Source organism: Benincasa hispida, chromosome 3 (genome assembly GCF_027475165.1).
Source record: "Benincasa hispida cultivar pf3 chromosome 3, pf3_genome.v1.1, whole genome shotgun sequence".
NCBI classification, from domain to species: Eukaryota; Viridiplantae; Streptophyta; class Magnoliopsida; order Cucurbitales; family Cucurbitaceae; genus Benincasa; species Benincasa hispida.
Window position 1 is genome coordinate 211,167 of NC_143480.1, and position 63,880 is coordinate 275,046.

At 37.3% G+C, this 63,880-nt stretch overlaps 1 protein-coding gene and 1 non-coding gene across 7 annotated transcripts; both read left to right on the forward strand.

The window, feature by feature from the left end:
• Positions 1 to 16,551: 16,551 nt before the first annotated feature.
• DIS2 (Arp2/3 complex, 34 kD subunit p34-Arc) lies at positions 16,552 to 45,265 on the forward strand. Of its 6 annotated transcripts, XR_005479672.2 has the most exons (10): positions 16,596 to 16,894; positions 19,639 to 19,705; positions 19,792 to 19,999; positions 40,909 to 41,078; positions 41,524 to 41,601; positions 41,836 to 41,968; positions 42,046 to 42,137; positions 43,561 to 43,679; positions 43,764 to 43,820; positions 44,961 to 45,265. XR_005479672.2 is itself a non-coding variant. In XM_039021558.2 (9 exons), exons 1-9 carry the CDS (start codon positions 16,833 to 16,835, stop codon positions 45,054 to 45,056), a joined length of 963 nt encoding a protein of 320 aa, XP_038877486.1. In that variant the 5' UTR covers positions 16,552 to 16,832; the 3' UTR covers positions 45,057 to 45,265. The 6 variants fall into 6 exon arrangements, 4 of the variants coding, with proteins under 4 accessions (XP_038877486.1, XP_038877487.1, XP_038877488.1 ...); XM_039021558.2 differs by lacking the exon at positions 43,561 to 43,679 and having other exon boundaries at positions 16,552 to 16,894; XR_016528624.1 differs by lacking the exon at positions 41,524 to 41,601.
• Positions 45,266 to 59,051: 13,786 nt separating this feature from the next.
• LOC120069792 (small nucleolar RNA R71) lies at positions 59,052 to 59,158 on the forward strand. The gene has a single exon (XR_005479696.1). It is a non-coding gene; the product is annotated as a small nucleolar RNA R71 (small nucleolar RNA).
• Positions 59,159 to 63,880: the final 4,722 nt, after the last annotated feature.

Below are 63,880 nucleotides of genomic sequence, written 5' to 3' on the forward strand. Positions count from 1 at the left end.
TCAGTATGCCCTTCCAATCATTGCGAAAGAGAAAAAGAGATGTAGGAGATTTAAGAATGGCCTAAGGAAGTAGATACATACTCCCGTTACCTTTACAGGTAATTAGGTGGATTTCACTCAGTTAGTTGAGACAGCTACCAGAGTTGAGCGAAGTGTAGTGAAGTTAAACCAACTCTAGATATGCTCTCAAATTAGGCGATCGTTACATTTTCACACTGATTGCGAATTTTTCAAACCTTTTTTTGCAAAATGAAACAAATTTTCATTTTATTCTTAGGTTACAATAACCGACTTCGGATTCTCTCACTAACACACGACCGAGGAGGGGTTTTCGGCCAATTATCATGTAATTAACCAATATAATAATTGATGAATATAATTATATTATATTTTTACCCTATAATTTGATATCACATATCTACTATAGTGATTTCTCCTCCACTTGATATAAATCATATTTATATCTAATTTCCTCCAAAATAATGTATCTCATACAGTTAGCCAATTGTATCATATATAATTAACCAGTCCAATTATATCATATATAATCAAACTCCCTCTTGTCAATATGAACATTTCAAACTGACCCAAACACTGATTCTCGACTTTATCCAAGCTACCCAGGGGACCTAATGGACCTGTGGCTCAAAGTTCCAACGGTACGTGAATAGCTGACTAAACTCTTTAACCACGAGATCCACCATCCGTTAACCGTCAGGCATTCCACTAAAGACCAACAGCTGAACTCTTCTTACCACAGATATATTTTTGTGTCCATCGTATATAACCAATCATGAGTACAATGACCCTTCACAGATGCTCGTAAGTACAGCTGGGCCAATTTACCATTTTTCCTCTATAGTTACATCTCACTCCTTAAGTGCCACTGATTCCTCTAATGAACAATACAACATAGTCCAACTATGTGTGAACACCTCCCGGGCAAAGAGAATGTGTGTAGCGCCACATCGTTCAAGCCCTGGAATCAGCCTTTAAGGGAGCTATCTATCTACTTACCTCTACCTGGGGAAAGGAATGAATTCCATCTTGTGTTGCTGAGTTTCCAGCTCCTAAACTAGAAGAATCCTCAAAATGGTAGGTTTGAATCAGCGACCTGGCCATTTGCATCCATACAGATCAAAGAACCGCCCTCAATGGCAGAAGTTCCCAACTCACTCAGGATTGAGGTCATGTTACCTATGGTCATCCTAGTGAACTTAAGTCTCTGTCATGAACAGTGTTATATAACGAGACGTTAACACTTCATGGTCAGGTCTTATACAAACTCTTTGTATAAGACGCCCCCTCTCGTATGTCCCTTACACGAATGATCAGGATCAGACCATCTATGATAAGTCATAACATTTGTGACCATTCCATAAAGTGGACCGCATCCGTAGCGTTACCAGGATATGGTTTCCCTCCTATATCCATAGACTACAGACCATTTTGGTTATCACTCAAGACATGAACCACTTGTATGTCACCACATACATGCTTAAGTTACATATAGATAACCAGGGATTTTATGTTTATTGGTTTGTAGTAAAGCAAATAAAACATACAACTGAGCAAGATCAAGATGTGAAGTAAATATCATATATTATACAACACAAGCGTTTGTACAAACTATTTACAAAATACAGGGCACGAGACTTTAGGGCATAACTTTTATATATGTGTGAAATAACCAAGCAAACATGCTATCATTCACCCTTATACTATAACAATTATAATATAAAGATGATGCATGTCAATGCTATTTATGCATGCATAAATATAACTCTTATATTATATGATGCATGAACATGCTCTTACATAATTAAATCATGCTTCTCTAAATTATAACATTTACAATAAAGAGATAATGCATGACCAATGCATAACATAAGGTTGGATTTATTATATGTGTATACCATATGACATATAAAAAACATACATCGCATGTAAAAAATTAAGGATTAATGGACCGGGATGAGCCTTTACAAAAAACCGGAATGAAATAACCCTATCTATTACATTTTTCATCGAGTGAACCGGGTCTTGAACCGCCAGGAGGACTCCATCGTATAGTAAACATTGAAAATAGATGATCGCCCAGCGCACACTAGACGATAGGCGCAAAATCTAAACGATCGCTTAGACGACAACGAGGCTGCAAAGCCTGATCGTCTAGGCGATTGCTTAACACGACGAAAGGTAAATGATTTACTATGCGTTACTAAGCGATGAAGTTTGCTGAGCTAAACGATCATCTAGTGCGCGCGCGCATTAAACGATACGTGAGCATCCCATCGTCTACATGACCTGATACTCAGCGATCGCTTACCCCTTTGTGTACACGACCCGATCAACCCTTGATCGCCTCCTTCCTCGAAGAACTGCAACCCTTGCTTCGATCTTCATCACAAACAACTCAATACTCAAACAGACTTTGAATTATAGACTCAATAACGATTATTAATGCCCAAAACGCAGGGACCTTTACAAACAATCGAAAATGTAAAAGAATTAAATCAAACCGAGGCTAACATCCACGAAAACATCCATTAATCCGCACATCCACAGCAATTTAACGATTAAATAAAGCAGACATGCACCCACCAAGAATGTATATGTAATTCATTGCAATAATGAAATTGGAATATCGGAATCTGACTCTGATACCAATTGAAGGAACTCTTAACAAAGAGCATCCATGAACGCGTTCGGATCTTTCTGATTTCATCGTGACCGAAAAACAACACATATATTCCAACAGACAGTTATGCAAATTGACACTAACTAACAACATCTTTCGACAATAAAAACACAAGGGAAAGAGTTCTCATACCAGTTAAAGACCCTATTCAAACGTTGATCTCAGACGCAGTGGAAGAACCTCTATGCGAACCCTATCGCCCAGCAAACCAGTTCGTCTACACGAACGGCAGCAACTCGAACAAGCACAAACAAGTGAATAGTGGGACGACATCACCAGTTGGAGCCCTTGGTATTCTCAGAGTGAGAATCCAAAATGTGGTCTTTGGTGAATTTGGTAAAGGTTGGAGAAAAGACAAATCGTGTAGATGATAAATAAGTGGAAGAGAAAAAGAGCTATCGCATAGCAGAGATGCTTATCGTTTAAAAGAAGCTACATGATCGTGTAGGTTTTACTAAGCGATTGTTTAATAAAAGGTAGACGATCGTTTAGAAAACATGGCACATTATACGATCGATTAGGAAAGCTTAGTGATCGTTTAGGGACGGGTGTGCAATCGTTTAGGCGCAGGTGTACGATCGTTTAGACGATGAGCGACTATCGTATAGGCTCTCAAACTAGGCGATCGTTACGTTTTCACACCGATTGTGAATTTTTTGAACCTTTTTTTTGCAAAATGAAACAAATTTTCATTTTATTCTTTGGTTACAATAACCGACTTCGGATTCTCCCACTAACGCACGACCGAGGAGAGGTTTTTGGCCAATTATCATATAATTAACCAATTTAATAATTGATGAATGTAATCATATTATATTCTTACCCTATAGTTTGATATCACATATCTACTATAGTAATTTCTCCTTCATTTGATATAAATCATATTTATATCTAATTTCCTCTAAAATAATGTATCTCATACACTTAGCCAATTATATCATATATAATTAACCAGTCTAATTATATCATATATAATCTAACTCCTTCTTGTCAATTTGAACATTTCAAACTGACCCAAACGCTGATTCTCGACTTTATCCAAGCAACCCAGGGGACCTAATGGACCTGTGGCTTGAAGCTCCAACAGTACGTGAATAGCTGACTAAACTCTTTAGCCATGAAATCCACCATCCGTTAACCGTCAGACATTCCACTAAAGAGCAACAGCTGAACTCTTTTTACAACAAATATATTTCTGTGTCCATCGGATATAACCAATCATGAGTACGATGATCCTTCACAGATGCTCGTAAGTACAGTTGGGCCAATTTACCGTTTTGCCCCTGTAGTTACATCTCACTCTTTAAGTACCACTGATTCCTCTAATGAACAATACAACATAGTCCAATTATGTGTGAACACCTCCCGGGCTAAGAGAATGTGTGTGGCGCCAAATTGTTTAAGCCCTGGAATCAGTCTTTAAGGGAGCTATCTATCTACTTACCCCTGCCTCGGGGAATGAGTGAATTCCATCTTGTGTAGCTCAGTTCCTAGCTCCCAAATCAGACGAATCCCCAAAATGGTAGTCTTGAATCGACAATCTGGCCACTCGCTCCCAGACAAATCAAAGGACCGCTTTCAATGGCAGAAGTTCCCAACTGATGGAACGAGACATACACAGCAGAATAAGGATCTAATTACACTCTAATTGCTTTTAATTTAAAGGAAAAAAAAACATGCAATTGAAGAAAAAATAGTAAATTAAAAATTACCTTTGAAGCTCCCGAAAACCGCTTTTCCTCGCTAAATCTCGATCCGAACTCTTTCGAACCACCACTAGAGTTGACCTACTATCCTCTGGACTCAGAACCGGATTGTGGGACCTGGTGGATGAAGAACCCGAGAGAGAGAAAGAGATGGAAAAAGAAATGGATTTTTCTTTTGGTTTTGGGTTTTCTTTTTTTTAGCCCAAATTTAGAAAATATTTTGGCAAAAATGGCAAAAGTTTTTTCATCCAAATTGAAAGCCCAGTTTATAGAAAAAAGCCATGCAACAATTGCATGAAACAAATCCATAAAAACCCAACACCTAGAATCCACTATCTAAGTGGGTTTAATGTCTCCACTATAAGCCAACACCTAGCCCACTATTTTGTTAGTGGAATTATCCAACAAAAGTTTGGATTTTCCCACTAACTTTAGTCAAAGGGCAAAATAGTCATTTTGTCAAAGTCAAACTTTGACAAAAAGTCAACATTTTGACTTTTTATGATTTTTTTTGTGTTGACTAATTTTTGACCTCCCGAGCATGAATCCGCATTCATTTTCTCGAAATTCAAATCACATTTGAATATAAGGTCGGTCAAAATTTGACTTTTCAAAGTCAAAAGTCAACTCTTTGACTTTTTACATCTTTGACCTTTTCCATTAATTTCGAGCTTCCGAATATGAACGTATTCATATTCTTGATATTTAAATCATATTTAAACATTAAAGCTGTATCTCTAAACTGAAAACCTGACCATTATATCACATATACTTGTCAGTTTCTCTCTCTTCACCTAATTCGAACAATTAAAATTATTCTATCATATTGTTATAAGTTTATTCCATCATACTGTTATAAGTTTATTCCATATGAGCTAGTAGGAGAACCTAATGGACCTATAGATTATGAACTCCAATGATCCGTGATTAGCTGGATAAACTCTTTAGACAGAGCTAATCGACATTTGTTAACTCACGGGTCATTCGACTATAGTCCCGTAGGTGCACTCCCCTCACTATAAATATATTTGTGTCCATATGATATAACCATAATTAGTAAGCTAATCCTTTACAGGTTGTTCATAATCTCAGCTGGGTCATAAAAACTGTTTTATCCCCAAGACTACATCTTGTTCCTTAAGTTCCACTGATCCTCTAATGAACAATTGGTTTAAGGTCCAACCTATAAACCGAACCCCTCTCGGGCCAAGGAGAGGGTGGGGCCCCTTGTTCAAGACCTGAATTTAGTACTAAAGGGAACAACCTATCTACTATCCCTATAACGGGTAGGAGTGAATTCCGTCTTGCACCCTATGTTCCCAACTATTCACCTGATCTTACCCTTGAAATGGGAGGCTTATTGGGCCAGCGATAATGAGCTGCCCTCACCTATGCATATCTAAGGATAATTTCGAGTGAACATGAGTTCATAGTTAGCTCAGGATTAAGATTAAGTTATCTAGGTCATCAATTAACGAAATAGTCAGTTTTATACATAAAACGGCATTTAGAACGTAAAAAGTGACTATTTCATGGTTCAGTTTTATGAAAACTCATTGCATAGGATGCCCCCACTTTCATGTCTCCACATGAACGTTTAGGATCACATCGTGTGTACTAACTACAAAATGGGCCACATCTATAGTGTCCCCAAAATAAAGCGCCCAATCTTATTCATATACTATAGACCATTTTGGCTATATATTTAAACTTGATCCACATTTATGTCACTACATAAAGTTCAAACTACATTAAATAGTCTCAGGACCTTAGTTTATTGGATTCAAGATTACAATTTCAATAACAATTTTATCGAAAAACAAAACAGATTATGTTTATTAATTTACAATTTACGAGTTTTAGAACATAAAATCCAATATCAACTCACTCAGGATTGGTGTCATGTTACCTATGGTCATCCTAGTGAAGTGAAGTCTCTGTCGTGAAAGGTGTTAAATAACGAGACGTTAATACTTCGTGGCCAGGTCGTATACAAACTCTTTTGTATAGGATACCCCTGCTCACATGTCCCCTGCACGAATGATCAGGATCAGACCATCTGTGACAAGTCATAACACTTGTGACCATTCCACAAAGCGGGTTGCATCCGTAGCGTTACCAGGATAAGGTTTCCCTCCTATATCTATATACTACAGATCATTTTGTTTATCATTCAAGACATGATCCACTTTTATGTCACCACATACATGCTTAAGTTACATACAGATAACCAGGGATTTTATGTTTATTGGTTTGTGGTAAAGCAAATAAAACATACAACTGAGAAAATCAAGATGTGAAGTAAATATCATATAATATACAACACAAGCATTCGTACAAACTGTTTACAAACTACAGAATATGAGACTTTGGGACATCAACCCCAACATTACTATGAACTATTTTCCCTATTCACCTTGCTAATGATCCATGCAAACATTTCACGAATGGAGGTCACTTCCAGGGTGACATGAAACAAAGCATGAATCTCATGGTGTGAACTCTTAAGGACGTGAGAGCTATGAACAACATACCGTATATGTTATTAATATCCCAATGAAGTGTTCTGTTGTTGTTGGGAAAATCTTTACTTAGGTATATTCTGGCTAATAAAACAATCTAAGTCTAGGTGTTTTTCCAAGTATAACAATTAAATTTGGAACTAACCTACGATGTCTAGGTGATAAACCAATTTTTAAAACTTCACACAGCTCACACATGCTCATGAAACCAAGTTAACAACACTCAATTATTCGGTCATAATCCCCAGGTAGGAGGTGTTCCATTGACCGTCAACCTAAATAACTCAAGCCTTAGACAGGATTATATACCAGTTGAGTTTGTAACTACAATTTTACAAGATAACAACCTATTTTAACTATTAAAACAAGTTGTAAACCTACATGAGCATGCATTTTATCTTTGTTATGAATTTTAAATGTCTAACCCAATTTTATAACAACTTATAAAACTTTAGACATGTTTTGCATCCATAACAATGATCAAACATTTCGGGATTTAAAATAACACCTTATATTAAACACTTGAAACCCTAAACATACATATTATATATTATAACTCCTTATAACATGCTTGCAATAGGCTTCCTATTGTGGGATTTTAAATCTACATGGCATACTATATGCACATATAAGATTTATTTAATTATAACATACATCACGTGCATAAATAATTAAACACACACTAATATGGACCAATTTTGGCATTTAAAGCAAGCAAACGACCCAATTATTATTATAATAATAAAAATGGCTCCAAAGAGCTTTTAGATCATTTGAAATACCCCGAATCGAACCCGAACGACCCGAATCGGACCTCCAAAGCATCAAATGGGTTGAAACGGTCTAGAAAAGGGTTGAACCGGACCTCCCAGACTCGAACCGGCTGAACTGGTTTGCTTGAACCACCGGTTGGGTCACACGTGCATCTTCTAGACTGAGATGAACAACGTTGCGATGCTGCATCCATGCGTTCAAACGCCATGGGTTGGTTCCTTCAAATCTAGGTTGAAAGATGAGTAGCGTTGCAACGCTTTAGGGGTAGTGTTGCGACGCTGCCTGGCAGTAGCTTCAAAGCTGAGTTTCTGCTGCTGACCTTCCTTGCTTCTTTCTTCAATTACAACCTAATTTCAATTCTATTGACTCTAACAAATTTATAAACTCTTAATCACACATTAAGGCCCATAAACAAAGAGATAGTTACAATAATTAACGCTTAATTGTAGAGAATTTGATACCAAAACTGGAAAAAACTATATCAGTCCACCATTTTCATACATCTTATAAAAAACACCCACCAAGCTAAAATTAACACGAATTGAGTGCTTAAATCTTACTTTGATACCAATTGATGGAAGTAGCAAGCATACAATGGAGGAATCCAGGAATATTAAGTACTCTAATTCATCAATTTTAGCACAAAATCAGCATATTCATAGAATATCAAGAGGGTTTCAGAAATACCTTTAAAGAACTCCTTTTGATCCACAAAATCAGCAACAATCTCCTTAGCAACAAGGTGTAGACCATCAATAGATCTTTCCTACTATTCTCTTGGACCTTTGATTGAGTTATGAGACTCAAAATAAGTTGATTTTTAGGGAATCTTTAGGAGAGAAGATGACATTTGCTAAGGAAAATCACCTTGCATGCCCTAGTACCTTAGTTAAATGAACTGAGTTTTATCCTATTATTTCATGCATACCAAAAACACATCAAGATGACAGCTTCTTCTTGGAGATTTTTAATGGATTTGAGTGGAATGGTGAGTAAAGTGGGAAAAACCCACTAAAATTGGAATTCTCCATTTCCGATTTTAAATTCAATTTTTCTTTAATCAGGTTTTCAGAAAGTTCAATTAAGATTAAAATAGAATTTAATATTTGAATTTTCCAAAAAAAAAAATCAATTTTCTAATTTTGAATAAAATTAATTCAAATAATTATTTTAAAATAAAATTAATTCTTTAATAATTAATTACAAAATTAATTATTTTAATTTAATATCAAATATTAAATTCATTAAAGACTAATTCCATAATCATGAATACCTATTCATGTAATTAATATTTAAATCAAATTTAAATATTATTTGATTCTCCAATTTCGTTTAATTCAATAATTAAACATGTAATTATATCATAAATAATTACTAATTCCTTTAATTTGAATTTGAATGTTTCAAATTTACTCATCACGCTATTCTAAGATTTATTCCGTTTATGAGCTAGTAGAGGGACCTAATGGACCTATATATCATGGGCTCCAAGGATCTGAGATTAACCTGCTAAACTTTTTAACCTAATTAACCAACATTCGTTAACTACCGGGTCACTCCATTAATACCCAGTAGTTGCACTTCCCTCAATATAGATATATTGTGTCCACTCGATATAAGCATAATTAGTAAGTTAACCCTTCACAGGTTGTTTGTAATAACGCCTGGGTCAATAGCTGTTTTACCCTTGAGATTAAGTTCCACTGATCCTCTAATGAACAATTGGTATGAGATCCAATCATGAAATCGAGTCCCTCTCGAGCCAATGAGAGGGTGGGGCCCCTTGTTCAAGACCTCGAGTCAGCACTTAAGGGAACAACCTCTCTACTATTCCTAAAAGCGGGTAGGAGTGATTTCCATCTTATACCCTATGTCCCCAGCTATTTAGCCAGTCTTACACTTGAAATGAAAGGCTTATTAAGTTGGCGTTGTTGAACCAACCCACCCATGCAAATCTAAGGATAATGTCGAATAAACAGGAGTTCATAGTTAGCTCAGGATTAAGGTTACGTTACCTAGGTCATCACTTTGAAATATTCAGTCTTAAACAGTAAACAACGCCATAGAGTAAGAGTGAATTATTTCTTGGTTCGATCTTATGCAAAATCTTTACATAGGATGCCCCCACTCCTCCTGTCTCCACATGAATGAATCAGGATCACTTCGTTTGTAGCACTTTACAACATTTGTAACATCTACAAAGTGGGCCACATCTGATAGTGTCCCCATAATAAGGTACTCAGTCTTATTCGTGTACTATAGATCAATTTGGCTATCTACTCGAGCTTGATCCACTCTTATGTCTACGCATAAAGTTCAAGTATTCATGTAATTGCCATGAATCTTAGTTTATTCGATTTAGTCTATACAAGTGCAATTTACATATTCAACAACAATTTGATTGAATAACTGGCAATAACATCTTTATTGAAAATAGAATATATTTAAAAAAAAATACAAACTGCGAGTTTAGACATACAAACCAACAATGTGGTGCTGTGTTGCAAACTTGGTGTTGAACTAAAGCGTTTTTGGCTTTAGCTTGTTTCACCTTTCTTTTTCATTCATCTTGTGTCTAAATGTGTCATATTTCATACTTTTTCAAGGATTGTTAGTTTTATAATCTCATGATCGCAAAGTATAATTATTCGTGTTGATTCTTTGTCAAACTGATACATTTTCCTTTTATTTTTCTCAACTGTTCTCAATAGAAAAGCAAAATAACTTGTATTTCTATAAGTTATCATATATGTATATATATATCTTAAGGACATACCTGGCGATGACAAAGAATCTGTTATTGGCCAATGGGACACTTTGGACTTATATAAAAAGTCAATCTACAGAACCTAAAACTTAGGCTCTGATACCAGCTGTAGCGTCCCGATTTTCTAGGATGGGAATTAGATCATTACTACATGCAAACATAAATCTCAAAACGACTCTTTCACAAAATTTAACTAAATCCAAAAGAATTTCATAAAATAACTACTATTATAAAATCTATAAAAGAACATAAAATCACTATTCGGGGTACCCCTAACTCAAGTTTGAAATATATTATTTAAACAAATAAATAAAGGAATAAATAACCAAAGAGTAATAAATGTTTGACCCCTAAACCAAAACATGTCAATTTAAGATAATAAATGAAAGCAATGTCAATTCCCAAGGCCTGGTCATGGATTCCTCTTGTCATTCGTCGTTTTGTCTTTTCCTTTACCTAAAAAAAATTATAGATAAGAGAGTGAATATAATGTTGGAGTGAATGTCCTAAATCGAGTGGATCTTATAGTTTGTAAAGATAAATTGTATATCTAGTAAAATAAGAGGTATTTTATTAATGTTTATACTACATTAATTCAATCCAATAAACTAAGATTAAAGGTTATTTTTTTAAACTTTGTAGAGACATACATGTGGATCATGTTTAAGTAATAACCTAAATGGTTTGTAGTAGATGGATAAGGCTAGGTACCTTATCTTGGTGACACTACGAATGCGACCTGCTTTGTAGATGTTACAATAGTTGTAAAGTGCTATAAATGATTTGATCCTAATTGTTCATGTGGAAACATGTGAGCAAATGTATTCTATACAAATAGTTTGTATAAGACCAGACCGCGAAATGAATAGTCTCTATATGACACTGTTGCTAGAAGAGGCTTACGTTTCACTAGAATGACCATAAATGGCTTGACCTTAATCCTAAATAAGTTGTGAACTATTGTCTATGAAGACAATCCTTTGATTTGTATAGGTGAGAGTGGTTTTGTTAGCTGACTCAACAAGCCTACCATTTTGGGGATTTGTCCGAGTAGGGAGCTGGGAACATAACTACACAAAATGAAATTCACTCATTTCTCGACCTTAAGGAAAGAAGATAAATTACTCCTTTAATAGCTGATTTCGGGTCTTGAACATTGAGGCCTCAACCTCTCATTGGCACGAAAGGTGTTAGTTTATAGCTGAACTATAAAATATTTGTTCATTAGAGGGATCAGTGGTATTTAAGGAGTTAGATGTAACTATAGGGGAAAATTGTATTTGACCTAGCTATAGTTATGAGTAATTTGTGAAGGGTCAACTCACTGTTGATTGGTTATATCCGTGGACATAAAAATAAATCTACAGTGCGAAGCGTGCAACTATCGGTCTTTAGTGGAATGACCGATAGTGATTGAAAATTGATTAATTTAATTAAAGCGTTTAATTAATTAATCTTATATCATTGAAGCTTCTAATCTATAGGTTCATAAGGTCTCCTTGTTAGCTCACTAAAAGATATATAAGAGGAATGATTTGAATTGTTCAAATCAATTGCATGTTAATGTGATTAATATAATATGGTTAATTATAGATGTGATATATAATAAAGAGAGAATAGTATTTGAATAAGATTCAAATATTAAAAAGATGTATACATATAAATATGTGATAATTATATGTTGATTTTATATTAAATATGATTTAATATAGTCATTTAATTGATTAATTAATGGTTAATTAATTAATTAATTAATTAAATTTTTAGAAGTATAGATAAATAAATATGTGATTTTTATTTATTAAATAATTATATATATTAAATTGGATTTATTATATATGGTTATTTAATTATTGGACTAATTAATTAAATAAAAATTATTTAAGTAAATTAGAAGTAGATTAGGAATAGGAAAGACTAGGAGAAAAGGGTCACTTCCCCTCTCTATAAATAGGTCTTCATGGGCCATGTTTATGACAGTTGAATTGGGAATTCTGAATCCTAGTCTCCTACTACTTCTCTCAAAATCTCTCTTATTTTCTCTACCACTTCTTCTCCCTCTTCCAACTCTCGGAAACTACACATCCATTTTTTGGGATCTTAGAGAATAGCAAGGTTTCACTTACAGTGATGTCCCTTGATCATTGAATAGACGTTCTATAAAAGACGCGAAGGGAATTGTGAAGAATTTGGGAATCTACAAAGGTAAGCTTTAGCTCTTCCCTCTTTTCTTCTCCTAAATGCATGCTAATTTTGATTGTTTATCCATTATGTTATTATTTTTATACCATATTTTGTTTATGTAAAATTGAAAACAAAATTCCAAGGCGATCACATGCTTCCGCTTGAGATTCGATCCCTTCATATAAGAATATCCAATCAGTGACCCACTACTGGGCCCACTAAGTGTACAAGTTAGTATCCCTATCACGACAATGGTGTGCATCCGGACGTAGGCATAAGGGGCGAAACCAAGGCACATTTTCATAGGTAGTGATCCCATAAGGACACCGAAACATACTCAAGGGATGAACACAGTCCGATAGGGGCGCTAACAGCCACCATCAGTCTACATGCAACATACATCGTCCAAGTTCATGTCAAGCCACAATATAATATAATAATCATAGTAACATATCTCATGAGTTTCCAAAACAGTCTCAATAGTTCATCCATCGATCAAACATAACAAAACCTTCACATAATATCATATTTTGCATAACATAAACACAGGTTTCTAGAACACCCTCAATAGTCCAACTAAAGCAAGTTATAGCAATTCAATGCTTCAAAATAGAATCATGCTTTCAGTATTTTCACAATCCTAACGTCAACTTGGGTTCGAGGCGAACCAGTAGTAAATTACTTACCTGATATTAAGCTCTAGTAACAAGCAATTTAACTTTCTTGAAATCCTTGAATTTGGAATCAAGCCTATAACATAAACCAAGTTTAGAACTATTAATCTAGGCCTAGTTCCAAACACCTAATTTCCCAAATAATTTCCAACTAACTTTGAATAATCGTACCCAAAGTGTGGTTCGGTTTAAATTCACTTCAACACTTCCAAATCAGCACAACCAAAAGCAAAACTGCCAAAGTTGATCTTTAACTCAAATAGACAACAACTAAATCTCCACCTCCTAAATCACCATGAATTCCACCATTAAGACCAAATTCTAGTGGGTAATCAATATTAAAAGAAACCCACACCAACAATCAACAATGTCCTACCCAAAGTATACCGAAAACTCCTAAAACCCCCTCAAAGCTGTTGGATAGTGATGAGAACGCCTTCAAAACTCCAAATTAACCCGCCTTTAAAACTCCAAATTAACCTTTATAGGTAAATTAAATCTTGGTCAAAACCTAAACCAATATTAATGAGCATTTCAAAAACAACCAAAAACTTACCCAAATCTCAGGATTCTAGCGATCGAATAAAGGAAAGGACGCAGCTGGATGATGTGGTCGAACAATGACTGAGCGGCTCATACGAGTGACGGCTTAGCGGCATACACGAATGGCGGAACGACTGAGTGATGTGCACAACGAGATCTGAAACACGAACTCCGATGACGACAACATGACTTGAGAAGCTGGGCATGAAGGACTTCAACGCAACAGAGGCGTGTGAGCAGCTGGACGAAAATAAAAAAAGGGGGCGAGGCATGAACACGATGAGGATGAGAAATTTTTTTCCCCTTTTGCATGCACACGAGATAATTACACACACATATATATATACTTTCTTCTCCTTTTACCAACCCTAAACCTAATCCTCCACTTAAATAATAAATATATATACATATATATCATATACTTTTTCCTATTTCTTTCTTAAAACTCCATAATTTCCTCATCAAAACAACGACCCACATTGAATAAAATTCACAACTAACTAAAGTCCAAGTCTTCAAAAAAATTTAGCATATATATTTAAATTGGATTTCTCTCTCTCTCTTAACCCCATAACTAAATTCCATTTTTAGTTCTGACAAATAAAATTCCCAATTATAGATATATATCATACACTTTTTCCTATTTCCTTCTTAAAACTCCATAATTTTCTTATCAAAATTACAACCCACATTAAACAAAATTCACGACTAACTTAAGTCCAAATCTCCAAATTTTTTTTACCACATATATATAAATTGGATTTTTTTCTCTCTTAAACCCATAATTAAATTCCATTTTTAGTTCCGACAAATAAAATTCCCAATTAGCTCTAGATAATGCAAATTGAATTTACCCTAAAATGCCACGACGTCACACATTGTAGGTGCATTTCAATTAGTCATTGCACGTAGCTATTTTACATCATATTTGTCATATTTTGAGCATATTTCAAGTCAAGCACACAGGTATTTTGTCACAACAATATATTTTCACTAGGAGACTAGCCACCCATCATTTTCTTTGTTATGTATCGTCTACTGATGTTGTACTCCTATTTTTTGTATCTAGACCCAATATTTCCACCACTGATTATTACTTTTTCAATTATATAACCAAACATTGTCGATTTTTCTACATTTCGTTTTGAAAATCCAAATAATTTACCCAATTTTGTTCATTCATAGCACGTATTGTTATAGAAGTGCAACAACATATTTGTGATGCATTATTGGGAAATTGGCTATACTGAACCAAATTGACATATCGTACAATTTGGGAAGTGTCATTTTGTTAAAAAAAAAAGAAGAAACAAATTAGGGAACTTATCGTTGTCCACACTTCATATCAAATCAACACAAGGATCTAATGCATTCTCTAGATGAGTCAGAACAGAAGCAGCCTATGTGCCATTCGTACCAATCCTATACTCCTTAAAGCTCTCAAATAATTTTCATGTTTTGGTTGAACATAAGAGATCATTTTAATATTAATAGACAATACATAAAATAAACTACGTCATACTCGATCAAGGTTAAGGTATCCAACATGTATTAGTATTGGACTATCACATGTATAGGTTTCTTTTTCTTTTTTTTTTTCTTTTTTTTTTTTTAAAGTTTAGGGTTCTTTTTAAGGGTTTGGGCTTTTTAGGGTTATTTAAGGTTTGTAACTAGTTTTGAGTTTCTAGTGGTTTGGGTCTTTTAGGGATATTTTTGGGATAATGCTTAGTGTTTTTTAGGTTTAGGATTTTTTAGGGGCTAGGGTCTTTTAGCGTGATGATTGAATAGTGTGTGAGTTACTTTGGTGTAAAAGATTTGTTGAGAAAAAATCGGTCAAGTATAAATGCACATCATCAACTAGTAAAATGAACACATTTCAAATATCGATTCCTTAGAGACCTTTTATCAAATTTACTTTTAAGGGAGAAAGTGTTTTTAAATTGAATCGTGAGTAACCAAGTAATATAGTTGAGAGAATGATTGATAAATAGAATCAAATAAACTTTAACAAAAGAGAAGGGATTTAATTAAGTTCAACACCTAAGTTGAGTTCTAAAAAAAATGTGTCTACATTTTTACCACATTCTACCTTATGTTATGAAGGAGCCTCTATGATAAAAGGAAATGACCGAGAATCTTTACAATAGTTTAGAACACATTTTTTAATTAATGTCACGTCTCTTTGAGAGACGCAACCTAACATTTGACCATTAATTGAATTGCATTTAAAGTCGTTTTCGTTACAACAACTCTCTTTTTGTTGCATTTTTTTAAGAGGCAACTCAATAAAAAAAAAATTGTCATTGTAACAATGGTTTTAAGAATGCCCACAATTTTCATGAATTTTTGAAAAGATTCGAATTGAACACTTAATTCAAATAACTCCAGTTATAGACTGTTAAATAATTAATTAGATTGTATCTTAAAAAAAAAAAAAACAATGCTTTAAAATAAAATACATATTTTTATAGAAATTTTCACACAAAAAAAATGTCAAACTATTTAAAAAATAACAAAAAAAATATTAATAGATGCTGACAGCAATGTATCATATAATATCAATGATAAACTTCTATCCGTTTCTATTACTAAAAGTGACAGACTTCTATCAATCTCCATCCATTTTTATCAACTAATATTAAAAATTTGGTATAAATAGTTTCCTATTTTAAATCCTCCTATTTTTATTCTTATAAAATACTTTTCTGAAAATTCAGCGATACATTTTCTCCTCATACTCTATGCGGAGTTCACAGTATATAACATATATGATGCATATTATAATAATGAAATAAATTACCAGGCGAAGCGTGAGTTCTGCAAAAGAGAAGGGCGTCGCATTTGGGCAGCCTCGAAATCTTCAGTCACACGACGTTTTGAGATTCCATTCCGGTCTTCAGTTTGGCAATTCTACATCTGTAAGACTCAGTTGCAGGGAGAGTCACCAAAAAACTGCAATCGATGATACTATTGCAGTCCCACTCCAGATTTCTGCTCCAGACTTTGTTAAATCGGGTGCACAAGTAGGTTTTTCTTATTAGTACTTATCTATTTCTAACTGATGGCATATTATATGTATTCTACCGCAATTGGTTGCTTCCTCTTAGTTCTCTCTACAATCTCCTATTTTACTGTTCAAATAATTTTAATCCTACCAAAAATAGGTGTCCCATAATACTCTTTGTTTCATCCATGAGTGCTCTGTGTCGCTTGAATTCGTATTCCAAGCCTCTTCTCCAATTTCTTAGAATTAGGTGTGGTGAATGTTCCGGGTCATTTTGGAGATGTTTGGGTTTAGCCTCCCTCTAATACTCGCTGATTGGGCTGAAGTTTTGTATAATCAGACTGCCTTCTTTGAAAATTTCTGAATGTGGTTACCTAGATTCAGGCTAATTGCGCAAATTGATTTTGAGAAAATTAATTATTGTTGTTAGTTTATATCTTTTGGCTCTAGTTAAAAAATAAGAGAGATTCATCTTCTTCAAGGTGGACTATGTGACAAGGTAATCCGCGCGAAGTTAGAGATGGAAACAAAAAACAAAAAACAAAAAACAAAAAACAAAAAACAAAAAACAAACAAATCTTAAACTGCACATTGGAGTAAGGGCCAAATCAAAGCTTCAAAATGCCAGGAGACTTGATTGGTTTTCATAACCTCAAAATGCTTGATTGAAAAATCAATTTAAAAATTTAACTTCTTTTTAGGAATCAATCATGCACTAGTACTGTATTGATGAATTTACAAAATAATTGTATTCATCATGTACAAAAACTACAATTACAATGAAGGAAAGAAGACTAACGGGGAAAATAATTTACAAGAAAAAAGTGATAAGTTGCAAAGGAGAAATAAAAAGAGAAAAATACAAGGTATTTTTGAAACTCTTGTTTGCCTTATCCAAAGAAGGATAAATCCAATAGGGTCAAGGATTATAGGCCTATTAGTCTTATCACTAGTGTTTATAAAACTTTAGCTAAGGTTCAAGCTGATTATTTGAAAAAAGACCTCCCGTCGACAATTTCTAAGATGCAAGGTGCTTTTAATGCTGGGAGACAGATTTTGGATCAGTCTTTGATAGCCAACGAAGCCACTCGAGGAGTACCGTGCTCTAAAGAAAGAGGGGCTGGTTTCATAATAGACTTTGAGAAGGCCTATGTTCATGTGGATTGGAATTTTCTGGATAATATTTTGGAAAAGAAAGGGTTTGGTTATGGAGAATGTGGATGACGGATGTGGGGCTGTACGAGGAATGTGAGTTACTCTTTCTTTATTAATGGTTGGCCAAGGGGGAAAGTTTGGGCCTCAAGATAGGGGGGATCTGTTATCCCCTTTCCTTTTCCTATTGCTGTTGGATTTTTTTTTCTTTTTTTGAAACGGAAACAAGACTATTTCATTTTATTGAATTAATGAATGAGTCTAATTCTCAAAGTACAATGAAACAATTAAAGATAAATAGAGAATACAATGGAAGTTTTGGAACAACACGAACAAAAAGCGAGATAAAAGAACGGAAACTTAACTAAAAACAAAAACCCAAAGAATAAAAGATTTCCAAACGAGTAGTGTTCTGGCAAAGTAAAAACTTGAGAATTGATAATCAGTAGGTGTGTTGGGGCTAATATTTTGGAACCCTTCAAGGTGGGAGAGTAAAAGGTGGCCTTATCTCCTCTTAAAGTTTGCTGATGATACTATATTTGTTTGCTTTGGAAACAAGGCTGTCTAAATCATATCTTGGGGTTCTTTGAAGCTATGTCTGGGCTTAAAGTCAATAGAAGTAAGTGTCAACCCTGCGGTATCAACTATGACAAGGATAAGATTAAGAGTTGAGTTGAGAGGATTGGTTGTTCCATTAGTGAATTCTCCTCTTCTTATCTTGGTCTACCTTTAGGTAGCAATCCCCAACCCTCATCTTTTTAGAATCCTGTGGTTGACAAAGTGAGAAAAGAACCGGCTTCATGAAAAAAATGTTACTTTTTCTCTCTGGTTAGATCCCTTGTTATGGTCTGCAAGGAGACATACTTTGATTCAATCGGTTATTAGTGACATCCCCATCTACTTCTCTCTATTTAGTACCCCTATTAAGGTTTGCAAGGAAATCGAAAAACTTATGTGTAACTTTCTTTGGGAAGGAGTGGATGAAGGAAAGGGGTCGCATTTGGTTAGGTGGGATGTTGTTGGGAGGTTGGTGAACCGGGGGGTTAGACATTGCTAGCCAAATGGCTCTGGGGTTTCCCTTTGAGCCTAATGCCCTTTGGCATAAGGTTGTCACTCACATGTATGGGTCTCACCCTTTCGAGTGGTTGTTAGGTGGGGTTAAAGGCACCTATTGGAATATGTGGAAGGATATTTCTTAATATTGTTTGTTGTTAACTATCATGAGTTGGTCTAGTCGTAAATAAGGGAATATCCCCTTGATAGAGGGCGAAGAGGTCATGAGTTCAATCCATGGTGGCCACCTACCTAGGATTTAATATCCTACGAGTTTCTTTAACATCCAAATGTTGTAGGGTCAGACGGGTTGTCCTGTGAGATCAGTCAAAGTGCATGTGAGCTGGCCTGGACACTCACAGATATTAAAAAGAATATATTGTTTGTTGTTTGTATGTGAGTTTGGTAGAACTAAGTTCTTCATTAGATGGAATGTCACCACCAACTATGTCAATTCCCCATGTCTAGCCTTGGACTTTGACCAAGATTGAGAACTCCAAAACTAAATGATGTAATTTAATTGACCAGAATGACTAATATTTTTCTTGTTGATTATAGCCTTGAAAAAGTGGTGGAAGTGGATTATAACTGGGTGGAATTTGATGATGTGCGTTACCATGTACAGGTAATTTTTCTTATTTTATTTTCATTATTTTGAAGCTTATTGAAATTTTTTTATAATGTCTATGATTGAGTTGAATTGTTTTTCAGGTCTCAATGAAGAACCCCCATCTCTTCCTTCTATCCGTATCATTGCCCATCCCTTCTGCAGATAATGTTTTTTGTGGCGGGCTTCCATCTGGAGCTATTGAAGCTATTAAAGCTGCATATGGCATACTTGTACAGATTCTTGATCCTCCAAGAGATGGTTTTAATCTCACATTAAAATTGAATCTTTCGAAACTTCCTCTTGATGAAGGTTCATTGAGTTTTCCTTTTAAGGTCATTATAAATTGTTATGGATATAAATATATAATTTTTTTTTTGAAAGGAAACAAAAATTTACATTGAAATAATGAAAAGAGGCTAATGCTCAAAATACAAGGAAACAAAAAATTCGAAAATAGATGAAGAACAACAAAAATGAGAGCAAATACATCCAGATGTCTATAATTAAGCGAAAGAGAAAGGCCCCCCAAAACTACAACTTGAATAGAGAAAATACAAAAATCTTAGAGGTAGAACATCAAGCTTCCCAGCTACCAACACTTTAAAACAAGAAGAACCACCAGCTTTGAAATTGTTACGGATATTGTACCTTGTATTTTGAGCATTAGTCTCTCTTCATCTATTCAATAAAAAGTTTCGTTTTTCTTTTCTAAAAGAAGTTGTTATGGATATTGCAGAAAAAAAGGCGTATTGTTTTATTTTTTCAAGATCTTTTATTGTTTTCTGTATCATCATTTACGCTTCCTAGCACCTGGGTGGGTTTCACTACTGCCTTTGCATAGAATATACTAGTTTGGGAAGTTAATGTTTAGAAATTTTCCTTGAGCTCAATTGAGAAAAATCATAGGTAGGTATATGTTAGAGTATTAGCAGAGACATATTAGTAGTGGAATCATGCTAATTACTTAGGGCGTTCTAGATATAAATATAGGGAGTTAGGGACATGATTAAACAAGACTGGAAAGTAATTTTGGAGAGTTGAAGCCTCTCAAGTGATTGGGTAGGATAGTCTAGACCTCATGAAGTGGTTAGAGTTGACTAATGCAAGCCCAAAACATCTTAAAATGGGATAGGGAAAAGAATCAAAGCCGCAAAAGAGCTAGGAAATACCCTCTTTGGAAAACCACATAGCATATTAAAGAATCAAAAGGCAAGACCCCAAATCGATTGGGACTTTAAGATTTCCTGACAGCCAAAACAAGGCAATCGCCATTAGACTGTTAAACTCAGAGATCGAGAAGGAATTTCCTGCATCTAGAGACCACAAATCTCACGATAGAAGTTGGCTGGAATTAGAGGAAAAGACATTGGTGTTACTACTGCATTAGACTATGTTTCAGATGACTCGGTTGGCTCCACTTTGAAATAAATTATTATAAGCTTTTGCAAATAAATTCTCTAATAATAGCTCTTATTGCTTTGGTACCTCTGTGATAAGTTTGTCTTCCTCAGTGAACACGAGCTGATGAAACCCAAAATTGGTCTGAAATTTTATTCAAAAAGTTATCTTCCAACAACTTTCAATAAGCTATTTATAACTTGTATCTGAATGGAAAGGTTATAATAGAAAACCTTCCTAAAATAAAAGACCTCAAGACACTAAACAAATATTAGTTTGTAACTATAACGATCTAAAAAGAAAGTAAAGAATTTCCCAAGACTTTAACACTATCCCAAGAATACAATTATCTATTCCAAGAATGTCAAGAATCACTCAAGACTAAAAAGATTATACAAGACTTGCATCAATTCCACCCGTACAAAAATTAACTCGTCTTCAAGGTTAAGTTGCTAAGGAAAAGGAACGAGGGGCATGAAACTCAGTAAGATCTGCAACGTTGAAAGTGGGATGGATGTTCAATCTTCAGGGATGCTCTACCCAATAAGCATTGAAGCCGATTTCTTGTAAGACGCGAATAGGATCAATCTTCTTTTGGTGTAAGTTTGTTGTGATGTCCAGTGGGTTAGCAAGACTTTCTTAAATACACCATTACTAAGTCACCAATAGAAAAGATTTACTCTAGATGGTGTTTATCAGTAGCTACTTTGTACATAGAATTGGCTTTTTCCAATTGAGCTCGAACATCATTATGTAGTTCAACGATTCTTTCTGCCATCTCCTTAGCTTGTTCACTAAAATCAATAGAACAAGGAAGATTATCAAGATCAACAATTGATGTAGGGAGATGAGTATAGACTATCTCGAATGGTGACCATGACTTCCTTGTTGATTTGTTCTTCATATGATTAAATGTGAACTCGGCCTGAGCTAGAGAAAGGTCCCATTGTTTGGGGCGATTTTCTCCCAAGTGTCGAATGAGGTTGCCCAATGTTCGATTTGTGACTTCAATTCGGCCATCTGTTAGTGGGTGCCTAGTAGTATTAAACTTGAGATTGGTCTCAAACTTCTTCCAAAATGTTTGCCAAAAGTAACTCAAAGATTTCACATCTCGATTTGAAACGTTGGATTTAGGAGTGCGATGTACTCGAACTATTTCTTTGAAAAATAAGTTGGCAATGTAGAGATGTTTTCTTACATGGAAGGAAGTGGGACATCTTACCAAAACAGTCCACAACTACAAGCATTGAATCTTATCCTCATCCTCTTTGAGTTTTAGGAAGGCCAAAGAAAAAGTCCATAGAGAGATCTTCCCAAATTGTGTGAGGAATAGGTAATGTTGTATACAAGCCTTTTGACGTAGACTACGAATCTTGGAGAATTCTTGAAGGAAAAGTATTATTCATTCATTGTCCAAACATGAGGGGGAAGACCTTCAACATTTATTCTTTGATTGCTGTTGTGCTAGTAACTGTTGGAGATCCCTTTTCGAGTGCTTCAACATTAGCTGAGTTTTTGGTAATGACTTTAGAGAGAACGTGTGGCAGATTCTAGTTGGGCCAAAATTCAAGCAAACTCTAAATCTTTTGTGGGATAATGCACTGAAAGTGGTACTTGCTTCCATGACAAGGAAACTCTTTGGTTTGTTTGTTTTGAGGCGGCTCAATGCCTCATTGTGGTGCTCTCTATCTAAGTCCTTTGCGGCATACTCCATACAAGATATTAGCCTGAATTGGAGTGCTTTCATCCTCTCGGGCAGCTAGGAGATTGAAGCCACTAGCATCTATTTCTTGGATCTTTTGCTTTACTTTATTAATATTAGATTTGTAGTGTTGGGAAGTTTTCTGTATTGATCTCTTTCTAAGGCTCTTGTAAGTTCTATTTTCCGATGTCAAGGTTGGTTGGGATGCTCCTTGAGCTTAGTGGATTTAGACTAGGTTTCTTTTTGGATATGATGAAGGCACTAAGGGGGTGTCAACCTAGTTGAGATGCCTGGATGTGCCTGCTGATGCTCAGCTATTCTTTCGTATCACATTGTACATTGAGCATTAGTTTCATTTCATTTTCTTAATGAAAGGGTTTGTTTCATGTTCCCAAAAAAAAAGAAAAAAGAGTGGGAAGACTCTCAGTTATAGAGTTTTAATACAAGTGGGGGTAAAAAGGGAATTAACCTAGACTATTATCCAATTACCCAATTAACTTCATTCTTGTTGCATCATTCTACCCCTTCAAAAAGAAAACTTGTCATCGAGTTTTAAAAAGAAAAAAATGAAACAATCAAGAAATAAAATAAACTTGTCCAACGGAGTATGGCCAAACCAACCTCCTACATCTTGAACAAAAATATTATGAAAAAAGCCCAAGACATATAATTTTCATCAAGTTCATCATGACTCCAAGCGTTGTAGTTGTAGGTGTTCGAGTACCCGTTGACCAAACTAGTATTTTTAAGCAAAGGAAAATCCTCCTTCCTTAGTGAATCGATAGCCTTCACCTATTGTACAGAAAGGATGTTCGTCCAATAGGAGTCATATCAACCTAAGTTTCTCTCAACTTCTTTCCATCCCCCATAGGCCTGGATAATAGCAAGGTGGTCAATTTTCATTCTATAATCCAGATCTTGGTGCCAAGGTTGATGATTCATGTTTTGATGTTGCCAATCTTGAAATTCTAGGATTGGTCATAATGTTAAAAATGTGGGTGATGATGGTGACCATGATTGTAAGTTGGATATGTTTCTTGAAATGAGAGGTATCTGTTTTAATGTTCTTGAAATTGATTTCCCATTTCTTCATTGTTTCTGACTACATTAAAATGTTGAGGTTCAGGATGCCTTTGTTGCCGAGGTTGTTTTCACCCATTTTGATGTTTTTGCAGCTTGGTCACTCGATCATGGACTCGATGTTGGTTGCCTTGATGTTCTTGAAGAACAATAGTTTGTTCTTGGTTGGGCTGAATGCCCGCTTGATCTTGAAATGGTTCTTGAACCCATTCTTTGACATTCTTGAATCGGTGTTGTTGTTCATGATTTTCATATGGAAACCGAGAAAACATTGCCAACCAACTTCTTCTTCCTCTAACGTTTCAGAATCAAAACCAACCACATTTTGTGGTATTTGTTTGTTGCTCGGGAAGGAATAGTAGGTTCTACCTTGTCCATGAAATTGTAAGGACCGTTTTCCTTGATTTCTTTGGTCATTTTGAAAAAAGTCCTAGTTTTTCTCCAAACATTTTTACCAATTTTTTTCTTGGTGTCTCAGATCTTGAGCTTGTTGATCTTTGGTTTCCTGATAATCTTGATTTTCCGCCCTCTCTTCTTGATCTTTACCTTTGTTTTTAGACATTCTGCCAAATTTTTTAGTTAATTTCTCCAAAGCCTGATAAATAACTACGATAGACTGCTCAATTACTGACAAACTTTTAGTGACTGACCGTGGGGAGGAGGAAGATGCGTCCACACCAGTTGGAGGAGAGGGGTTCTTGACAACCATCAAACCCTTTCACGAAGGGGCTCTGATACCAATTTGATGTAGAGTATGAATCTTGAAGAATTCTTGAACGAAAAATATTATTCATTCATTGTCCATATATGAGGGAGAATACTCCTATTTATAGAGAGTTTTAATATAAGTGGGGGTAAAAAGGGAATTAACCTAGACTATTACCCCATTACATAATTAACTCCATTCTTCTTACATCACCTGTGTTTTGAGATGATCCTTTGATGTCTAACAAACATAGCATACCTTTGATGTGCTCTCTAGTTTTGCTTTTCTTTTTGGAGATGGTTTGTTAGATTTTAAGAGTTTGCTTTTTGATGTCCTCCCTTTTGTAATTTCAATAGTTTTTTTTTCTTCTCCTTTGTTTTTCCGCATTTTCTCTATCCTCTTGAAGATTATTGTATATTTGAGCATTAGTCTCTTTTCATTTTATCGATGAAAAGTTACGTTTCCTTTTAAAAAAAGAACATCGCTTTACAAAGTTAGTTACATCACGACATAGTTTAAGCTAGTAAAAATGCTTAGAAAGTAAATCAAGAGTAATATCTTGACCAAAATGTCCTCCTAGTCTGCTAGAGTGAATTTCTTTCCATAGTGCTTCCCGAAGAGAACCAAAAGGTATGCATAATTGGTTTCCCTTGAAAAGGTACCCATCTACTAATTGAAAGCCACTCAAATGAATGTGAACGAGGCAATTCCAAATATTGGCAAAATCGGGATCAGTAAAATAATTATTAGGAAATTGTTCGAAAGCAATAACCTCCACTTTAATAATGGAAAGTGGTTGGTTTTCACAACTGAGTGCATCAACAGCTTTGTTGACTAAATTTGTGCTTGATAACGAAGTCAAAACGTTGGATGAAAGTTGTCCAATGGGCATGCATGCGACTGGTGTGCTTTTAAGTTTTATGTATGCAGAAACTTCAAAGAAAAATGGTTAGTACATAGGATAAATTCCTTGCCAATCAAATAACGTTCTCATATTTTAAGAAGTGAATAGGATAAATTCCTTACCAATCAAATAATGTTCTCATATTTTAAGAACTCTAACAAGTGAGTAAAGTTCTTGCACATAGGTACTTCATTTTGCCCTTGAATCACTTAACTTCTCACTAAAGTATTTAGTTGGGCGATCATTTTGAGATAATACAGGGATCAAATCCCAGCATTTTGAGGAATCATGGCATTCATTCATGTGCTTCAAAAAGAGAATGCCTTCCCTCGCCTCCCCATCACCGGATTCTCACCGGTGACGATGACACCTTCACCACAACCCCATCCTCTTCTCCCGCTGCTCTACCAATATGCCTCCGACCAAACCAGCCTCCATCTCCATAGACCGAAAGATCTTCTCCATTGAATCCGATGGCCGCTACCGCGTCTCCCCATCCGTCTGACTGAAACCACAAAAGACCGAGCTTATTTTCTTGCCCCGCACTGGCAGACCCTCTCTTAAATCAGATCGACCTTTTCCTCTTTACTGAATGCTCCGCTAAACCTAAAGTTCTTTACGGAGTTTCAATTGGATGATCAGACATTGTGCATTGAGAAATCAAACAACCGACAAGGGGTATTGGCCGAAGTTGCTAAGCTTGATAACAATGGAGGTATAAATAAGATTCTGGTCTTTATTGGTGAAGGAAGAAAGGGATGGAGAGCTTTTTATTCCTTGATTTGCTCTTTCCTAGACAGAAAGGAGGGTCCCCCACTACCACTACCACCTCCTTTAGTTACGCCGTCCAAACCCTCAAAGGAAGCTTATCCTTTAACCTTTAAAGAGGCATTAAAGACAAAACCTACTTTATTTCAATCCAATGAGGCTGGTACTGCTGTCAATCCCTCTTTGGCCTCATCTCACGCCACTATTCACTTCAGCACGGCAGTTATTGTCACAAGGCAATGCTTTCACGATGATTGGTATAGCATTTTGCGGGCCTCTCAGATCCATGTTTGTGACAGATGTGCATTAAATCCGATTGAAGTCGACCGAGTTCTCCTTAGCTGCGAGGATGAAGAACAAGAAAAAGTCCTGAGGTCGATCAAGGATTGGTACAAGGTTGGTCCGTTTTCCCTCAAATTCTCCCCTTGGAATAATAGCTCGGAAAAGCCAGCCCGATGGTCCCCTGCTACAGCGGCTGGATCAGAATCAGAAACTTACCTTTGGACCGTTGGGATGCCCGTACTTTACAGTTCATTGGGGACATTTGTGGTGGTTTTATGGAAATTGCTAAGAAAACTCTTTCCCGTTTGGACCTTTTAGAAGCATCGATGAGAGTTAAGGACAACTCCACTGGTTTCATTCCGGCCTCCGTCAGTATACCGTCCTCATCAGCGTCCCCTATTTTGGTACAAATTGACTCGTTTTTTTAACAACAATCACTTTTCTATGTTTTGTGGCCGGAATCCATGGCTCCCAGCCCTCAGACGGTCGTCCCCCCTCTATAGACGTGGCTTCCGAGGTGCGTGACGACGAGCACAAGGGTCTCCTAGGACTGTACCCGATGTCAGCGTCTGCCCTCCCAATGCAGGTACCAGCTTCTGACCCCATACATCCCTTTCTGATCAATCCCAGAGTCAACAACCTTTACCAAACTGTCTTCCTTCCTTGGTCAATTTGACTTCCGCCTCATACAAGTACCCTCTTGTAACCAGCCCGTCCGTTTCATCCATAAAGCCCAATCCTAAACCTTTTACCTCGCTCGAGCTCATCAACCAGCCCGCTCCTTCTGGGCCTCCCATTTCTTCCCCCATCCAAACCCAACTTTTGTCTTCCCCTACCCAGTCCTCCTATCCTCAGATTAACCCCCTTCCAACCCAGCCCTCGCAAAGCCCCCCAACCATTCTGGCCTCCCCTCACAAATTGCCCATCACTTTACATAACAAGAAGTCCTTCTTTGTTCCTGGCACTAAACACAGACCTTCGACCTCCTGCCTTTATATCTCCGACCATGACGACTTAGACCATAGACCTCTCCCCCTATCCTCAGCTCCTCCATCTGCATCCTCCCATCATTCCCCCCCTGCAGCTTAGCCCTTCAAGGCTCGATAGTGGGAACCTCCCTCCTAGCTGAGAGTGACTTAGAGCCAGAAAACACTGTGGTCATTAGTCCATTAGACCCTATTATCCATCTTCGGCTTGCAGTTCCCTGGCTGCTGGAACACAATTTGTGCATTACAGCTCTTCCATCCACCTCAAGAAAGTCTAAGCGCTCTCACAAGCATAGCAAAGGTATTAATGAATGGCTTTACTCATCTATCAATTATGACAAGGACCAAGGCCTACCCTTGTGGGACGAACACCCCTATATGATCATTTTATCCTGGAACATTCAAGGTATCAAGGCTTGGGAGAAGCGTGTGGTTGTGAAAAATTTCATCTTAAAACACAATTCGACTATGGTCATTCTTCAGGAAACCAAGCTGGAAGTTGTGGACCGTTTTACCATTAAGTCTCTTTGGGGTTCTAGACATATCAGTTGGTCTGTGTTGGAGGCCTCGGGTTCTTCAGGGGGTATCATTCTCATGTGGAATGATCCATCTATCGTGGCTGGTGAGGTCTTTAAAGGTCTCTACTCTCTCACAACTCAGTTTTTTTTGGCTGACAGTTTCTCCTTTTGGCTATCTGGTATATATGGCCCTTCTCGGGCAAAAGACAAGCCTCTCTTTTGGCAGGAGCTGTCTGATCTTCAATGGCTGTGCACGCAAAATTGGATTTTGGGGGGAGACTTCAATGTTTCTAGATGAACCCATGAGAGAATCCAGCGGTAAGCCACTCTTGGCTAGCATGAAATCCTTCAACTCCTTCATTGTTGGGGCTGATCTTATAGATATTCCTCTACAAAATGGCTTCTACACCTGTCAGGTCATAGACACTACCCGGTTTTCACACTCATTGACCGCTTTTTTATCACGGATACCGTCCAACAAAAATTTGCATACACTACCTCCAAGAGATTGGAGAGACCAACTTTCGACCACTTCCCTATCCTACTATCCATTGGTGTTGACAAATGGGGCTCTACCCCTTTCTGCTTTGAAAATATGTGGCTGCATCATAAAGATTTTGGAGACCTTGTTGATCATTGGTGGAGGAATACTCCTTTGATCGGGCACCCGGGGCACGGTTTTGTTAAAAAGTTGAAGGGTCTAAAAGAGGTCCTAAAAGCCTGGAACAGAGATATCTTTGGCTGCATGCACACCCAAAAGAATCAGATTATTGGGAAAATCTCGTTACTTGACGGTATGGAGGAGTCATCGGGCTATTCGCCTATCTTGAGAGCTCAAAAGAAGAGCCTAAAGGCTTAGCTTATCTCAGTGGTGGCTAAAGAGGAAGGCAAAGATGCAAGCTCACTTGGCTTAGTGAAGGTGACTAAAACACCAGGTTTTTCCATTGTATTGTTGCCACTAGGAAAAGACTAAATACTGTCCTTGTAATCATTTCCTCTGTCGGTAGTAGTCTTCTCTTAGAAACTGAAATTGTCGAGGAATTCCTGAGTTTTTTCACAAGTCTGTACACAAAGAAGAATTTCTTTGGGATCTAGGCAGACGTGTCCTCTTATTATAGAGAACAATGGTTTATTTAGGCCATCATTTTCTATTTTCTTTGAAACGGAAAAGTTTCTTCATTGATATAGCGAGTGAGACTAATGCTCAAAATACATGGACAATTAAAGGAAAACAAAAGGCCTTAGATAAGAGGACCCCAACACACATACTCGAGGAAATTGAAAAACTGGAAAGCTTGGTAGAAGAAGATGAACTTCACAATGCAGATTCGAATTTGAGACTGTCTTTGAAGGCTGAATTACTGGAAATTTTAAAAGTGGATGAAAGGAACTTGATACAAAAAAGTAAACTCAATTGGCTGAAACTTGGGGATGAAAATGCCAGCTTTTTTCATCGATTTCTAGCGGAAAAAAAAAGAAAGAATCTGGTTTTTGAGCTAACCAATGATCAAGGCACTTCAACTACCTCCTTCGTGCCGTCAGGTAGATTTTGGACCCAATTCTTGTTGCAAATGAAGCGGTTGAAGATTATAGATCCAAAGGGAAAAAGAGTGGATTCTTAAATTAGACATGGAAAAGGCGTTCGACTGAGTGGATTGGACTTTCCTTGAAAAGGTCTCGATTGGTAAAAACTTTGATCCAAAATGGATATCATGGATGATGGGGTGTGTCACTCATCCAAAATCATCTATCTTCATTAATTGAAGACCTTGAGGCCGGACATTAGCTACAAGAGGCATTCGACAAGGGGATCCTTTATCATTGTTTCTTTTCCTTCTTGTAAGTGAAGTACTGAGCTTTTGGGAGGGGCACAAAGGAGGGAAAATAAATCATTTGATCAAATGGGAGGTAGTTGCTTGGAATCAAAAGGATGGAGGTTTGAGACTTGGCAGTTTAAAGGTGAAAATTTTGTCATTATTAGCCAAATGGTGGTGGAGATACTTTAATGAAGAAAATTCACTTTGGCATCAAGTCATTAGAAACATTCATGGAAAAGACTTGTTTAATTGGCACACATCCGGGAAGTCAACCTAAGCCTTAGAAGTCCTTGGATCAATATATCAAGAACCTGGGTAAAAGTAGAAGCCTTAGCAACATACAAGATTGGCAACGGCAGTAGAATCAGATTTTGGTTGGACTCTTGGGTCGACAAACTGCCATTGAATGTGCTATTCCCTAAAATATTCAAGGTTGCCCTTAAGCTGCAAGGGTCTGTGGCAGATCATTGGGACAACATCCATCTTTCATGGTCTGTTTTCTTCCGAAGACTCCTAAAGGATGATGAGTTAGTTGAATTTCAGAATCTTAATGGGATGATATCAGGGAAAATTTGGATAGCCCAGACAAGCGCTATTGGTTACTAGAAACCGGGGGAGCCTTGTTGGTTAAATCTTAAATCATTGGTTAATCACCTCAAAATCTCACTCCATTAGAAAGAGGCTTGGAAAAGGCAATTTGGAAGACCAAGAGCCCACGCCAAGTTAACATAACAATTTGGATAATGATTGTTGGTGCTTTGAATTGCTCGGAGGTACTACAAAGGAAGCTCCCAAAAAAAAAAGCTTGTCTTCTACAATCTTTCATCTCTGTTCTTTGAGTGTTCATATGCTGTCAATTGTTGGCAGAATTTATTAAAGACCTTTGGCAATTCCTTTGGAGATAATATTGTGCAGATTCTGGTGGGTCCTTTGCTGAGGTCAGGTTCCAAAATGCTCTGGAACAATGCCGTCAAAGCACTGTTAACGGATATGTGGTTCGAAGGAAATCAACGAGTTTTCCAGGGTAAAGCAACGCATTGACAGGATCGCTTCGAGGCTGCAAGGCTTAATACCTCCTCATGGTGTTCCCTCTCCAAATACTTTGAAGATTACTCAGGGCAAGACATAAACCTAAATTGGAGCTCCTTTTTTATGCAAGATTGTTAATTTTAGTATTTTAATTAGCTTTCATGTGATGTACCGGTTTAGATGTTGGTAGGCTTACATTCGTTGTATTTTGTGAGGCTTTCTTGGCTGCTTTGCCAGTTTCTTGTTGTTTGTAGACTAGGTCATTGGACATTTTGTTATTTGGTTTCACTACTTGGAAATGATGCGGGTATTATGGGGTTTTAACCTATTTGAGATACCCGAGTGCACCTTCTGATCCTCTATTTTGTACTATCTTTTCATTATATAAATGAAAAGTTCTGGTTTTGTTTAAAAAACAAAATAAGAGGACCAAACAAAAAGAAAAAAAAAACTGTTATAACTCTATTGTTAAGGTTTTCCATTCTTGTAAATATTTTGTGATATTTTACTTTTCTATGCTTTGTACACTTGTATATATTCATATCTTTGGTGAATGAATAAAGTATTCTGATTCTCTCTCAAACCTAAGAGTTTTACATGGTATCAGAGCTCTCTAAACAAACTTAGAGTTTTGTGAACCTTAGGGTTTGAGAATTTAGAACGCATTTGTGATACGTTTAGAGTTTTGTGGAGAGGCGAGTTTAAACTTTTGCTCACAGTCGCCATCTTTGGTTCGTTCGTCGTCGGAAAAAAAAAGCTAGTTTTTCGACACCGCCCAGTTCGTCGAGGAGCTCAGCTGCCGATCTACAAAACCCTAAAGTCAGGATTCCATCTGACCAGCGTGTGGGGCTCACGCGCCGCTTGTTCCATTCCGCCGTCGGTCCCCGCACCGGCACGTGTAGGCACGTGCACCATTTATTTTGGTTCGTCTTTTGTGGGTTTCCTCAGTGTTGTTGACTCTTCTTGGTGGTGTGTTTGTTTGGGATATATAGATATACTCACGGCTTGTAAAGATATCTCTCTGGTAAATTAGGGTTTGATTCTCTGCTGTCCGGTGTCTATTTTTTGAGGTAATGTTTGATAAGAAACCAGTAGTCATGTCTAAGATTGTTCCTATGGTGTCAAAAGTAACTGAACACAAGTTGAATGGATCCAACTACTATTCATGGAGACCGAATGTTCGTCACTTTATTAGGAGCATGGAGATGGATGATCACATCACAGAAGAGCCACCAATTGATGCTAATAAAAAGATTTGGTGGTAGGACGATTCAAGAATGCTTCTACAAATCAAGAATTCTATTGACCATGAAATCGTTGAACTAGTAAACATTGCGAATCAGTCAAGGAACTATTGGAATATTTGGATTTCATTTATTCAGGGAAAGAGAATATTAATAAAGTGTTTGATGTTTGTAAGACTTTATTTCAACCTGATCAAGGAGAAAAATCTCTTACAAGCTACTTTATGGAGGTTAAAAATACATGTGTGGAATTCAATACCTTGATGGCAATCAGCACGGATCCAAAAGTTCTAATAGCTTAACGTGAAAAGTATTTATCATGAGCTTTTTAGCAGGTCTTGCACCTAAATATGAGATGGCCAAAGATCAAGTGTTGTCAAGCTTAAATATCTCATCGTTGGAAGAAGCTTACACTCGAATACTTCATATCGAGAAGATACAAGCAGTTACATCATCTGATTCTAGTAGTGCTTTGATTGGGCACACAAATGATTTTAGAGGTAATAAGGGGATTGAATCAAATAGCTCCAAAGGTCATCTCAATAACCAAAGATCAAATCTAGGAGGTGTTTGCTATTATTGTCATAAACCTGGCCATACGAAGCATGAATGCAGAAGATTGATAAATAAGGGTCAGAGGATGCCATCACCCTCTGCACATGTCGCCTCTACTCCTGATAATCTTGACAAGTCAATTATGATTTCTGCAGAGGAGTTTGCTAAATTTCAGCAGTATTAAGAGTCATTGAGGGCATCATCTTCTACTCCCATTACGGCCATCGCAGAGACAAGTAACATTTCTAAATGCCTTCTTTCCTCCACGTCAAAATGGGTCATTGACTCTGGCACTACAGACCATATGACAGGTAATCCCAGTTTATTCTTTAACCTTTGTACATCTACCTAATGTCACTATAGCTGATGGAACCTCCACTCCTGTTTTAGGATTAGGAATTGTCCATTTTACTGAATCAATTTCTTTGTCATCAGTTTTAAATTTACCACATTTCTCGTTTAATTTGATTTCGGTCAGTAAACTCACTCGTGATCTTCATTGTTGTCTCCTTTTTTTTCCTGGTTATTGCTTATTTCAGGATCTTATGACGAAACAAACTATTGGTAAAGGGCGTGAATTTGGAGGTCTTTACATCTTTGAACCACAAACACCTACGGCCATCACATGCTCAAGCGTGTCGTCTCCCTTTGAAGAGCATTATCGTTTGGGTCATCCGTCTATCCCTGTGTTGAAGAGTCTTCGTCTACAACTTCAACATTTGTCTTCTTTAGATTGTGAGTCATGTCAGTTTGCTAAATTTCATCGTCTGAGTTTGTATCCTCGAGTCAATAAACGAGCTAATGCTCCTTTTGAATTAGTTAATTATGATGTTTGGGGTCCATGTCCTGTTGAGTCCAAAGGAGGGTTTAGGTATTTTGTTACATTTGTCGATGACTATTCTCGTGTTACGTGGTTATATTTAATGAAAAGTCGTTCTGAGTTACTTTCTCATTTTCGTAACTTCCATGCTGAAATTCAAACTCAGTTTAGTGGTGCTCTTCAAATCCTACGGAGTGATAATACTAAGGAATATTTCTCTAATACACTCAAGTCTTATTTAAATGTCCATGACATTGTTCATCAATCTTCTTGTGTCGATACTCCATCTCAAAATGGGGTTGTAGAATGAAAGAATCATCATCTCCTTAAGATAGCCAGAGCTTTGATGTTTCAGATGCATGTTCCAAAATCCTTTTGGGCTGATGCTGTTTCCACAACTTATTTCTTAATAAATCGCATGCACTCTTCCATTCTTAAGGGTGTGATACCTTTTCGTACTTTATGCCCCAAGCAACATTTGTTTCCCATTCCACCTAAAATATTTGGTTGTACCTACTTTGTTCGGGATGTTCGGCCTCAGCATACCAAGTTGGATCCAAAGTCCTTAAAATGTATTTTCCTTGGTTATTCCCGTGTTCAAAAGGGGTATCGACGTTATTGTCCTAGTCTAAATAAATATTTCATCTCTCCTGATATCACGTTTTTTGAACATACCCCATTTTTTTCATCACCATCTTTATCTTCGAATAAGAGTCAGGGGGAGCATAAGGAATTAGAGGATGATTTCCTTGTCTACACAATTATTTCTCCTTCCGATCCTCTTCCTGATTCATCTCTACCTGTGGCTACCTCTACTCTTTCACCCATCGTTAAGGTCTATACTCGATGACAACCTCCTTCAGTTCCATGCCCTGTACCAATCTTCTTCGTCATTGGATCCAGAAATGAGTGATGATCTTACTATTGCTTTTCGTAAAGGTAAACGTACATATGCTCATCCTATTTCCTCTTTTGTTTCATATAACCATTCATCGCCTTCCACATGTTCATTCATTGCATCCTTAGAGTCTGTATCCATCCCTAAAACTGTTTATGAGGCTTTGTCTCATCTTGGTTGGTGTGCCGCAATGGAGGAGATGACTACCTTAGATGATAATTGTACTTGGGATTTAGTTTCTCTCTCTGCAGGAAAGAAGGCTATTGGTTACAAATGGGTGTTTGCAGTTAAAGTCATTCCTGATGGTTCTATTGCTCGGTTAAAAGTGCGCCTTGTAGCGAAAGGCTACGCACAAACTTATGGCGTCGACTATGCTGATATTTTTTCTCCTGTAGCAAAAATGGCATCTGTGAGGTTTATTTCATTAGCTTCAATCAATCATTGGCCTTTACATCAACTTGATATTAAAAATGCATTTCTTCATGGTGATCTTCAAGAATAGGTGTATATGGAGCAACCATCAGGGTTTGTTGCTCAGGGGGAGAATGGAATGGTGTATTGCCTTCGTAAATCCTTGTATGGATTAAAGCAGCGCCCACAAGCTTGGTTTGGTAAATTTAATCAGGTGATTGAAAGCTTTGGAATGCGGAAGAGCACGTCAGATCATTCGGTCTTTTTTAAGAGATCTGAGGGTGGTGTCATCTTGTTAGTCGTATATGTGGATGATATTGTGATTACTGGTGATGATGCTTTAGGTTTCCAGTCTCTAAAGACCTTTCTTCATAGTTAACTCCATACTAATATTGAATGTTTCTCAGATGCCGATTGGGCGGGATCTAAAGAAGACAGAAGATCAACCTTAGGGTATTGTGTTTTTGTTGGTGGTAATTTGATTTCTTGGAAGAGTAAGAAGCAAAATGTGGTGTCACGTTCAAGTGCGGAATCAGAATATAGAGCAATGGCACAGATGTGTGAATTGATTTGGATATATCAACTTCTTGTTGAGTTGGGATTTGAAATCACCACACCGACAAAGTTGTGGTGTGATAATCAAGCAACACTTCATATTGCGTCTAATCCAGTATTTCATGAAAGGACTAAACATATTGAAGTTGATTGCCATTTTGTACGTGAGAAAATTCAACAAGGGTGGGTATCTACAGGATATGTGAAGACTGGAGAACAATTAGGAGATATCTTCACGAAAGCATTGGATGGAAGACGTATAGATTATCTATGTAACAAGTTGGGCATGATTAACATATATGCTCCAACTTGAGGGGGAGTGTTATAGTTCTATTGTTAGGGTTTTCTATTATTATAAATATCTTGTTATATTTTCCTTTTCTATGCTTTGTACACTTGTGTATATTCATATCTTTGGTGAATGAATAGACTATTCTGATTCTCTCTCAAACCTAAGAGTTTTACATAAACCATACAACTCAATTCTAACAAAGAAACAAAGAAGTAACCATAGGCTGGAAATAACAAAGAAAGATCTCCAAATATTACATAGGCCTTGAATGGAAAAACGTCAAAACGCTGGTAAAGAGTGCACCAAATAGAAGCAATCATCCTGACAAACTTGAGAAAAACCAACCAAGCAAAAATTAACAAGAAGCAAGGCTTTCAAACCAAAATCAGCGAGCAAGGCTTTGATCGCGAAAGCCCAAAACAACTGAGGGAAAGACTTCTGAGCTGGATCAAATAGGAAGCTATGAACCATGCCTTGGAAATCAAATTCTGAAATACAATCCCTTCCTCCACTAAAGAAATTGTAGCATCTCTTTCCTTAATAAACAACTGACGACCCCTCTTCAAATTGAACTAACAACAAAACCGAGCAATCAACCCAATTTTAGACCTAAAACTTCAGCCTTATAGAAGCACCCATAAACCTTGAAACACATGAAGAACTTGGCATCAACCCAACTGTAAACCACAAGCTTCAACAATAGAGACAAGATGGGAAGGAATTTTGGAAGCTTGCAGAAGAGCAAAACAGTAAGCTCTAGCCTCCTCTAACCTTGAAACATCTTTTCTTGAAACCAAGCGTTGAAATCATGCCCAAAGTCAAAAAAAAAAAAAAAAAAAAAAAAAATCATGTCCAAAGTCATTGACAAACTCTGACTCTTCTTGAACAACCTTGGCCCTAAAACAATATGAATCTTCACTACTAATACTCACTGGAGAATCTTCATCTAAATCTAAATTGCCTTCTTTTTTGAGTAATTGTAGAGCTGCTCGGAATACTTTTAATAAACTGGATCTCCGAATCTGCAAATTTGAGCACAGATTGTTGAAATTTTTGACCTTTTAGAAGCTAACGCTGGAACTTGGGCACATACACAACAAACCTCTAATAAATCTGGATTGACAATTTCAGCTACTGATTTAAAAACAGAGCTCTTCTTTCTTGAAAAATGTTTAGGAAAAGGCTTCAATAATCTTGAGTACTTTTTGGAAGCAGGGCGGCTTAGATAGGCTTGGGGAGATGGAAAGACCCCCATTCTAATTAAAGAGCCGTCATCGGTGATTGAATGCAAACCGTCATCTTTCTCTATCCTCAAAGGACTTTTTGCTTCACAAACTGGATTCTTGTTTCCACTGTCCTTTGTATGAGAATCAATACTTGCCTGAGGAATAGCAAAAGAGTTACAATGTCCAAGTTATTTTTTAAAACAACTTGAGGAATATCAAGATATTTCTCAAAGACCTTTGAGCGAGAATTGTCGAAAAAGGGTTTGTTTGCCTTAGGGATTTATTTGTAATTTACTTATGGGCCTAGGGCTTCCTATCTGTCTATTTATTTGAGCAGTCTTTCTGTATTTCAGTGTAACTTAATAATAAGATTCAATCGTGGTTTTTTCTCCCTGGCCTAAGGTTTTCCACGTAAATCAGTCTTGTGTTTCTCTTCTTCTATTTTTATTTTTATCATGGTATTAAAGCACGGGGACGAAACCCTAGCCACCATTGATGAGTCTCCTTCGACGACAAATTTTGAGATGGCTGACACGATTAAGGAAGCTATCCAACAATACCTAGAGACTGCCTTACCTCGCCTCCTCCAACAAATGAGTGCCGGTGGACAGATTGGGTCTCGCCCAGATGTGAGCGATGCCCAGCCACCCTTCAACCGTAGACCAGCCGACATCTCAAGTGTAGATAGTGGTCGGCCCCCTAGAGATGCAGATCCAGCCTTGTTCGGTGTTTGGCCAGGTCGAGTCGTAGCCTAGACGGTGTTCAGCGACTATTCAGATCCGTTGACGATGATCAAACCTACCGATCGGCCGGGAACCTTCGCGCACAACAGGCCGGTCGATCTCCCAGAAGTTTTCGCACAACCTAGACGAGAGCTCCCAGCCGCCGTGACTTCGGATGAACTTCTAGCCGCGACTTCGAACCCTAGGGCAGTCGACCACACCGGGTTGACGGCGTTTTCTGACCAGCAACCTCCAGGGGTAGGACGGCGGTCCTTTCTGACTGCAGTGACGCCGGTCTGGTTGTTTTTCCGGCGAACTCTCCGGCCGGTCTGACCGGGGCATGTTCTGATGAGATTAAAAGCAGGTTTGTTTTCCTCCAGCAACAGCTCGTTGAATTTGGGTCGGTTCTTGGCAAAAATGGTTCAACCGGAATCGTCAAATTTACAGCTAGGCTTTGAGAACCCGGTAAACTCTTTTCATTCTTTACCTGCTACAAATTTATTATCTGGATCAATAGGACACTCTGCAGGGATTATAATTGGAGAAAAGTTGAATGGTGAAAATTATTTTTCATGGTCTCAATCCATACGAATGGCTCTGGAAGGAAGACAGAAATTTGGCTATCTAACTGGGGAGATAGCCAAACCTGAACCCGGTAGTCCCCACGAGCGTCTTTGGAGGGCAGAAGATTCATTGCTACGATCAGTTCTAGTGAGTAGCATGGAACCTCAAATTGGCAGACCGTTACTTTATACGGCGACTGCCAAAGAGATCTGGGATGCAGTACAGCAGTTGTATTCGCAGAAGCAGAATGCATCCCGCCTATATACCATACGCAAACAAATTCATGAATGTAAGCAAGGAGTTATGGACGTCACGTCATACTTCAACAAATTGTCCTTGTTATGACAAGAAATGGACTTATGCCGTGAGATTGTTTGGAGATGTACATATGATGGAACGCAGTATTCCAAACTTAAGAAAGCTGATCGAGTGTACGATTTTCTGGCGGGGTTAAATCCAAAATATGACGGTGTTCGCAGCAGGATTTTGGGTCAATGCCCTACACCATCACTGAGGGAGGTGTACTCTGAAATACGCCTCGAAGAAGACAGGTCTAAGGCCATGAATATTTCAGTTGTTATGTCTACTGAGGCTGCAGCTTTTGCCACCAAGTCATCTGGATCAGATAGTGACAAGAAACCTCCACCTATCTGTCAGCACTGCAAAAAACCATGGCACACGAAAGACTAGTGTTGGAAGCTTCATGGGAAACCTCAAAATTACAAACGACGCCAGTCACAGGACAAGACTGGTTCTGGACGTGCTCTGGCCAGTGACTCGGCAAATGATAAGACTTTGACTCCGCCTCAAGTTGACAGTCAGAGTAACTCAAGTGCTGTTGGGGTCAGTGCAATTGCACACTCAGGTACGACTCAGTCTTTTGGCTTTATTAGCATTAATGGTAAACATCCTTGGATTGTGGATTCTGGAGCAATAGACCATCTGACCGGGTCTTCTGATCATTTTATCGCATATCACTCGAGTGCCGGCAATGAAAAAATTAGAATCGCCGATGGCTCCTTTGCCCCTGTCGCAGGGAAAGGACATCTGTCTCCGTTTAATGGTTTGATATTGCGTGATGTGCTGCATGTTCCTAAAATTTCGTATAACTTACTATCTGTTAGTAAAATTACAAGGGACTTGAACTGTCAGACTGTTTTCTCACCCGACATTGTTTTATTTCAGAATTTGGGCTCGGGGACGACGATTGGCACTGTCCGGCACGATAAGGGGCTCTATTTCCTGACTGATGAAACTTCCTTTAAGGATGGTTATAGGACTAGTTTTGTTTCTTTGAATTTCTCTGTTGTTGAAACTGATTTTATGTTATGGCATTACCGTCTGGGACATCCCAGTTTTCAATATATGAAGTACCTTTTTCCGCATTTATTTCATAATATTAATGTCATCCTTACAGTGTGATGTGTGTATCTGGGCTAAACAGAGTCGTGTTTCGTTTCACTCTCAACCTTACAAGCCGTCCAAACCATTCAGTCTTATCCATAGTGATGTCTGGGGTCCCTCACCTACCACTACCTCTACAGGCAAACGGTGGTTCGTCACCTTTATTGACGATCACACCAGATTGACCTGGGTCTTCCTTTTGACCGATAAGTCTGAGGTGTCCTCCGTTTTCCAACAATTTTATGTGACCGTCGAAACCCAGCTCAACACAAAAATTCTCTGTCACTCCGTTTTCCAACAATTTTATGTGACCGTCGAAACCCAGTTCCAAGATTAATTGTTTTTTATCATGATGTCAAGTTTGGCACAAGGTGCACAACAAAGTCATCCACAAACGTTCAATAAAATTCAGTTTCCGTTTAAAAAAAAAAAAAAATCATCCACAAAGAGATGGGCAAACCGAAGTGACAGAGAACTCTTGGGAATCTCATTTGGTGCCTTTGTGGAGACAACCAAAGCAAAGGGATCTCAACCTTGCTCAAGTAGAATTTGCCTACAATCACTTGAGTAACCGCTCAATAGGGAAGTCTCCATTTGAGATTGTTTATACTCATCTCCTTAGACTTACAGTGGACTTAGCTAACCTTCCATCTTTTGTTGATATTAGTATTTATGGCTGATGCTGACTCTCATCAACGGTTTAAAGAGTTTCAAATGGGTGATCTTATCATGGTTCATCTCAACAAATCACGTCTGCCTACTGGACAATTTTCTAAGTTGACAAACCGTCCACTTGGTCTCTTTCCTATTTTGGAGAAGCTCAGCAATAATGCCTACCGAGTTGATTTACCTCCAAACATGCAGATCAGCTGTTGCTTCAACGTTGTCGACATCTATCCCTACCATGCTCCAAGTGCTTTTGCTTTGGCTTCTTAACTCGAGGACGAGTTTTGTTTTTAGAGGGAGGATCTGATGGAGGACATCTTTAGTTCTTGGAGATCTTTGCTCTTTTCTTGTTAAATCTTGGCTCTTGTTGCTGGGTGGTTTTCTGTTCTAACCACTTTCAGTTATTGTTCTAACTATTTTGGTTTTTATTTTATATTTCCTTGGCCTTTATCTTTTAGTTTTGGAAGTTAGTTTTTTGTTAGATTTGGTAACTTCTTTCGGTTATCTTAGTTACCTTCTGTATTTTCCAGCCTATTTAAGTGGCTGTTTCTCCTCATCAATACCTTATTAGAAGCATTATTCATAATTACTCTCTCTAGTCTACATCACACTGGTTTTCAGGTTTTTGTGATTGAGCTTTATTGATGCTTTCTTTGACTAATTTCTTGCAGATAATAGGCACGCTGTTTTGGTAAAAGTTGCGTCTATTAGGGAAGTGGTTCTTGGTGCTCCACTAAGAGGAATTCTAAAACAACTTGGATCAAGGGTTGTTGCTTCTGACGTCAATAGGGTTGTTGCACTGGTACATCGTCCAAAAGAGTCGTTTTTTCTTGTCCCTCAGGTAGAAAGATCATTTTGCTCTTGCTTTTATTATGTGGTACTATATTTACTATTTTTTTTTAAATTTTTTTAATTGTCGAGGTGGAATAATCCCCGGGAGCTAAAATGTAAGATGCAAAAATAAGAGTAGGCTCTAGTGAGTCAAGGTGCACAACCTAAAATAGTAATACAAATTTAATATATGAAAAGTTAAGTTTAAGAATGCATGAGAAAGAAAAGTAATTGAAATCAGGCTTTATTTAAGACATTGTCGTTAATGTGCCTTCTTTTTTCACGTATCCAATGTTGTCTTTATTCCTTGCATTTGCTAGCTGCTCCTTCCGTAATTTGTTGTGCTGGATAGGTTTATACTGATACAAATGAATCATTCAACGCATTGCTTACTTCCACCACCACCCACCCCACCCCCCCCTCTTTTGACAAGTTTAAAATTTCGGTAATAACAGGCTGAAAAGGTAACTGTGGTGTTTCCGATGAGATTTAAGGATTCTATAGACATTGCTCTAGCAACTTCTTTTCTCCAGGTAAGGTTATAATTGATTCTCCCAATCAAGATGTCTGTAAATGATACCTTTAACTTTCCTTACGAAATAATTAGGGTGCCATATATTTGTGTATAATGCTGACTGGATTTCCTTAGCAGAATATTCAAATGGTTGTAATTCTAGTGATGGCACTTCTGACGTTATGCTTCTGACTGTTTAGGATAGCACGAGTTATTTGACTGAGTTGTGAAATTTCGTGTTATGTCTGTTCAGGAGTTTGTGGAAGCAAGACGGACTGCTGGACTTAATAATGCCCCTCCTTGTTCCTGGTCTTTGTCTCCTCCTCAAGAATTGAAGGGCGCTCCTAATGATGCATTATCAGCCAATGCAGGATTTGTGACTTTTGGTGATGTTCGAAAGCCGGCCTTGTTCTGCAAGATTTTTCCATTGTTCTAACCTGCGTGATCTCTTTGTTGAATGCAGTAATTTTCACTCGGCATGTAGAGGGGAAAAAGGTGGACCGTGTAATTTGGAGTTTGTCAACATTTCATGCATATGTTAGTTATCATGTTAAGGTTGGTTTGTCTACATTATACTGTTCTAAATCCATTTCCTTCATCATGTAGATTGTTTAAGTGGACAGAATGAAACATGTTTACTTTATGATACAATATCGATTCTAGTCTTAGCATGTATACTTATCTTTGCCCAAAAATAAGTTTTGACTCTTTGGGATAGTAGAACGAAATGAAAATGCCCTCCCCTCTTCTTTTATCCTACCTCTAATCTTTCTTTCCTAGCCTTCATCTGGTCCTTGACTCCTTTGCTTGTTGGATTCTGTTTTAGAGTTGAGCATCGTCTTGTTTGGTCTTCTTGGATTATGTTGTAATTGTCTGTTATTATTACTCCTTTTTATGGGCCGATTTTTAGCCTTAGATATTTATATTGAGGTTAGTTTTGATCGGAAATGATGAGGGTGCTAAGGAGGTGTCAACCTAGTTGAGATGCCTGGGTGCACCTCTTGATCCTTAGGCTTATTTGGTTTTTGCTCTTAGTATAATTCTCTTGTACTTTGAGCATTAGTCTCATTCTATTTATTAATGAAGATACTCGTTTCCTTTTAATAAAAAAGGAAATGAAAAGAGATTAATGCTAAAAAATACAAACTAAAAGTAGCAAATAAACTGAAATAGGAAATAGAAAAATTCAAAACAAGATAAAGACCCATAATAAAACAAGCCAAAGGTAGGGTTGGGACAAAATTTGAACAAGATACAAACTTTTCATTGATTAATTAGCTGAAGGACCAAATTGGAAGTATTAGAATTACAGGGTAGGGACAAAATTAAAAAAAAAAAAATTAAAACTATAGGGACCTTATTGAAACTAAGCCAAAACCATAAGGGATTAAATTGAAACTTTTAAATCATAGGGGCAAATTGGAATTATTCCTAAACTATAATAGAAGGAAATAAGTGGCTTTTTTGGGTGGATAAAAAAGATAGTATATGGACAATGTGTGAAGTTTAATCAAAACATAGGAACCAAATTGAAAGGCTATTTCAAAACTCTAGGAACTAAATTTGTAGTTTAACGTTAAAAATAACAGGTCATAGTTTCTTGGTGTGCTCTCTTTCAAAAAGGAATAGAGAAACTATCATTCTGTTGGTGAAAAGTTGCAATAAACCCCAAGAGTTTATCAAAAAACTGCTTCAATCAATGTTAGTGCTAAAAGACTACTAGTCGCAGAAAAAATTTTGGGTACATCAAGAGAAGGCATGAAATTCCAGATTAACTCTCAATATCCATATCCATTATTTGAAATGCTTTGACCCAGATTAACTCTCAATCTCCCTATCCACTACGCTTGTGAGTGGCAAAGTTTATCCTTATTGCAGATCACCTTAATTTCTGAATTACCGAAGATGGTTTTTGGAAGTCAAGCCTCCACTTATTTATTTTAATTTAATTTTTTTATTCACGCGTTCTCCCACCAAGAATGCATGGCAACGACTCCAACACAAAGGAAGTTTGCCTCAAAAGCTGATTGTATGTAGGATGCAACTATATCTAGGCTGGTAACTGTCAAGTAGGTTTTCGATTATCAAAAACCTTAGGTAGTAACTGTTCCCCTTTCACTATGTTTTGCATTAATTCTTCGTCATTTGGCTCTGAATAAATACTTTCATATCCCCCAACAGTGTTCAGAAGGTTTTATGCACACACGGATGCGACGTCGTGTTGAGTCCCTAATTCAGGTAGTATTATATCTCTCATTTTTTTGCATCTTTTTTTTCCTTTTCTTTTATGAGTTCAACCATGAGAGGGTAAACACTCTAATGCTTTAACCAATTAAGCTAGAGTTGGGATAATTTGCTATTTCTTGATGTTTGAGAAAATTGTTGCTGGTTTAAGATCATTTGAAATAGGAGTTTGTAACTTCAGTGATGATTATTTTCGGCTGTGAAATCTCCTATATGTTATGTATGTGTGTTTTTCTTCTTTTATTATTTTGTGTTTGTTTATGTTTTCCATATCTTTTAATTGAAGTCCACACTTTTTCTTTTTATCTATGAAAATTGTGTCCTTGACAATAGTAATAATATCGACAATAGTTTACTGTGAAGATAGAATTCAGCGAGTTTTTTAGTAATAACCATTATTTGGATTGAACCTTCCCGGCTTAAAAAATGTGCAATGTTCATTGGGCAGTAGAAGATATCAATGACCCTTTCTTTTTCTTCTTTTTCTGGTATGGAGTTCTTTATGAATTTGTTAAGCTGTTTTTGTTCAAAGATTTAGAAAGCATACATCTACTGTGAAGCAAACCTGGTTTAATTTTATTTTTTTTTCCAATAATTGTACGACTGATTCCATGAACTGTCTGGAAAGTGGGAGGGTCATGTTCCATTACGCATTGTAAACTAAGTACTCTGCGAAAGACTATTCCACCCGGCTGTTTAGTATGTCAAGAGTTACTAACGCTGAAATTTAATTGACCGGCAACAAAAAATAGGGGATATTTAGAACTTGGGGATTTCTTTATTGAATATAAAAGGACTCGTCTTTATTTGTTCAAGTTCCACCTTTCGCTCATGAAACTGGTGATTCAAGACATGCCTAATGTTTTCTTTTCTCCATATTCCGAGCTAACGCCTATGGGGATTGGGGAGATTCATTCTCCAAGATCCTTCGTATATTATCTCAGCTCTCTAGTTTGGACAATCAGAAGCAGCCCCCCCTTCCTTTTGGTCTCGTCTATGTTGATTTCTTCAGCAATCAATCCAATCCTTAGTTTGAGGCCGTTGTTTATTTCTCATCTTTGATCAAGCTACTTTTATATGGTATTCATTTCAGAGGCTTTATATACAACACATGCGTTGTCCCTTGTCTTGTAGGCACTTGATCGTGCAAAGCCAGATGCTATCGATACAAGGAAAAAAACACACAGCAGATCCTTCAAACGGCTGGTTAATGATGGGAATGCTGGCTGATGATGTTTAAGGGCTTTTCTTTTTATTTTTCTTATTGTTGTAATTTATTTTACTACAATGTGCCCGTGATTAAGAACAAAGAAATTGAATTTCATAAAACGTTCATAGAATTGTGGAAATTTTGCAATACTAGTTGCTGGGCGAGAGGCACTCTGTTTTCTCCATGATTGTTGGAAAGGTAATGGGGTGGTTGTATTTTATTTATTTCATTCATAGGGCCATCCAGTCTTCTTTTTGGCTTCCTTTGTGCGATGGTTTATACTTGTCAAATTTGAAGTGTCGATATTTCATTTACCCTCCAATGATATACATATTACCTCTAATAAATTTACTTCAAAAGGTTTTGTTTTTCAATATGAAAAATGACAATTCTTTTTCCTGCTTTGAAGTTTACGAATGGAGGCTGAGAAGTGAATTGCACCTGTATATGTGGTTTTGTATGGTATAATATAGCTGAAACATAAGGAGCTGTTTGGAGTGCATAGTTAGTTATGATAGTATGCAAATATTATAGTTTGTAGTGTCATAATAGTCTATGGAGTTGAATAATTCGTTGTCTGGTGGACATAGTATTTTAGTTGTGTTTGGAGCACTAATTATTTTAGTTTGTGCTCAAGAAATTTATGTTTGAGGTGCTTATTTGTTTAACATGGAATTTTTAAATATGGTTTTAGGTAGATTTTTTCTTCTACAATTTTTTGTTTGTTTTTGTTTTTGGTATTATTACAAGTAATGGTTTGTTAAATATCATTTTTTGAAAATAGAAATGAAAATATTTCTTAACATGTCAATTTGATCTTCAACATACGAAACTTGAATTAGAGCATGTAAAAAATGTTCTTAAAAAGTCGATTTCATTTAAATATTGATAATTATACTCATGTTATATGTTCTCAAAAGTGTTTTATACATAAGTTTGGTTGGTTTGGTATGCACTTTTGATTAATGACAAATTATTATAAAAGAAGAATGCTAAAAACTATTAGATTAATAATTTTAAATTTATATTTAAAAATACTTTTATTGGGAGATTTTTTTTTACCATATAATCAATCAAATTGGTTGTCAGAGGTTCGTTGAAGATGGTCAATCGAATTGGTTGTCAGAGAGCTAGTCATTGAGTTGATTGTCAGAAGTGGTTGGAATTTATCGATAGATGTAGTTGTCAAAGTAGGTTGCCATAGCATGATAGTGATAATTGTCATCAAAGTTAGACAATGGTAGTAGTTGATGGTAGTTGTTGAAGTTGGTTGTCGATGAAGTCATTGAAAACAATATAGGAAAGAAGAGTTTATTTTAATATAGAGGGGGTGTTTGAGACAAAGATTAGGCTATGATTAATAACTATCTCTTGTTATAATATATACTATTTTGTAATCCCAATTAGTTATAGTTGCTACAATACATACTATTTTGTAATATTATTTCAAAATCTCCATTTGTTACAGTATTTACTATTTGTTACCGTTTTTACTATTTTACATTTATCATTTTTTTATTATTTGCTTCAATGTTTACTATTTTTTTCTCAAACTAAAATAGTTTACACCTCAAACCAATACTATTATAATCCAAATTAAAATAATCTACTCTCTAAATACAAACTATTGTGACCCAACTAGAATAACTTAGGACTATAATAATCAACTCCTTGTTCTAGATGTCCCTGAATTATAAATTGTGCACCTTCCATTTTCTTAATACACTTTTCAAACATTTAGTAGACTATTATTGGAGGTTCAAACAATCCCTAAATTGATTATTCTCTAAAAGCATTTTGAGAACTTACTATTAATATAACGATGCAAATTTTGATCATGAGTCCAAAAGAAATTATTGAACAATTATCAATGGTCATCTCTAAAGTAACAAAATTGAAAGAATGGATAGATCATTTCTACATTTATATTGATAGGATATCTATCACTTATTAACCACTTCTATATCTATTGTTAATGAACCATTTTTGTGTCATTGATGAACCATTTTTTATATATATTAGACCACTAATATGCAATGATGACTTTTATTACTAGAATCTTCACCATCAACGCAACATTGCCTATGGTGGTAAGAATAACGTTATATGCTAATTCTAAAATTAAAGTTTTTACATTTAACCAATAGAATGAAAAGCATTATTCTTACAAGTTTTGTAACTTCTCTGAAAAAGCATTAGGTTGATTCATCACTCGAATTATGGATGTTAAAACAAAAATCACAAACAAGAACTGTAACAACAAGATATTAACAAGGAAAGACACCAACAACTCGGTAAAGTCCAACTACGTCTAGGGGATAGTGTGTCCAGAAAAGATAATCCACTAATATTAATAAGTTAATCAATTTACAACGTAGTACTTATCTGTAATATACGACTACTAGAGTGACTCACTTTAGAGCTCAACTCATTGATCACCTAGGCTACCCTAGATGTGAGATTCCCTCTCAAATATACTTAGGCTCCTCCCAAGTTTGATAATATTAATGTTGAACACTTTGACTTCCGAAAACGTGTGAGACTCCTTTCAACGCTGTTATCTTTCCTTCAAGTCAGCAAACTCCCTTCACTGATGAACCTTAGGATCCCCCTCAGATGGAGAACTCCTTCTTCGTAGAAAAAGCTTAGGCTCCCCCTAAGATCGTGAGAACCCCTTCTCGATGGTGATGGATTAGGCACTCCTTAAGACCATGATTATCTTCAACATGTTGCACTCAACGGATCAAGAACTTGCACAGCGGAATATAGTGAGCAAAGAGCAAAAACACAATGTTGCACAGTTCAGCCACAAAAAATATCTTGCTCAACTAACAAAAGCGGCAACTCTAAATGATTGGCGAAATTACCTTTAATAATCGAATCAAAGAAAGGAATTAAATCCCTAGTTGGAAAAGATAAGCAGGGCCTCAATAAAAGAAAATATCAGACGAAATGAATCAGTCGAAATTTTTCCAATCAGGAAAAATTATCCTACAAGAAAAAAAATCTGTTGTCTCAAACGAAGGTTAAGACTTTATTTGAGACAACTGTAGAAACCAATGCCTTAGAAAAATATAAAGCCAACTAAACAAATCTCCAACAAACTCCCCCATTGACTTATATTTTTATTTTCTTTTTGAAGATAGAACAAGAATCAAACAACTAACCATTCAACAAAAGAGTTGTTTGAAATCAAGTCTTAACATGTACAATAATATCAACAACAATTGCATAGAAAAAGCAAAAACAACAAAGTCTTCCAGAATAGAACCAAAACCAATACAAACCACAAAACTAAACAAAACAGCACCAAACCAAACACAAGCATAGTTTCAGCAAATCACAAAACAACAAACTCAAAAGTAGTAGAACCAAACCAAACCAACTCCATTAGCTCCAATCTGAACTCTCATCCTTTTCTGACTTGGAAAAAAAACTAACTTCTCCTTTAAGAAGAGGAAGCTCTATCATACCTAGAGAAAACAAACTACATCATCTAATGCACATCATTGACTTAAGCTTTTTTTTTTTTTTTTTTTTTTTCCTGAAGTGTTTGCATTGTGGACTCAATATCATGAGATTCATTCGATAGAAGTTGAAGAATACGACCACCAAAGGAAGACTCAATTAAAGCTTTCTTAGGTCCATAAATTTTTTAAGACGAGATGGTAGTGTCAATGTCAGGAAAATGGTGCCCTTGCAGAAGCTTGGGATGAATGACAAACAGACTTGGAGAAGAGCCAGAGGGTTCAGTAGAGGTAATCAAATTCGGTGTCTGGAAAACAAGAATGCCATGAATCAACCTGGGATAAGAAATGAGCAAATGAAGGGATTTGGATCCAATGTGCCTCTTTATCTGATTCAGAAAAAATGCACCATAGTTGAACTAAGATCTAGTTCTAATTTGATAGATTAACGTAGTAAGAGAAATAAAAAATCCAGACTTATGGGAGGAAATGCACCAATTAGATATCCCAATCCCGTGTAGAAGGACATATTTCATACTAAGCACGACTAAAGGCAACTGACCCTTAAAGAAACTGGTTGATCACGATATGAGATAGAACAAATAGATGTCTTTTGATGTGGACTTTTTGGTAGTCAGGACTAGTTGGATCGACAAAATTTGATGATAAATTTACTATAAATTTTAGAACAAGTTAGGGATAATAGGTTCCCAAATTCAACACAATTCTTTCTAATCTAGTAGCAAGCAGCAATTCCATGAGGTCAAGACATTCTTGAGTACGTTTGTATATTTCCTTTTCATCAACATATTCCTCTTGACCATGTATTTTCACAAACTTGCACTCTCCTCAGAATGGAAGGACACTCCATCCATGGGAACATGAGGACCATCAACACTACCAAACTACTTTCCCTTGCCTTTTGTACAAGCACGAGTGACACGAACATTCCCTGTGTCCTCATTTTCAGAGTTGCTATGAAACCCCTAGTTGGAATCATCCTCAGAAGATGACTGAATAGAATTATTTTCTAAAGTTTCATGCAAAGCATCAACATCAGCTTTCTTTGACCGAAGCTATACTATAGGAATATTATCTTCGTTGTCTTCATCGAAAGAATGGATACAGTTAGGAGATTTTTCAAGACTTCGAGTACTTGATTCAGGGTTAACATCAGACAGAGCAACATTCTTTAAACTCTCATCATTCACAATAGTCAAAGGATCATTAACCACAATTCCTTGGTCAGGCATAACAGATGTCTCAAAAGATTTGACTCATTCCAATAATATGATCTACATTCATGTTTGAGCTGCCTCTTCTGGTGGGTTGTGTTATCCTCAGGGAATTGTTATCAAACCAGAAAATTGACCACGTACGCATACCATGGTAATTCTTCAATTTTAAATAGCTGCTCGTCTGGGAAGGTTGCGTTCACCTCTGACAGGTTGTGGTCAACTTCTAGATTTTCTAATATGGAAAAATGATCCGCAACCTGATTCTCCATCCCCTTGTGATCAATGATTTCCATATTGAATTCTTGAAGGAGGAGAACCCATCGAATCAATCTCGGCTTCGCATCTTTCTTTGTCATTAAATATTTTATCACCGAGTGGTCAGTGTGAACGATTACTTTAGCTCCCAGTAGGTAAAGTCTGAATTTTTCCAACGTAAATATCATCGCAAGTAATTCTTTTTCTGTAATAGTGTAATTTGTTTGAGCAGGGTTCAAGGTTTTACTCGCATATGCGATTGGGTGTAGCATTGTTTTCTTCTTTTGCGCCAGCACTGCCCTCATCGCATAACCGCTTGCGTTGTACATTAGTTCAAAGAGCTGTGTCCAGTCCGGTGTGATCAACATAGGTGCGGTTTGATGGTAAAATAGGCATGCGCAGTGGAAAAGAGGAACAATTTTACTCTAATTGCATAAATTAAACATACAACCCTAAATCAATTAATTAGGGTTTTTTTTTTTAAATATTACCTTTGAAGTTCCCGAAACTCTTCTATCTCCACTCGAACACGAACTAGACAACCACTAAAGCTGACCTACTATCCTCTGGACTCAGAACCGGGTTGTGGGATCCGATGGATGAAGAACCCGAGAGAGAGAAAGAGATGGAAATAGAAGATGGAATTTTGGGTTGGGTTTGGGTTTTGAGTTTATCTCCAATAGTGATTTTTCCAGTCCAAATATAGAAAACAGTTTTGGCAAAATGGCAAAAGTCTTTTCTCCAAATTGAAAGCCCAATTTTATAGAAAAAGCCATGCAAAATTGCATGAAACAAATTCATAAAAACCTAACACCTAGAATCCACTATCTAAGTGGGCTTAATGTCTTCACTATAAGCCAACACCTAGCCCACTATCTTGTTAGTGGAATTATCCAACAAAAGTTTGGATTTTCCCACTAACTTTAGTCAAAGGGCAAAATAGTCATTTTGTCAAAGTCAAACTTTGATCGAAAAGTCAACATCTTGACTTTTTATGATTTTTTTTTTTCGTGTTGACTAATTTTAACCTCCTGAGCATGAATCCGCATTCATTTTCTCGAAATTCAAATCAAATTTGAATTTAAGGTCAGTCAAAGTTTAACTTTTCAAAATCAAAATCAACTCTTTGACTTTTGACATCTTTGACCATTTCCATTATTTCCAAGCTTCCGAATATGAACATATTCATATTCTTGATATTTAAATCACATTTAAATATTAAAGCTGTATCTCTAAATTTACTAAAGATTTTCAATAACAGCTTTATTGAACAAGAATATGATATTACAAACTACGAGTTTTAGGACATAAAATCCAACAAACTCCCGCTTGGACTAAAACTCCTAGTAGGATTAAATGATGTTGAATTTAACTGTGAGAAATTAATATTACATATGAGTACAATAAACATATGAATATGATAAACTAGAGCATTCACGCCCAATATAATCTCCCACTTGTCCTAGTTTAGAAACATCGTAGACCTAAACTCTATAGGTGACTCTAAAAATTTTAACCGTGAGGGTTTTTGTAAAAGGATCAATAATGTTTTGCTCAGAAGGTATCTGGGTCACTACAACGTCACCACGGTGTACAATTTTTTGGATAAGGTGGTACTTGCGTTTGATATGCTTTCCCCGTTTATGGCTTCGAGGTTCTTTTGAATTTGTGACTGCACCGCTATTGTCACAATACAAGGTGATGGGTAGATGCATATTTAGAACAACTTCCAAATCTATCAAGAATTTCCTCAACCATACTGCTTCTTTTGCTGTTTTGCAAGCAGCTACGTATTCAGGTTCCATTGTGGAGTCAGTTATACAGGTCTGTTTTACGCTTCTCCACACTACTGCTCCTCCGTTAAGAGTGAACACTGATCCAGATGTAGACTTCTAGCATCTTTATCAGTTTGGAAATCAGAGTCAGTGTATCCAGTAAGGATCAGATCCTTAGCACTATACACGAGCATGTAGTCCTTAGTTCTCCTGAGATACATCAAGATGTTCTTAACGGCAGTCCAATGATCACGTCCAGAATTAGACTAGTATCTACTGACGATCCCTACTGAGTAGCATATGTCAGGTCTAGTACATAACATTGATACATCGGGCTTCCAATTGCGGAGGCATAGGGAATACTTCTCATATCCTCAACTTCTTGAGGTATCTTAGGACATTGTTCTTTTGACAGATGAATTCCATGTCTGAAAGGCAATAGACCCTTTTTGGAATTTTGCATTTTATATCTAGACAACATTTTGTCTATATAAGATGCTTGAGACATGGCTAGTGTCATATTCTTGCGATTCCGAACAATTTGGATCCCAAGAATATACTGCGAATTTCCTAAATCTTTCATTTGGAATTGTGTATCTAGCCATTGCTTGACGTCAGTAAGATATCCTACATCATTCCCGATGAGGAGAATATCATCGACATATAAAACCAAGAACATTACAACAGAATTAACGATCTTTTTGTAAACACAAGGCTCGTCAACATTCTGTTCAAAGCAAGATTTGATTGCAGTATCAAACCTTATATTCCAGGATCTATAAGCTTGTTTTAATCCATAAATGGATTTCTTAAGCTTACAAATCTTTTGTTCTTGACCCTAAACTATAAACCCCTCTGATTGAACCATATAGATACTCTCTTCAAGATTGTCATTCAAAAAGGCTGTCTTGACATCCATTTGCCAAATTTCAAAGTCATAAAAAGTTGTAATGGATAAGAGTATTCTAATCGACTTAAGCATGGCAACGAGAGAGAAATTTTCTTCATAGTCCACTCCCTCTCTCTGGGTATAACCCTTTGCCACAAGTCGAGCCTTAAAGTTTGTACTTTACCGGCTTGGTCTCGTTTTCTCTTGTAGATCCACTTACAACCAATTGGTTTTATATCATTTAGTTGATCTATAAGTTTTCAGACAGAATTGAAGTTCATAGACTCCATTTCGAGGTCCATGGCTTTGACCCATTGATCACGGTCCACATCTTTCATCACCTATTTATAGGTCGATGGATCCTCTATGTCGTCATCAAGTATGACGACTTGTGTTTCTGTTAAATCCAAGTAACGGTCAGGCTAATGAACAACTCTCCCACTACGTCGAGGCATTCTCAACTCTTGAGAAGGATGTGGCTGACCAGATGTACTAGTTTTATCTACTACTTTAGTAGATGAACTAGCTCTATCTGTAGCGTCTTTTGAAATTTCTTTCAACACTATTTTACTACATGGTTGATGATTTCTAATGTGGTTTTCCTCTAAGAATGTGGCATTTGTTGATACAAATACCTTGTTTTCTTAAGGATGATAAAACAGACCACCCCTTGTTTCCTTTGGATAACCTACAAATAGGCATAACTTTGAACGATGTTCCAGTTTCTTGGGATTTTGTACCAACATATGTGTTGGGCAACCCCAAATTCTAAAGTGACATAAACTACTTTTACGCCCTTTTCATAGCTCATAAGATGTTTCTGAAACACTTTTAGAGGGAACGTTGTTCAAAATATGGATAGTAGATTCAAGTGCATATCCCCAAAAAGAATCGGGCAATTGAGCATAGCTCATCATAGAGCGAACCATATCTAATAAGGTTCGATTTCTTCTTTATGATACACTGTTCTGTTGAGGCATACTAGGTGCAGAGAGTTTTGACTGGATCCCGTGTTCTATCAAATAGTCTTGGAATTGTATGTCCATATACTCTCCACCTCGATTTGATCGAAGTGTCTTTATTGTTTTACCTAATTCATTCTCAACTTCAGCCTTATATTCTTTGAACTTTTCAAGAGAATCAGACTTGTGATGAAGCAGGTAGACATGACCATACTTTGAATAATCATCAATAAAACTGATGAAATATTCATACACACCTCGAGCCTTGACATTCATTGGTCCACAAAAGTCCGAATGTACAAGCTCTAAGGGTACTTTGACTCTGAGACCTTTTCCTGAAAAAGATCTCTTGGTCATCATTCCTTCAAGATAAGATTCACATGGAGGTAAAAAGTTATCTTCTAACTGACTTAAAAGTCCACACTTGACCATCTCCCAATCCTATTGAGATTTATGTGACCAATTCTTAGGTACCATAAATAGGCGTTGGAAGAAACCTTTTGTTTTTTATTCTGAGTTTCTAATGTTCTCAACATTTCAGTATTTAAAACAAAATTTACTCTAGTTGGTCTTAACTTATAGGCATGCGCAGCGAAAAAGTGGAACAATTTTACTCTAATTGCATAAATTAAACATACAACCCTAAATCAATTAATTAGGGTTTTTTTTTGAAATATTACCTTTGAAGCTCCCGAAACTCTTCTATCTCCGCTCGAACACAAACTGGACAACCACTAAAGCTGACCTACTATCCTCTGGACTCAGAACCGGGTTGTGGGACCCGATGGATGAAGAACCTGAGAGAGAGAAAGAGATGGAAATAGAAGATGGAATTTTGGGTTGGGTTTGGGTTTTGAGTTTATCTCCAAAATAGTGATTTTTCCAGCCCAAATTTAGAAAAAAAAAATTTGGCAAAATGGCAAAAGTCTTTTCTCCAAATTGAAAGCCCAATTTTATAGAAAAAAGCCATGCAAAATTGCATGAAACAAATTCATAAAAACCCAACACCTAGAATCCATTATCTAAGTGGGCTTAATGTCTTCACTATAAGCCAACACCTAGCCCACTATCTTGTTAGTGGAATTATCCAACAAAAGTTTGGATTTTCCCACTAACTTTAGTCAAAGGGCAAAATAGTCATTTTGTCAAAGTCAAACTTTGACCAAAAAGTCAATATTTTGACTTTTTATGATTTTCTCCGTGTTGACTAATTTTGACCTCCCGAGCATGCATTCATTTTCTCGAAATTCAAATCACATTTGAATATAAGGTCGGTCAAATTTTGACTTTTCAAAGTCAAAAGTCAACTCTTTGACTTTTTACATCTTTGACCATTTCCATTATTTCCGAGCTTCTGAATATGAACGTATTTATATTCTTGATAAAAGTTGTATCTCTAAACTTAAAAACCGACCACTATATCACATATACTTGTCAGTTTCTCTCTCTTCACCTAATTCGAATTATTCTATCATACTGTTCTAAGTTTATTCCATGTGAGCTAGTAGGGAAACCTAATGGACCTATAGATCATGGGCTCCAACGATCCGAGATTAGCTGGCTAAACTCTTTAGATGAAGCTAATCAACATTCGTTGACTCACGGGTCATTTCACTATAGTCCCGTAGCTGCACTCCCCTCACTATAGATATATTTGTGTCCATATGATATAACCATGATTAGTAAGCTAATCCTTCACAGATTGTTCGTAATCTTGATTGGGTCATAAAAACCGTTTTAACCCCGAGACTACATCTTATTCCTTAAGTTCCACTGATCCTCTAATGAACAATTGGTTTAAGGTCCAACCTATAAACCGAACCCCTCTCGGGCCAAGGAGAGGGTGGGGCCCCTTGTTCAAGACCTGGATTCAGTACTAAAGTGAACAACCTATCTACTATCCCTATAATGGGTAGAAGTGAATTCCGTCTTGCACCCTATGTTCCCAACTATCCACCTGACCTTACCCCTGAAATGGGAGGCTTATTGGGCTAGCGATAATGAGCCGCCCTCACCTATGCAGATCTAAGCATAATTCTGAGTGAACAGGAGTTCATAGTTAGCTCAGGATTAAGATTAAGTTACCTAGGTGATCAATTAACGAAATAGTCAGTTTTATACATTAAACGACATTTAGAACAAAAAAGAAAATGACTATTTCATGGTTTAGTCTTATGCAAACTCTTTACATAGGATGCCCTCATTTTCATGTCTCCACATGAACGGTTTAGGATCACATCATTTGTACTAACTACAAAATAGGCCGCATCCATAGTGTCCCCATAATAAGGCGTCCAACCTTATTCATATACTATAGACCATTTTGGCTATATATTTGAACTTGATCCATATTTATGTCACTACATAAAGTTAAAACTTAAACTTAATAGCCTCAGATCCTTAGTTTATTGGATTCATGAATATAGAATTTAAATTTACTAAAGATTTTCAATAACAGCTTTATTGAACAAGAATATGATATTACAAACTACGAGTTTTAGGACATAAAATCCAACACGGTTGTTAATGCGTTCTTCAATATCTTGAATGCGTTGAGGCATTGGTCATCAAAGTCAAACTTTCTTTCTGCCTCTAGCAACACACTCAGTGGTCGTGTAATCTTTGAAAAGTCTTTCACAAAGCGTCTATAAAAGCCAGCATGTCCTAAGAAGCTCCTGACAGCCTTCACGTTCGCTGGAGGTGGAATTTTTTCAATCGTTTCAATCTTCGCCTTGTCCACCTCTATCCCATCCTTAGAGACTTTGTGCACCAGCACAATACCTTCCTTCACCATGAAGTGGCATTTCTCCCAATTTAGCACGAGGTTCATCTCTTCAGTATCTTCTCTAGATTGTTGAGACAGACTTTGTATGTTTGCCTATACACCGAGAAATCGTCCATGAAAATTTCCATAGAATCTTCAAGATACTCAAAAAAGATGGCCACCATACACCTCTGGAAAATGCTCGGCGCATTGCATAGGCCGAACGACATGCGTCGAAATGCAAATTCCATAAGGTAGGTGAATATGGTTTTTTTCTTGAGCTTTTGGAGCAATCATGATTTGGTTATAGCCGGCATATCCATCCAAGAAGCAGTAGAAATCATTTCTAGCTAGGCGGTCTAGCATCTGGTCGATAAAAGGCAAAGGGAAATGATCCTTCTTTGTCACCGCATTCAGTTTACGGTAGTCCATGCAAATTCGCCAGCCAGTGACGGTTTTCATTGGTATCAGTTCATTATTTGCATTTGGGACTACCGTCATCCCTCCTTTCTTCGGCACACATTGCACAGGGCTGACCCACGTGCTGTCGATGATTGGATAGATAATTCCCCCATCTAACCACTTGATTATCTCATTTTTCACGACCTTCTTCATCGCAGGATTGAGTCTGTGTTGATGTTCGATCGATTCTTTGATTTTCCTCAAGACGAATCCTATACATGCAATATTCGGGGCTAATTCCTCTAATGTCTGCTAGCGTCCAGCCAATTGCTTTTATGTGCTTTCTCAAGATGCTCAGCAGTGCATTCTCTTGATCTTCATTAAGTGCAGAGGAAATTATTATTGGCAGCGTTTCACTCTGCCCCAGAAAAGCATACTTTAGGTGGTTTGGAAGGGTCTTCAGCTCTATTGTTGGTGGTTGTTCCAAGGATGGTTTTGTTGTTTTTCTTTCTTCATTCATTGTCAGCTTGTCTTCCTTGGTTGTTGTTTCTGTGATCGCATTGCAGGCTACTATGGAAGCGGTCGCATCCTCATCTTCATTTTCATCTTCAGACTTTTCTTCTTCATTCAAATTTGGTTCATCATCGGATTCAACGAGGTCTTCTTCTTCTGAGTATTTCATGGCTTTGATAATATCAAACCTGAGCTTCTGTCCATTCACGCTCAGTGTGATTTCTTCTTTGTACACATCAATTTGAGCGCGACTAGTGGATAAAAATGGTCATCCCAGTATGATGGTTACATCTTTGTCCACTTCATAGTCCAGGATGATGAAGTCTACCGGTAATATACATTTGTCAATCGTAACTAGAACATCCTTCACCTTCCCTTCTGGATGCACAAGGGATCTATCAGCTAATTGGAGAGTCACCGTCGTGGGCACCAGCTGCCCCACATTCAGCTGCTTGAAAATTGAAAGGGGCATTAAGTTGATGTTGGCCCCGAGATCGCAAAGCTCTTGACCAATGTATAACCCTCTGATTGAGCAGGGTATGGTGAAACTTCCAGGGTCGCGCATTTTCGGTGGAATTATGGATTTTAAACTTTGCGTCATTGCCACCGTTGCGAACTTACTAGTGCTTCTTTTCTTCGTCACCATGCCCTTTAGAAATTCCGCATACTTGGGCATCTGTTCGATTACTTTAGTGAACGGAATGTTAATATGCAATTGTTTCAGCATATCCATGAAGTGTTGATACTGCCCTTCATCATTTTTCTTCTTTTTAAGTCTCTGAGGGAATGGTGCCAGCTGTATTTTCACAGTTCCCTGTTCTTTCGGCTTCGAAGTGGATGCAATCTCCGGTTTTATCGTCTCCTGTTCTTTTATTTCTTCTTGAGTCAACGGGATCTGCGGTTTCATCGCAATTGGAGTAGTCCTACCTCATTCCTTCTTCTCCTCCACTACAGCCTTTTTGCTTCGCAACGTCACAACTTGACATTGCTCTTTTCCCGTACCCTCTAGGTTGTGCGGGAGTTCTATTGAACTCAGCAGTGCCCCTTGCGGTCTACTCTTGAGTTCGTCCGTGATCTATCCTATCTGAATTTCAAGATTGCAGATGGACATTGCTTGATTCGGAAGCACTGTTTCATTCTTTTCAATATATTGCTTCAGTAAACTATCCAAAAATGAAGATTGCGGTGCCTGCGAATTGTTGGCTTGGTTTTGCGTTCGACCGTTTGTTCGCGAAAAAAATCCTTGTGGCCCTTTCTTTTGCGCCACTAGTTGAAAATTTTGTTGTTGATTTTTCCACGCGAATTAGGGTGGTTTCTCCACCCCGGGTTGTACGTATTGGAAAATAGATTATTTTTCACGAAATAGACTAACGATAGGTTTCTCGGGCACTCCTCCATTGGATAGCCTTCACTGCAAGTAGCACAACTTGCGCCCGTTTGGTTGATTGCATTGACTTGCCCACTATGTGTTCCTGGGCTACTGATTGCGATTCCTTGTATCAAATTCATCATCGTAGTCATTTAGTTCTGTAAGGCTGCGATGGCCCCATTGCTTGCGTCATTATCCTTAATTCTTAATCTTTGATTGCTTTCTCTCTAGTCTTCATGATTTTTAGAAATGCGATCAAGTATATTCTTGGCCTCATCGTATGTCTTATCAAGCAGACCTTCAGCTGCTGCCGTATTGGCAGCCGTCTGCGATGTAGGGTTCAAATTGTGGTAGAAAATTTCCATCTGTAAACAATCTGGTAAGCCGTTATGTGGGCAATCTCTTATCAGCCTCTTAAACCTCGCCCAGGCGTCACTGAGCAATTCATCAACATCCTGTTCAAAATTAGTGATCAACTTTCTCCTTCTGGCGTTCTCTATCGGGGGGAAGTACTTATTCATAAACTTCTCCACCACCTATTCCCATCATGTAATCTCCCCTGGTTTGAGAGAATAAGCCCATTTTCGTGTTTGGTCACACAACGAAAATGAGAACAGTGTTAACCGAACCTCCTCAGAGGAAATGTTTGGGAACACAAACGTATTGTAGATCCAATAAAACTCCGGAGGTAGGCGTGCGGATCCTCGCCACGCCTTCTGCCAAACTGTCCGACAGTTTGAATCATCTGCAGCATCACCAGTTTCATTTCGAATCTCGATCTGTCAAGATATGGCCTCATGATTCCTAGTGAGAAATCATAGAGGTTGGACGATGCATAGTCCTGGATGGGCCTATTGCGGTCATTCGCCAAGAGGATGGGATTCGCCGTGAGATTATTTGCGTTTGGTGCTCTGTTTTCTAGTTGCTTCGCCATGTTTGGATCTTTCTCTTGTTGACGTTGGCGGCTGTTTCTTCTTCTTCTTCGAAAAGTTCTCTCAATCTCTAGGTCGTAAATGGGCTCAGGATTTTTTCCTTCGCTCATACGACACACGCTTCTTCTCTTACCTAAAAAGAAGCAGTGCACAGAGATGGAAAGTCTGCAAAGAAAATAAAAAATTTACTGTTAGCACAATTTGTATTACCATAGTCCCCGGCAACAGCGCCAAAAACTTGATGCGTGGTTAATGCGATGAAATAATGGTGTAGAATGCGATGGTAGAATATGCATTGTGCATGCAAGTTTTCTTAGCAAGATCCAAGTATAAACCCTACTAAGTTGCCTGGTAAGGCCAGGGTCGAATACAGGGACTATGGAAACAGTATGCGATGGTGATTTCTGATGACTTTGCGATGACAAATAAAATAATGCGTTGGTTGGTATGTTTGTTTAGTGTATAAATTCTATGCGGAAGAATTAAGAAAAGAGTCAATAATAACGAAAGTTACAATGAGTATGCGGGGGAACGGGTTGAGAAGGTAATTAGCTAGCGCTTCCTGGGATTGCGTTCAATTTATGCGATCATGCTACACACATACAACAACAATTCATCTTACAATGCAAGTGCCATAGTTCCTAGTTTTAGGACGCATGCGATGTATGCGATGATGTCTATAGGACTTATTCCTAAGTTGTAGCACTATAGATTATGTCTTTATGCAATGCACACAAGATACAAGTCCAATGATATACAATGATGACCTGAATTTATTTTCCTTATGTGATACTACTTCTAGATATGCATTAATAATGAATGTTCTTGTAGTATGTTGTGCGTTGTCACAAGTTTCCTTGCGTTGGAACCAAGTATAATTCCACCGCAAGTTTCTCGGTGTGATCCGAGGTCGAACACAGGGACTGTTTGAGGTTATTACGTTATATTTGTGATATATGTGACCGAAGGTTTTTCAATTTATAAAAGATTGTGTGTACAGATATTTAAACATGCGATAAAGTAAAGTAAAGCGGTAAAGATGCGATAATAAAATAAATTGCGATAAAGTAAACCTAAGCTATGATGATACAGGATACAGGTTACATGATACAAGATATCGAGGTTGAGACTGACTGTGAAGATTATACAAAGGTCGTGTTATACGGTGGTAAGTCTTATGTGCGAAGTAGAAAGAGAAAAGACAACTAATATAGACATCGCAAGTTCCTTTATTGCGTTAAAGACATAAATGTGGTTCCGCTTTCCCTTGGCGTACACCTCTCGGTGATCGGCCACATTCCCACATCTCTGTGGTGAAACAGGGACGAACGTAATGAACGCAAGGTTGCTTCCATCTCTAGAAGTACTTCTCGCTTTAGTTAACACATTCTTCTAACCTTCTCTCGGTAGATCAGAATGGCATCTTCACTTCTGCTCTCACAGGTTAAGATGTCGTCTAGCATGCCTTAGCTAAACACATTTAACTCTTTAGCACAAATTAATTTACTCGTTTAATCCATATTTACCAAGGGATTAAGAAGACTTCATGGAGAAAACGGTAAATGGAGGAACGGAAGTAGACAGAAAAGTGGAGATGGAAACGATCAAGACATTCAATAAAACTATTTAGCATCTGATAAATGGTTTGTGAATGAAGAGATTAAGAAGATGAAATACAGTTGATGAATAGAGTTAGAAACAAATACAAATAAGCGTCAATGTCTTGGTGCCGATCTGGATGGAGATTTCGCTTGCCGGTGTATGGATCGTGCGGATGGATGAGCTTCCCTCTCAGGCTTGCTCAACCGGTAGCAGGGATCTAAGAACAGAGCTTCACGGCGGGGATTTGGCAAAATCGCACTGAAACTCACCTTTCAGCCTTGTCTCTTTTCTTCCCGGATTTCCTCCGATCAGTACTCAGCTCAGCCTCTTTCTCAATAGCCTAATATCAATTCTCCCTCGTATCAAGTATATCCTTCACTGAAATCTATGAGGGTATTTATAGGTGTTGACTGTCTGACTTGTGGTCCCCACTTTGTTGTTATGGAAAGTCCGAAAATGGTGGAATAAATATTCCTTCTGTTAGGCAATCAGACTGTCAAATATGAACAACGGTTAGTTGTACACGTGTCGCAATCCTCGCATTTGCATTGCTCAATTGCATCTTTTGATCGTGTGTTCACGTGCGGTGTTGTTTTTATTACCGCATGCGATTGAGATTCAATGTGGATCGACTGTCGCGTTGCGCCGTCATTACATAGATCGTCTCTTCATTGTTGGTTGACGGGCGCAATGCAACGGAGATGCGTTATTCAGTTCGTCTTGAGCCCTGATCGCAAGCGGTGACTTGGTTTCCTGCAAAATAGAGTAGAAATATCCTTTTCTACCATCTTGATGGTGTTAGTGGATGTAATTGCGATAATTTATAATTATAGTATTTCTTAGCTAATTTTCATACAATAGACGCATATTCTCTCTCTTTTGGCTGCAATATCTGAATAAAGCAGTATAAATAACTTGTATTTCTACAAGTTATCATAAGTCTCTATTTCTTGCCTGTGCGATGATGAATGATGCACACAGGTACAAGGTGACCGCATACCATCATATCTTATCTCTAGGGTGCATGCGATGTGTTAATAGCAAACAGAACTTATTTCTAAGTTTCTATCTCTTGATTATGCGGTTATAATCTGACTCTCTCGAGCCTAGATTCTAATCTGACTTTTCCAAGCCTAGATTCTATCCTTAGACCACCCTCTCGAGTATCTCTAAAGGACGAATGATGCATACATAATACAAGATGATCGCATAAAATGAAGATCTCAGGTTATACTAGCTAAGTGCTTCTCAACCCATTCGACAGTTTAGTTACTCATACGTAATGTAAAGAGAGTGAACAAATATAGAGATGCAAATTTTATTTTAAAAATAAATTCAGAATATAAAATGACAATGGAAAATAAGGATAGAGAGCCTGGTAGCAATGTCTTGCTTCTCAAGGCTTTTATACTGAGTTTTCTCTACTCTGCCCAAAGAATGTTCTTGCTTCTGCAAGAGTCGGCCCTCTCTCTGTTCTCAATGCTTCCCGACACTCTTTCGAGTAAACCAGGACGATCTTTTGGCATTTTCTCTCTTCACTCGCTTCCTCCTTCTAAGTATGTAAAATCTAAGTATATGGTGAAGATGAACTCTAAATTCTGAATAGCGAAATCGAACTCCTTTAACGAAGGTGGCCTTCGATATTTATAGAGCTTCAGGGTGAAGAGCTTTTCTCTCAAATGATTTCACTGATGTGATGTCATTAATTCTCTGTTTGATGCGCCGATTAATTGTCACTGAAAAGTTGAGTGTACTTGCTACAGTGTGTCGTTAACGGCTTGTCAACTTAATTCGGAATCGACCATTATCAGCTTTCTGTCCCATCGTGATTTATTCCACCTTGATGCGCCGTCTCTATGCGGCCACCTTCTTGAGTAGATTTTCGCGAATGCAAATGATCGCATGGCCTTGCAGTCGCAATTTCTTAGTGCGCTTGGACGCCGCATTCCTTGGATCGCAATTCTGCCTTGCGCCAACGCATTTTTCTACAAAAAATACGTAATTTAGCCGTCTTAATGCGATGGACGTATGTGATCGCAATGTTCTATACTTAATGCTTTTGGACACAATTTTATATATTTTTACCGTCGCAATCCTTCATTGTTTTATATCTTTGCGTTGTAATAACGTGCATTTCTACCCGTTATCAGAGACATACAAGTGGATCATACTTTAAGTGATAACCTAAATGGTCTGTAGTACATGGATAAATGAGGGATACCTTATCCTAATAACACTACGAGCGTGGCCCGCTTTGTAGGTGTTACAAATGTTGTAAAGTGTTACAAATGATTTGATCCTAATCATTCGTGTATTAGACATGTGATCGGGGATACTTTATACAACGGAGTTTGTATAAGACCAGACCATGAAATGTTTAGTCTCGTTATATAACGCTGTTCATAATTGAGACTTTCATTTCACTGGGATGACCATAGGTAACATGACCTTAAACCTGAGTGAGTTGTGAACTCATGCCTATGAGGGCGGTTCTTTGATTTGCATGGGTGAGAGTGGCCAGATCGCTGACTCAAAAAGCCTACCATTTTGGGGATTCGTCTAATTGAAGAGCTGGGAACTCAGCTACACAAGACGGAATTCACTCCTTCCCCGAAGCAGGGGCAAGTAGATAAATTGCTCCCTTAAGAACTGATTCCGAGGCTTGTGGCATCACAC

Coding starts and splice junctions, on each gene's coding strand:
- DIS2 (XM_039021558.2), top strand. CDS start 16,833: ATGATACTATTGCAGTCCCACTCCAGATTTCTGCTCCAGACTTTGTTA. Junction 19,706..19,791: donor ATGTGCGTTACCATGTACAG/GTAATTTTTCTT, acceptor ATTGTTTTTCAG/GTCTCAATGAAGAACCCCCA. Junction 42,138..43,763: donor ATGTTAGTTATCATGTTAAG/GTTGGTTTGTCT, acceptor ATCCCCCAACAG/TGTTCAGAAGGTTTTATGCA.